This window comes from Chenopodium quinoa, unplaced genomic scaffold (assembly GCF_001683475.1).
Source record: "Chenopodium quinoa cultivar QQ74 unplaced genomic scaffold, ASM168347v1, whole genome shotgun sequence".
In the NCBI taxonomy this organism is placed as follows: Eukaryota; Viridiplantae; Streptophyta; class Magnoliopsida; order Caryophyllales; family Amaranthaceae; genus Chenopodium; species Chenopodium quinoa.
In genome coordinates this window covers 373,419-445,507 of record NW_018742963.1, presented here as the reverse complement: position 1 = coordinate 445,507, position 72,089 = coordinate 373,419, and the positions used below count along the sequence as shown (strand labels likewise).

Genomic DNA, 72,089 nt, shown 5'->3' with positions numbered 1-72,089 from the left:
GAACGACGCCGAGTTCTGCTTTGCCGAGCAAATTGAGATTTGCTATGGAATTATGGAGGAAGATGGGTATTGGTGCCGAATGCCCTCTTCGGATGAAACGATTCATCGCCCTCCGACAGGCTACATCGGGGTTTACACCCGTCAGCCGCAGTACGGGCTTCGGTTCCTACTTCACTCTTTTGTAACTTCGATGCTGAATGGTACAACAACTCGTTGTGCCAGCTGACTCCTGTGAGCATCCGAAGGGTGATGTCCTATCTCTAGGTGTGTTTATTTTTCGGGTTTACGCCGAGCGTCCATTGCTTCCGTTGCACGCATAAGCTGGTCCCGAATGTCCAGGCCAACAAGCACCATGGTCTTGGTTGGTGGAAATTGAAGACGAGAAAGGCTATCTTTCAGTTTGGCCGAATGACACCTCGGACAAAGATTGGAGGGGTTAATGGATCTGGGTAAGGGCATCCCAGGACGAAGACCACCCAAGCTACTTCGGTGCGCCGAGGTATCTGAGGCAACCTGATCCCGATATGGCCAGCATTGGTCCCGATGAGTTCTCCGATGCGGACCTGAAGCAAATGGAACACTTCGGCCAGTCCACAGTGCACGGGGCCGCTTGCCGAATGAAGACTGTCCCTACTACTTGGCTGCCTTGCTGCCACTACATATTCTAAGAGAAGATGTTTGATGTCATCAGCTTCAGCCGAAGGTACCAAGGCGGTAAGGAGCTCGGCTGGGGCTAAGGACTATTTTTTATTTCTTTTGTTTTTCAATGTTTGTTTTCTTCGGGGAGGCTAACTGTTGTTTTATCTTTTCAGTGTTGTACAAAGAGAACTCGGGCATTGAGTACGAGGTGCTCGAGATCACTTAGGAGAGGAATCTGATCACCAATACTCCCAAAATCACTGATTGGAAGGATCAGCCTCTCAGCTTGCACAAGAAGAGGTTTAAGATAGTCAGCGCGGCTGAGTATCAACAGCAAAAGCCTTGGTGGGAAAAGAGCGACCTATTCTTTGTTCTGTCTGCCGAGGAACAAGCCGCTGCAGCTTGTGCTTCTGCTGCTGCTGGGCCCTCTGCTCCTGTTGCTAAGCAAACTGAGACAGTTGCTCCAGGAGCTCAAGAAGGTGAAGACGAAGACGAGCTTCTTCTGAAGACTTCGCTAAACTTTTAAACTTGACTTGTTTGTTAATTCTTTATTTTTTTAATTTTTTTGGTTTGTACTTATATGGTTCTTTGCCCCCCTGTTCCTTTTTCTGCAGTCTAACGAAGAAGAAGAGAATAATAGAGAACCTGTTGAAACCGTCCAGGACTCTTCTTCAGACGAAGAAGTGGCTGGGCCGAGGAAGAGGAGAGCTGTTGTAAGTGAAACTGCTCCCCATTCCTACAAAGTAGCCTCGGCTTGAGGAGGAAAAGGTGGAAGAGCAGGTCCCCCCCTCTCGGGCCACTCGGAGAAAAAGCTGAAGAGAAAACCGAGGAGCAGATTCCTCCTTCTGAACCGTTGGCCGAAACTTAGGAGGTTCAGTCCAAGGGTCTGACTCCCCCTCCATCTCTGCGGCATCTGGCCGAACCATTCGCGAATGAGATTCAACAAGAAGATGATGCTTTGGATAATCTGCTAGTTCAGCCAGAAGAAGAGGTGGAGAATTTGGATGGGAAGCCCGAGGGTTTCGTGGCTGTTACCCCGAAGGGTGCTGAAACAGTGAAGGGAGCCGAGACTGTCCTTTCAACTTCTATGGGCCATTCTTTCAAAACATTCCAGTCTGTGGACATGGGGTTCGAATCGGCTCCATTACTTCATGCTCTTAACAGTACCGGGAACGTTCTGTAGTCGCACCGAGACTCTACTATCGCATTCTACGGCGAACTGTCAGGCAGTCTGAGCTGGAGAAGGCTAAGACCTGGTTAATTAGGGCCATTGCTAGGATAGCTGAGCCCAATGTGAGGGTGCCTGACCCCTTTGCCGAAACACAAAGGCTACTGATGCTGGTAATGCTTTCAGCACTTAAACATTTTTACTTAAGTTTTTTTTTTTTTTTTTTTTTTTGTATAACTCTTTTACTTCGGCTAACTGGTTTTTAACTTCTGCATGCTGTTTAGAACCACACGTTGGCAGTGGAGATGAACGAGGAGCTGAAGTTCAATCTTGAGGAGGCCGAAGTTCGAGCTAACCTTGCTGGACTTAGTGCCAAAGCTGCTGAGGAAGAAGCTGCTTCTGCCAAGGATGCTTCAGAGACCGTCTTCAAAAATTTGGAGAATTACATATTCCCCATTTTAGATCAGGGATCTGCATTGCTTAAGAGATACGGGGTGGAAGACATCCCTGGTCTTGAGTCTCTGATCCAAGAGATTCAACAGCAGCATAAGGAGACTTAGTGGATGATGGTTGAGGAGTTTCGGCAGAGGTCTGTCCTAGCCGAGGAGGAGTCGTAGAGGAGACAAAATGAGCTACAAAATGAAATGCAGCGGCTTTAGAACGAGCTGAATGCCAAATAGGTGGAGTCCTCCAAGTTTCATGACGAACTCAAGGAGGCTCAAGAGTTGCTGAAGGCACAACAAGAATAGTCCTCCAAGACTCAGGCTGAGCTCAAGAAATCTCAGAAGCATCTAAAGGTGCAGATCTACACCGAGGCTAAGTATAATGAAGGCTATGAGAACGGGTTTAATGTGGCTCGACGGCTAGCCTTCCATGCAGATCCTAACATTGATTGGGATCAAGTGGAGGTCTAGGCCTCGGATGACTAGGATGTTCATCTGGCCACTGCCAGCCAAGCTGAGATTGACTTTATGACTTGCTAGGCCGAAGCTGAGGCTTGAGAAATAGAAGAAGTTGCAAGGAAAAAGAAGGAAGCAGCTCGAAAGAAAGAGTCTGAGATAGTTCTTGCTCAACCTACCTCGTTCTCTACTGGTGCTGAAGCTTCAGGTAGCTAAGATGCAGCTGCTCCTCATCTTGGTCCTGCGAATGCTGAAGCATAGGAACTCGGGCAGTCGTCCACAGAGTCTTGCGGATCAACTTGCTCTAAATTTTAGAATATGCCGCATCTGTTTTTGCCTTTTGAACTTTTTTTTGCTTCATCTTGCCTTGATGTACAAACTTTACTTTACTTTTGACTTTTAAGTAGTTGTACTTAGTTCGGCAGCTGCTTTTATCCGTCTTGTGGACGGCTGCCGATTAGTATTTGGTTGTCTTTATTTCTTCAAACTTGATTCGATGTAGCTTGGTGATCTGAGCATAATTTGCTTGCTTTGAATGCGTTAATTTCTCTTCCAATTGCCTTGCCTATTTTCCTTAGTTTTGCAACTTTCTTTTTGTTTGTTTTTGCAAAAAAATTTCTAAGTGTTGAGCTTCGGCTTAGAGCTTCTTGGCCCCAACTTGCTTGAAGAATAAGACTGAGCTGACTGCTTCTTGCCCCCTAGGAATCTGAAGTTTCAGTCTTTGGATTTCTAAGGTGTTTTCTCTGGTCAGTTTGCTCAAACGAAGCCTTGCTTTACCCTGCTTTGTATCACTTAGCAGAATTTTTGAAGTTTCTATTCCTTTCCATTTTTCTTCTTCTTTTTTATCAATGAGTTCACTGCTCAGAAGTCTTGGACTCCGAGAGCAGTATTATTTCGATCCTTGAAAATTTTTCGGGGGAATGACTATCTGAAGCACAATGCTAGAGTTTGGCAATGCCTCAAATATAACTCCTCTGAAGCACAGTGCCAGCATTTGGCAATGCTTTAGATTTGTCCACGACCCTTTTGCCCCAAGGAACTGATTTATCCTAAGCACCGTGCCTCCATAAGGCTATACTTCGGTGGTGAAATCATTGTTCCATATTGGGCGGGTTTGGCGGCGATCCAAAGTACAATGTCCCCGTTGGGCTATACTTTGGACAGTGCCGAAGTGAAACCCTTTTCAAAAAATATAAAAGACAGGAAATAGAAACTTGTCAAATTGATAAGAATGGTGGCTCAAAGGCCTTTCATTAATTTCAGAAGATGCACTTATATAGATTGTTCTTCCTCAAAGGGCTTATACATGGAATTTTTTCAATACATCAGCATTCCAGTGGTTCTTCAGTTCGGTTCCATCCAACTGGCAAAGTCGGTAGGTTCCGGGCTGAAGTTCATCATAAATTTCATAGGGTCCCTCCTAAGTGGCTGAGAGTTTCCCATGAATGCGGCCTTTCTGCATTGCTGCAGCATTTCGAAGAACTAAGTCCCTAATTTTAAGTGGTCTTGCATTGACCCTTCGGTTGTAGAACTTGTTGACTCTTTGCTTGTATGCATCCATTCTATCTCTAGCCGAATCTCTGACCTCGTCTAGAAAATCGAGGGATTCTTTCATGAGTTGCTCATTTTCTTCGGCTGAGAAGTAGTGCACTCGCAGACTCTCAGTGCCTATTTCCACTCAAAAAAAACGGCTTCGGATCCATACACCAGCTCAAATGGTGAATGTCCCGTAGCCTCTTTTTCGGTTGTCCGAAGTGACCAGAGGGTTCTAGGGAGTTCCTCTATCCACTTGGACTTTTGATCTTCAACCCTCTTCTTGAGTGCGTTGAGGATCTGCTTGTTCGCTACTTCGGCTTGACCGTTACTCTGCGGATGGCAAACTGCAGAATAAGCCAATTTGATGCCGAATTTGTTAGTGTACCGCCTCAGCGGTAGATTGTAACACCCCCAAATCTATCTCTGTGGAAATACTAGTATAATACGTATAATTATACCGTAGAGATAAACTTAAGTGTATTACCGCCGCGTGATTACGCAAGGCTACTCAAACTACTAACCAAAACCAATACTTTGCAGCTAAAATTCAAACCATTTCTTTATTAATAACAATTATAAATAGAAACCATTGTCATGAGTACTCATAATTAAACAAAGACCAGTATTCCTAATTCTAGGTGAAGAACATTATTCCTGGGACTCCCATATGCTCAATTATTGACTCCACCTGAGATTAGTCAACACTGCTTACCATTACGGTAAATAGGGCGAACCAAAACAAATAGGAAATAGAGATTAGCAAAATATGCTAAGTACAATAAGTGCAAGATAAGTAAACTCAATTTATTAGCAAACATGCTTTTAAAACCAATTCCAATAATTAATCCAATGAATTTCAAAACTCATGATTTAAAACCAATTCTCAAATATTCTCAAAACAATTCCAATAACTCAATAAATCAATAATAATGATTAATAAAATCAATTATTTTCAAAAACTCAATTTCCTCTCTAAGTGTACACACCCCCCAAGCTAGTCTCCTACTATTTCAAAGCTATTCTTGAGGAAAGACTAGGTCATACAAAGTCCATAGTCTTCAATGAATCCGTATAGTGGGATTAATATAATAATCATGCTTGTAAAGCTTTTAAATAAATAATTCAATAATTCTCTTGAAACTCCTCTTTGAATAAAATCAACCTTTATAATAAAATAGCTCAAAACTCCTTTTGTATTTAATTCAATAAGCTTTTAAAATTAAACCTTTTTTAAAAAACTTTTTAAAACAATCCAACATACTTTTTAAAACCAAATTCCTATAAACATAAAAAATAATTTCAAACCATTCAAAACATGTTATTAAAATCAATCCTTCAAAATACATTTATTAAAGCAAACATTAAAATCAATTCCTCCAACCATACTTTGTTTCATAACTCATAATTCAAATAAATTTAATTGAATTACCAATATAATCATATAAAACATGCTATTTAAACCAATCACTTTCGAAGGTAAGCCACCTAAACATACCTTTGATCCTTTCTAGCAACACAAAAAGAAATCTCAATAACTTTAATTGAACACACCCTACAATAAATATAACTTTAATTAATATAAAGTTAACAAATAATCACAACAATTAAATTAAAAACCCCCAACTATATGTACATGAACCTTTTAAATTATTTTTCATAAATATGAATAAAAATCTGATTTTATTTAATTAAAACTACTCGTAATAGTATTTATAAATCCCCCATGATAATAATTAATTAAATAAGAGAAGAATAGATGAAGAGGTAAAAAACCAAGGAAAAATAGGAAGAAGATGTGGCGGCAAGGGCGGCTGCCGGTGGCTGTGGTCGGCGGTGGCTGGTGTTGGCGGCAGGTGGCAGCCGGCGGTGGGAGGTGGCGTTTGGTAGTGGTTGGCGCAAGAAAGGAAGAAGAAAAGGAGAAGAGAATTAGAGAGAATTAACAGAGAATTAGAGAATTTGGTGTGAGTGTTTAGCCATGAATCAATGGGTATTTATAGGCTAGCTCATGCATGAATTATGGTAGGAGAATGTAGGAAGAATTATGGTAAAAAGAATTAAGGAATTACTTGGGGAAGAGAATTAAAGATTTGTGGAAAGTCTTAATATTGAGGTGATTAAGAATAATTAATTTTAGGAAAGTATGTAGTTATGAAAAATAATATGGCAAAAGGGGTTTACTTGGGGAATAATCAAGGATGAAATAAGGTAGGGAAATAAGATGATCAAATATTTAGGAGGTGGGAAATAAAAATTAAGGAAAATAATAGATTTAAGGGAGATAATTAGAAATATAATTTACCAAAACAAATCACCCAAAATCCAACCATGGTGGCCGAAAATTTTGAGCTTCCATAGCTCAAAATTTCGACATCCTATGTAGTATTTAAGGAAATATTTTGCTAGATTTAAGGGATTAAAAATAATTGTGTAAATATTTATTGTATAAGATAATTAATTAAAAAGGATACATATTATTCACTAAATAAATTAACCAAGAAAATCAGATTTTCCACACTAGGAAAACCCGAAATCCTTAGATAATCATTAGGAATTTTCAGACCTATTAATTAAATAATAAAAATATAATTTTTGCTTTAATTAAAAAATATATAAATAATCCGGTTTTTTTAAATAAATAAATGGATAATAAATCTTATCCAAAATCCAAAAATAATAATTAGGTTTTAAAATAATTTTGGCGCCAAAATTCAATTATCATTTTGGCTCCAAAATTTAAATAGTAAAATAAATTACTAAAATACCCTTTTTAGAAAATAATAATTAATTAATTAATTTAGAAAATACGTATCAAAATACGAGGCATTATAGTGTACCTTCCTTAAAAGAAGTTTCGACCCGAAACTTAACAAAAAGAGATAAGAAAATCATTTTAAATTATTGGTTCATGCACATCCTAACTTGACTCAAGACTCGAACCAACTCATGAAAGACTCAAAATCACTCAAAAATGACTCAAAAAGCAAACGCGCGAAACTCTATCACCCACTACCCCCCTTAAAAGGAGTTACGCCCTTGTAACTCGACCACTAACCTTAGGCAAATAGCTCTGGGTAACGTTTCCTCATATCAGCCTTAGTTTCCCATGTAGCCTCCTCAGTATTCTGATTCGACCACAACACTTTCACAATATTCACATCCTTGTTCCATGTACTTCTCACTTTAGAATTCAGAAGCTTCACTGGTCTTTCCTTATAGGTCAAATTCTCATCCATCTCAATGGTTTCTTGTTGCAACACATGTGTCACATCAGGTATATACTTTCAAATTTGACTCGCGTGGAACACATTATGAACCCTTTCCAGCTCATTTGGCTAATCCAACTTATATGCCACTTTTCCCACTTTCTGGATGATCTCATATGGCCCTATGTACTTTGGGCTCAGCTTTCCCTTCTTTCCAAACCTCATTAAACCTTTCATGGGTGAAATTTTCAACGAAACTTTCTCCTCTACTTCATATTCCTTCTCCCTGCTTTTCAAATCAACATAAATTTTCTGTCAGTCTTGGGCTGCTTTTATCTTCTCTTGGATCAACTTCACTTGTTTCCGTCTGACCATCTGTCGCAGGATGAAATGATGTGCTCATCAACAACTTCGTTCCCACCGCCTTTTGCAAACTTTGCCAAAAATTAGACAAGAATCTTGAATCTTTATCCGAAATAATATCTATGGATACCCCATGGTACTTCACACAAGCTCTTCCCAACTGATCCATAGTCCAAGTACTTCTCATGGGTATAAATGCTGCTGACTTCGTCAACCTGTCCACTATTACCCTAATAGTGTCAATCCCTGCCTTGGCCTTAGGCAATGCTCCAACAAAATCCATTTAAATCGAATCCTACTTCCACTTGGGCACCCCCAAGGATTGGACCATTCCTTGGGGCTTACGATGCTCAATCTTCATTTTCTGACATGTCAAACATTTGGCCACAAATTCAGCTACTTCTCTCTTCATATTGGGCCACCAAAAAGTCTTCTTCATATCCTTATACAACTTATCCCATCTAGGATGCATTGAATAAGGAGAATTATGGGCTTCTTCCATCAATCTCTGCTTTAAATCTCCACGACTCTGCGGTACACACCACCTTCCCTTGAAATGAATACTCCCTTCATCACCAATAGTGAAATCCAATACCTGACCTTCATCGATCTTTTTCTTTATCGCCTTCACCTTCTCATCTTCCAGTTGACTCTCCCTTATCTCATCATAAATGGATGGTTAAATCACGAAAGCATTCAACATCCTAGACACTTCTCCATGTTCCATCACTTCCAAATTCAACTTCTGAAATTCCACACACAACTGGTCTGGCACTACCATCATATTCATCGAATGTTCTGACTTCCGGCTTAACGCATCTTCCACCACATTGGCTTTTCCTTCATGATATTGAATATCCAACGTATAATCACTTAAAAGTTCCAACCATCTTCTCTGCCTCCCATATAAATGCTTTTGGGTGAAAATGTACTTCAAACTCTTGTGATCCGTGAAAACCCTACAAGTCACCCCATACAAATAATGCCTCCAAATCTTCAAAGCAAACACTATTGAAGCTAACTCCAAATCATGGGTTGGATAATTCCCTTCGTGCGGTTTCAATTGCCTTAAAGCATATGCAATCACCCTTCGACTTTGCATCAAAACACATCCCAGTCGAAACCTCGATGAATCACTATACACTTCATATAGGTCACTTCCATCTGGCAAAGCCAGCGCAGGTGCTGTGGTTAACCTTTCTTTTAAGGTCTTGAATGCCTCTTCACACTCTTGAGTCCATGAGAACTTATGCTCCTTTTTATCAAACTTGTCATGGGCTTCACAATCCTTGAAAAATCTTTCACAAACCTTCTGTAATAGCCTGCCAAACCCAAGAAACTTCTTACATCCGACACATTCTTTGGGGTTGGCTAATCACTGACAGCTCGAATCTTGCTTGGTCCACTGAGACTCCTTCCTTGGAAATCACATAGCCCAAAAATGCTACTTTTTCCAACCAAAATTCACACTTTGATAACTTAACATATAACTGGTGCTTTCTCAAACATGAAAACACTTGTCTCAAATGCTCCTTATGCTCCTCTTCATCCTTTGAATAAATCAAGATATCATCAATAAACACAACTACAAACTTGTCCAAGTATGGCCTGGAAATCCTATGCATCAAATCCATGAACACTACTTGTGCATTGGTCAATCCAAACGGCATGAATGTGAACTCATAATGACCATAACGGGTCTTGAAAGCACTCTTTGCAATATCTTGTTTCGCAATTCTCAACTGGTGATAACTTGATCTCGAGTCTATCTTTGAAAACACTCCATCCCCTTTCAATTGGTCAAACAAATCATTAATCGTTGGTAATGGATACTTATTATTCACTGTCACCTAATTCAACTCTCGATAGTCAATACACAACCTCATACTTCCGTCCTTTTTTTTTACAAACAACATTGGAGCTCCCCATGGTGAGGAACTAGGTCGAAGGTAACCCTTTTCCAACAAATCATCCAACTGGGTCTTCAACTCTTTCATCTCAGCTGGAGCCATCCTATATGGAGCTTTAAAAATAGGTCTAGTACCAGGCACTAGGTCGATGGTGAATTCCACATCCCTCACTGGTGGCATACCAGAAATCTCATCTGGAAGTACAATTGGAATACTTCCATCACCCTTCTTTTCCTCACTTTTAATTTCTTGAACACTACATAAAAACAGAGGACAACCCTTCTTAACTAGCTTCTGTAGTTGCATCACAGAAATAATTCTCAACCCTGAACTTTTCCCTTCCTTCTTATACACCACTCTGACCTTACTTGGGCTAGTCAGAGTAACCTTTTCAGCTGCACAATCAATCCTTGCTTCATACCTTCCCAACCAATCCATACCCAGAATTACATCGAAGTCCTTCAAATTGAACTCGATCAAATCCGACAGAAATTCTATCCTAGAAATGGAAATAGGTACACTCTTAAACAACTTGGAACAACTCCTCACTCCCCCAGACAGAATAGACACATCTAGAGAAACTGACTCAGGACTTTCTAACCCGAGACTTCCAATTACTTTCTAAGAAATAAAAGAATGGGACGCCCCCGAATCAAATAAAAATTTCACAGGAAAAGAACTTATAAGGAAAACACCAATTACCACATCATTAGCAGTTTCAGCCTCATGGCTATTCATCACGAACACACGACCCTTTGGGGCACCTCCCGCAACGCTACTCGTTCCAACCTTGGGTGTAGGTCCACTAGACTGAGGTGGTTTATTAGGAACACTAGACTCTTTCACCTTCCCTGACTTAACGTCAGCCTCTTTCTTGTAACACTCATATTCTCGGCTTCCCAACTTCTGGCAGTAACGAGTTACCGATTTCCCCTCACAATCCTTCCTTGGGTGATCTTTCTCACACCGCTTGCAAAAATACTTTCTCTGAGGCTTCTCACTCCTTTGGTTCCCATTCCCCCTAGAATTGGACAACTTGCTTCCATTCCCTTTCCCAAAATTCCCTTTGTTGTCCCTCCTATCACCAAAATTCCCTTAGTAGTTACCATTGGGCTTATGCCTCTTTTCACCCCCGTGAAAAGAGTTCGGGTTCTTCCTTTTCTCTCCAACATGCTCCATTTCCCTCCCCTTGATCCCGTACAGGTGGGCTGCACGGCCATAGACTTCATTTAAGGTTTCAAAGGTAACTCCCCCTAGCTTCCCTTGGAGGGTTAAGGTTAGGCCTTGCTCAAATCTCTGAGCTTTAATGGTTTCAGTAGGGAATACTTCCGGGGCAAACCTCATCAACTCAATGAACTTATTGTAGTATTCATTGATAGAAATGTTCCCCATTCTCAGGTTGGTAAACTCCATGTATTTCTGCTTTCTCAGGTAGGAAGGGTAAAACTTCTCCCTCAAGGCTTCCTTAAACTCATTCCACCTAAAGTTTGGTCTTTTCATCAACACATTTCAGCAGTGGGGCTGAGAAGGATTTTTTTAGTAGCTCTCCTCTGAAGACGATGAATCTTGAGTTGATTCTCTTTAGCTTGGAGGCTAGGTTTCTATCTTCGGGAATTTCTCCCCGAAGTTTGTAAGCTAGGATGGGGTCCATCCAGCTCGGCTCCAGTGTGACGCAACAGATTTCAAGTGCTTCGTCAACAATCCTCTCTTGTTGCACCTCCACATAAACAGAACGGTCCAGCTCAGTCAGAGTCGAACTTGCAAGTTTGGAGAGTGCATCGGCTTGTGCGTTCTGACCCCTTGGGATTAGCTCGACTTCAAAAGTTCTCAGCTTCACAATTATCGTTATGATTTTTGCGAGGTAAGAAATCATTGAGGGCTCTTTTGCCTCATACTCGCCTCAAATCTGATTTGCACAAGCTGAGAGTCTGTTTTTAAACAGACATGCTCGGCTTCCAATGATATGCACAGCTTTAGGCCAGCAATTGCTCCCTCATATTCTGCTTCATTGTTTGAATCGAAGCTCGGAATGCAAATTTGAGCACATACTCAAAATGTTTGCCTTCAGGTGAGGTAGGTACTACCCCCGCCCCCGAACCATTTATGGTGGAGGATCCATCCGTCTAAACGGTCTAGGTCTTCTTTTCTTTGTCTAGCGTTTCCTGGTATGAGCATTCGGCCAGGAAGTCCACCAGAGCTTGTGCCTTGATGGTTGTTCTCGGTTGATAGCTGATGCTGAACTCGGTGAGCTCGAAGGCCCACTTTGCCAGCCTACCAGATTTTTCAACTTTGCCGAGAACTTTTTCCAGTGGCTGATCAGTTAAGACCACTATCATATGCAACTTTTTCGAGTAGGGGGTAGCGAGTCTCGTCATCCATTAGAGTGTGGCTGACGAAGTAGATCAGCTTCTGGATCTTATCTTCTTCCTTCAGCAGAACCGCGCATATAGTGGCAGGTCTAACTGGCACATATAAGTATAAGGTTTCACCTTCGGCCGGGCGTGCCAGCGTTGGTAGTTGAGCCAAGTGCTCGTGGAGCTGCTTGAAGCTCCTTTTGCTCATTTTCCCAAATGAGCTCTTTTGTTTTTGGGAGTTTCAGGGCTTTGAAGAAGGGTAGTTCTTTGTCCGAAGCTCTAGAGATGAATCTGGATAGGGATGTCATTCTCCCGGTGAGACGCTGAAGATCCCTCTTTGTTTTCAGCTCAGGAAGATCGAGCGCTGCTTGAAATTTAGCGGGATTGGCATCAATTCCCCTTTTGCTGACCATGAAGCCTAGGAACTTGCCTGACTTCACGCCTAAGACACACTTCTTCGGATTCAGCTTCATTTGATGTTTCCTTAGGGTAGCGAAGGTCTCGGCCAGGTCCGTAACATGGTCTTTGCCCTCTTTGCTCTTCACAATGGAATCGTCAACATAGACTTCCATGTTACGGCCTTTTTGCTCGGCGAAGACCTGATCAACCAGCCCTTGATATGTTGCCCCGACATTTTTCAATCCGAAGGGCATCATTTGGTAGTTGTACACCCCGGCATTCTTAACGAATGCCATTTTTGCTCGGTAGTCGGGGTGCATGAAGATCTGATGATACCACGAGAATGCATCCATGAAACTAAGTAGAGCATCGCCACTTGTCGAGTTGACTAGCTGATCGATCCTCGACAAGGGATAGAAGTCCTTTAGACAAGCCCTATTTAAGTTCGTAAAGTCAAAGCACATTCTCCAGGTGCCATTTTCCTTTTAAACCATTACAACATTTGCCAGCCATTTCGGATACATGTAGGGTTTGATGAAGCCTGCATCCAAAAGTTTTTTGACCTCGGCTGCAATGTCTCGGTTCTTGTTAGCGGAATAATTCCGCTTCTTTTGCTTAATGGGTCGATAGGTGGGGTCGACGTTCAGCTTGTGAAAGATGAGGTTCGGGTTTATCCCAGGCATGTCTGCGGCTGAGAAAGCGAACACATCTCCGGTTATCCCGAAGGATCTAGATAAGTTCAACTCGGATGTTCGGATCAAGTCCGAGCCCGATGCTGGCACATTTTTCTTAGTCTCCTTTGGTCAAATCAATTGATTTAGTCTTCTTGTCCAGCTCCATTGCTTTGGAACCGGACTCTTCACAATCGGGCCTACTGTCAATGTCAGCAGGCGTACGAAAATTCGGCTGGCTTTCTGAATCTTTTGCTTCGGATGAGGAGCCAACCTTTCCTTTCCCCTTTGATTTTTCTTAGGTAGGTGTCCCATGGGCCGAAGCACTTAAGTCTTTCTGCTTCTTGGTGCTTCGGTCTTGCTTTTTTTCTTTTTCCTCATCATCCTTGTCATCACGACGAACTTTGGATGGCTTGAGGTAGTTACACTTCCGGACAACCTCTTGGCTCCCTTGAATTCTTTCGGAGTGGTTTTCGTCAGACACATATATCATCATTTGATGATACAATGAGACCACTCCTTGGATCTGATGAATCATGGGTCTCCCCATGATCACATTGTAGACAGATGGAACGTCCATGACCAAAAATTCGGCCATCACGTTCTGAGCTGCTCGGTCTCTACCGATGGTGACAGGAAGGGTGATCTTCCCATCTAGATATGTTGCAGACCCATTGAATCTAGACACCAGGTAGGGTGCCGGACCCATGTCTTTGGTTTACAGCTTCAGCTGGTCAAAAGCATCCCGAAAGAGGATGTTTGCCCCGCTACCATCGTCGACGAGGGTTCGTCAAACGTTGTGGTTTGGGATCCCGTAATGATTACTAGCAGGTCATCATGGGGGTATGCCACCCCAGAAGTCTTCGGCTGTGAACGTGATGTTCAGCACCGGAGACTCTAGACCTCGGACGGAGGCGTGGCAGACTTGATAGGTCAGACCCCTCAAGTGGCGCTTTCAAGCATTGCAGGAGCTCGTCCCCCTGGAGATGAGAAGGATGTCAAGGTTCTCCTTATCCTGCGTCTTGTCCCTCTTCCGGCTAAAATCTAGCTGTTGCCGAGAGACTTGCTCGGCTTTCTTCTCTTCGCGGCGATCCGAGAGATATTTTTTCAGATACCCCTTTCGGACCATAACCTCGATCTGATCTCTCAGCTGGATACAGTCCTCGGTGTGATATCCAAGAGACTCATGGAACTCACACCATCAGTCCTTATTTTTGTTTTGATGCCACGATGAAAGTGGCATCGGTTTTTTCCACTTCTCTTCGTTCCTCTTTATGCTATAGATTTTAGCACATAGAAGAGCGAGAGGAGTGTATGATTTGTATTTCCCTATGAATGGGGTTTTTTCTTCCTTCGGCTCAGCTGCCGAGGACGATTCTGAGGCTTTCGCATTCCCTTTCCTCTGGCTCTAGCATTCAGACAGTTGTCCTTTTATCTTGCCAGTCCCAGTTTGAGATTGGGACTCGGTCTTATTCCATTCCTCGGCTCGGATGTATTTAACCGAAGCGTCGAAGGATTCCTCCAGGGTCTGCGGGGTGTACATGACCATGAAGTCCAGGAATTGGTCAGTAGCAGCGCCAAAATGGCTAGCCCTTGGTCCAGACTTGTAATTCTGGACGACTTATTGCTGAAGCGAGTCAGGTAGTCTCGGAGGCTTTCGTTCTCCCCTAGTTGCATGGTCATGAGCTCTGCAGTTGTTTTCTCTCTGTGGTTTGCCATAGAGAACTTGCTCTTGAACTTGTTGTAAAGGTCTTTCCAATTGGTTATCGAGCCTTCCTTCACTCTTTTGTTGATCCACGATTATGCGACACCTTTTAGAGTGGTTGGGAAGTATTTGCACCAAGTCGCTTCGGACCTGGGGTTCAGGTACATATGCCCCTCGTAAGAGGCAATGTAGTCCTTCGGATCTGAAGTACCATCATATGTGATATGTGCCGGGATTTTCACTGTTGGCACTCGCTCTTCCAGAATCCAACTCTGGAATGGGGAACTAGAGGGAACCATCACGACTTTCCCCTTGCTCCTAGCCGATGGACCTCTCTTCCCCCTCTCAAAGAGGTAGAAGTGGTTTTCGTCCTCGGCTGGGACGGCGTAGGGTAAGTTACAGTTCCTTTGGGGTAGGTGAGGCGACTGTGCACGCTCCCCTCCCTCGGGCTGATACGTTCGTGGACGTTTCGGCGAGCAGGCTCTAGCCACGTGGAAGCGGTGTTGCTGCTTTTAAAGATTCGGGGTTCGGACTCCTCGAAGAACTAGGGGTTTCTTTTCCTTTCCCGTTCAGTTCTCCAGGTGTCCTCCTCCCAATCTTCTTCGAGTTCCCTGTGGGATGGAACTCATTCTCCCTCTCCTTAACTGATTCTCCTTCTCAGGATTCTCGGCTGCTCGAAAGTGTCAGAGTGCACCATAGAAGCAGGAGGTGGGAGCTGCTGGGTTATTTGAGCCTTCATGAAGTCCATGAGGTCCGCGAGGGCTCTTGCAATCACTTCCGTTGTGGGACCCGTTTAGGCGTCCCCATTGGACAAGATTGGGAATGACGGCTAGGAGTTGGAATCTTAGCATTTGATTGGCTCGACTGACCAGAGTTGCGAGGTGATCTCTCCGGCGTGGCTTTCTCAGATAAGGTAACCTCCGAAGATGAGGAAGAAGGTGGACCCTTCTTCGAGAGAGAAGATGGAATTATCTTAGAGGATGTTGGGCCTTTCTTCGAGGAAGAAGGGCCGTTCTTTTTGGCGCTCTTTCCGCTCTTAGTCATGTTGCTAAGATGATGGGTTTTTGGCTTGTTTTTTGAATGTCTTCCCCACAGACGGTGCCAAATTGTTTCGAGTGAAAACAATGGGTACTTCGTCTGGACCTCTCTTGTGGGCTGAAGACTGGACTCGGCCCAAGTGATGACTGGGATGAGGGTTTCCTGCACATCAAACACGCGTAAACTGGCCTCAGGGGTTATGCCGAGGAAGGCCCCTCCGATGCCGAAGTTAGTACAGTATTTCTAAAGAGAGAAAGATATGCAAGAGAATTAACTGCTTGAGGCTTGAAGTGAATGAATTGAGAGAGAGTGAAGCAAAGGCTTTTATACCTTGCTCAAATAGATAAATTGGGCCTTGAAGTCAAATAGGCTTGCCACGTCAACTGGGCCTGACTAACTTGGCATGCTTGAAAAAGGGTTGAACCTTCTTTGGGCTGAAAATTGAATCATTTGTGGACTGGCCCAATTAGAGTGAATTGGACCCAAACACCTATGATGTAAGTTAGCCTTAACCTTTAGCCCATTTAACAGTTGCTTCCGTAGGAAAAGGCTCCATTTAGGAGGTGTATTCAACCGCCACAAAATTTTCCAAAAATTCAGATCTGTAATATGAAGTTGTTCCTGTTCTTTCAAACCTTGGAGAAAAGAATACCCAGTCTAAGTCGCATATCTTCCTTATTTATGGTAAGGCCAGTACAATAAATCCTCATTCTAGTCATTCGAAAGCTCCATACTTAAAATTTTCGTAGTGCTTTCCCATTCAAAATGTTTCCTCACAAGGGGAATATCCCATCTTTTGGGGCCATCAAGCAGAAAGTCACTTACTAGGCCTTCCATGCAATTTCTTGGTTCATATTTATTGTGATGAATTATTTATAATTTTCATTTATCAATTTTTGTTTAATCATTAACCTTTGCCAATTGAACAAGGCTATTCCCTTTGAATGTACATTCATAAATATGATGCTCCTAGTTATTTTTATCCTTCCATATGAATAAAATACATACTAAGATCAAACATCTTGTCTAATAATGACTCCATCTTAATGAGCTTAGCTTGAATAATAGGTCAAAATTTAATAAATTTATGGTGCTCATAATTTCTAATCAATTTATCGTTTAAGACTTTTTGCATGTTTGCAAATTTCGTGACAACAATTTAATAATTCATCATTTCTTTTCAACATCATTTCCACGTTAGTGGAGGTGAAAATTTAAGTGCTTAACATGTTACTATACCACCAAATAATCAAGTACTTGAACACATGAAACTTTTTAAAAGATACTCGTACTCGATCTAAAATTTGAAACCATACAAGAAAATAGGTAGTGCTTTTCATTGAAACCAAAAAGTATGTTTAAGCAAGTAGTAAAATTGTGCGAGAAAATGAAGCCAAAGTAATTGCTTTAATTTTGTTCAACTTAACGCTTATGAAACTTTTCTGCACCAAGTATCCATGTATGTTGGATCTCATAGTCCATAACCTCAGCCGAAATCTATTCCAATTTTACTTTGTACGCCTAAACTAAGAAAGGAAATTAAAAATCAGCAAACTAAGTAAACCCTTCCTTGGGAGTTACTTTATCATCTCAAAATCTCTTGCTCTAACTTTTCTTCTTCTAAGAATGTTGGACACCTCATACCTTGGAACCCACCTACAATAAATAAACATTAAAAAAAATTAAATTATTAATTATCATTAATTTTAGTTACTAACATTAATATTATTAAAATAAAAAAAATTCAACAAACTAACTATTTACCTTTCCTTTTGATCGCATTGAGTTCTTCCAACCTAATGGTTGGAACTCCTTTCTTTATTTTTCTTTCTCATCATTCATTAAAAGTGTTACATTAAAAAATGGCCTTGGACAATTCATTTCCATTTTTTTTCACTCTATACGTTGCTTTAGCGACCGAATCGGCTAAGCAATTTCCTTCTCAGGGAAGGTATATAATCTCCCAAGAATCAAATTCTCGCAAACACTTTCACATTTTCCTATATTAAAAAAGTATTATAAGTAAATATTAGGAAATTTTGTATTTTGACACCACAAAAAAGACTGAAAATGGTTTTTAACACCTTAAAAAAAAAAAAGAGATTGGCAATTACTACCTCAAAAAGGGGGACTTTGTGAATTAGTACCCTTAAAAAAAGTTGTTAATTACTGCCCCTAAATTTGATTAATTCTAACAATTACTACTGTTTTCGCTAATCAGCTTACTTAGTCTCTTAATGCATCATTATTCGTCCATATTGTAATTAGTAACTTCTAAACCTTAATTAATTAAATAAACCCTTGAACCACCTCCACACCACCTCCGGCAACCCCTTTACCACCTCTGGCAGCCCGAGATTATTGATTTGAATTTCAGTTTGTTGTATAAAATCGTGTTTTTTTTATACAGGAAAAGGATTGAAAAAGAGGCAGGACAGATAACAGTGCCACCACTTTCAAATAAACAAATTCACAACGAGTAAGTAATGTTTCAAGCTAATACGCTTGTTGTTCCTATTTTATATGCACAAATTCAGAAAAAATAGTGTTCCTAACTAATATGCATATTGTTCCTAACTTATATACGTAATGTTCTAAACTAATATGCATATTGTTCCTAACTTATATACGTAATGTTCCTAACTTAAATGCTCATTGTTCATAACACATACACGTAATGTTCATATTTATATGCCTATTGTTCCTAACTTATATATTAAATGTTCCTAAATTAAATGTTTAGGACTCCTGAGAGAAGTATTGTCCCCTTCCAACCTCCAAAAGAGATGAAAAGAAAGCAGTCTTCTACAATTGTTGTTGTACAGCAAAAAAAAGGCTAAACATTTGGAGGAAGAAGATCAAGAAGAAGAAGAAGGAGATCGTGCATTGATTCAGAAAATCCCCCCCAAACAGTTTATAACAAGAGTTATAAAAGACCTTCCTGATCAACATAAGGGAGCTATCAAAAATTTAGGGTTTGGTGGATTACTTCATTTAAGTTTAGATGCACAGAAGGGCAGTTTTTGTGCTGAATTGGTCAGTAGCTTTGACCAAGATAGATCATCTTTGGTACTCTCAAAAGGAAATGAGATACCAATACTTCCAGAGGATGTTCATTTAGTATACGGCTTGCCCATTGGAGGAGTCCCAATTACAGAACCAAAATCAAATGACTCTGATGAAGAATGTAAAATGTTTCTATAACAATGGAGGAATCAGTTTGGGCTTAACACTGGAAGTCAAACTTTCTCTGTACTTGTAAACAAGATAGAAGATAAAAAAAAAAAAAAAAAAAAAAAAAAAAAAAAAAAAAAAACAAGATGTGTCTCATGAGTTTTTAATGAATTTCATTGTAGCTGCGATTAATTGCTGTGTAAAGTCAACAACAAACAAATATGTTAACTTCAAGTTTTTATATAGCTGTAAGGATACCACCAAAGTGAAAACACTTGATTGGTGTGCGTACACATACAAACAAATGCTTGAATCAGTTAAAGAATGGCAAGATGGATCATCATTTTTCATTGGTCCACTACCTTTCATGATGGTAACTACTTCATCTATTATACTTGTTGTTCATAACTTTAATACTTATTGTTATATATATATGAATATATATGAATATTTATGAATAATTTATAGATGGATCATCAGTTTTACGTAAGTTGTTAACTTATGAATATTTTTTTATATAATTTATCTATTTTAGTTGAACCTACTTATTAAAAATCAACAATCTAAGTAAACCCTTCCTTGGGAGTTACTCCATCATCTCAAAATCTCTCGCTCCAACTTTTCTTCTTCCAACAATGTTGGACACCTCATACCTTAGAACCCACCTAAAATAAATAAACATTAAAAAATAAATTAAATTCACGACTTGGTTTGTATGGCTTAGAGGAGGTAAAAATATTCAATTTCATGGATGTTAACTTATCTATTAAAACATTAACCAAAAGATCAAATCAAAGACTTGTTAACAAAATGTAAAGATACCTTATTAAGTTAATTAATTCTTTAGCAAAAGGTACCTTACTAGATAAGAAAGACATAACTGATCCATTATTTCTTCTAGATGTATTAACATTACTTCCTGCACATAAACTTCAACTGTCAACTTCAAACTCATTACAACAATCATAACTTCCTAGATTATGTATATATGTTCACCCCACATGTGTATATATTCACTCATAAAAGTAAAATGAACCACCTTAGTTGAGGCAAATCACCCCGATTAGTGATTACCAAAAATGTCCTTTGAATTAGACAATTCAACAAATGCGTCCCAATTGACAACTTTTTTAGTGGGTCAACGTATTTTTTGGAGTGAAACGATAAGGGTTCATTATATAATCTCACTTTAGTTTAAAATCTCTCGATGGTAATTTTTGTAATGTTTTAAGGGTTATGTGTTTGTGGCTAATAGAATTGACCAAATAAAACATAACACCTGTCAAGGCCTTACTTTCAAATAAAAGGGAACAATAAACTATTATATTTAATCATATCCGATTGTCAATTAATCCATCGGGGAATTATAATGGGATGTAGGCTTATTTTTATGGAGATGGATAATTGTTACAACCTTATACAACTAAATAATTAATCTTAACCTCATGTTTGGAAATGAGGCCATTACCTTATATTAATTATCTTTAATTATTAAAACAAGCACGCCTTTGATTCATACTCGTGTTACAAAAGGGATTGAAATAAAATGATCACAAAATTATAAAAGATTTTTATTTCTAAAATCGTCTTAAAATAAAATTAAAATTTCTTAAAACGTCTTTTATTTCGAAAGTCATCTTAAATAAAATTAAGTTTTCTTAAAAATTGTTTTATTTCTAAAATCATCTTATAATAAAAATTAAAGTTCCTTAAAATTCTTTTAATTTGAAATTCATCTTTAGATAAAATTAAGATTCCTTAAACCTCTTTTATTTCGAAAGTCGTCTTTAGATAAAATTAAGTTTTCTTAAAAAGAGCACTTAATTAACAATTAAAACTTTATAATTTAAAATCATAGTGTAGTATAGGTTCCATGACACCATTAATTTCTTAAAAAATAAATTAATACAATTTTAATATTTCTTTTAATTAAGAATTAAGGGGGAAAACGTGCCTTTTTTATACTTTAGATAGCTTGAACGAAAAAAATCATTAAAAATCATAGAAAAATCGAAAAAATTATTGTGAGGTACGTCAGGAAAGCTCTTGAAAAATCCAATAACTTGAGCTAAAGAGAGGGAGCTGATTCAGGACATAAGATATATTTAATTGGAAATCTTTAGGACGTAATAAGTTACTCCTCATCCTTGAACATTCTTTACATAAACTCTTACTTCCTTAGATCTTTAAATTCACATTAAGAAGGAAATTATTCTTAATATATATATTTTAGACAAACACATGAATGCATTAACACTTTATATTTTAATACATTAGACAAAAACAAAATGCAAATCAACTAAACTCCCTTTTTCCATATCCTATCACCTCACCAGTAGGCTTGGTTTTCTATATGGAGTAATGAAAGATTTAGGGCTAATTAGCACCTATTATCGTCATCATCCCTATTGGTAACATCACACGGAAACAAACACATTAGTTAGCATAATAATAATAATAATAATAATAATAATAATAATAATAATAATAATAATAATAATAATAAAGGAAATTAAGGAAGGAAGAAGAATAATACCTTGAGCTAGATGTAGCTATTTTTTATATAACACCTTTGGCTTACCAAAATTAATGGATGAGATCCCCTTAATTAAAGCGAGTCAAGAGAAGACTAAGTGATATTTTTGGAACTTTTGAGATATTAAGAGAAACAAGTGAAAATAAAGCTAATGAACTTCTTTTCTTGGATTTTTATTATAGAAAATAAACTTGAATTAATTTTTGAAAAATAAAGCTAGATCTTAAGAAATAAACTTTTTTTTTTGGTTTTTAATATGGACTAGGAATACTTAAGCAATTAAACTATATTTTTTTTGTTTAAACAAAGATAAGAAATAACAATAATACTTGAACTTAAAATTTTTTTGGGGTTTTTTTTTTATAGAAAATAGAGATAATAACAATACTTAAATAAAAATAAAAATAGTAGTTAAACTAGATGATGCTTTTTTATTTGCTAATATCTTAAAATAAGGCTAAATTAGAGAGATTTTAACTAATTAAAGCAAAAGATTAGAGAAGGATTTTTTAGAGAGAATTTTTAGAGAAAGGTTTTGTAGGATTTTTAGTGTGTGGAAATGAGAAAATTAGGGAGGTATTTATAGGAAAATTAAAGGGTTGATTTGTAAATTAAAAAAATAAATAAAAGATAATTAAAGGGATTTAATTGTAAATATCTAGATTTTGGTAATAATGAATTTTTTTTATTAAATTCTTTTGTTTTATATGTAACAAACTAATTATTCTGTTTTAAGAAACTCAAACTGATAAAATAAAGAAAAACATAACTAAATTAGACTCTAATAATCATATAGTAAGAAAGTTCTAAAATGTCATGGTATTTCAAAAAGAAAAATATATAACCTTGTCATGTCAAAACTCAAAAAAATACTCACGTGGTATGCACATGACAGGGTACCTAAATTACTTAAGTGATTATTCATGAACCTTATAATTCATTACACTCTTCAAGGTACTGAAACAATACTTATAAAATAAACAACTCCTAAGATATCAACTCTGAAATTTACTCAAGGGCATAAGGTTATAATACTAGTAGAGCCAGACAGAATATTTTCAGGGCTTATACTTTTGACATGTATTCATGAGAAATTAAATTTTACCCTTATTAGATCGTACATATAAATTTACAAAAGGACATCTAATCATACGACAAAATCTTATAAAGCAAAAGTATTACAAATAATGAAAAATAATGACCCTTTCTAATAAAGGTGAAGTATAAAGTAATGTAAATCACCTTATATATATAATACGTAAAGTCGTGCAACATAAAGTTGACATGGTCAAGGGTAAAATACACTATGTAAAGTCATACTACATAAAGTTGACGTGGTCAAAGGTAAAATAAAAATTCCCTTAATCGGACAAGCTTAAAAGCGTAAACTTTTATCCTGTCTTACTCTATTAAAACACAAATTTATATGTATAAGGGTCATATTATTTCACTATTGACGATTATATATCAAAAATTTGACAAGAGATACAAAACTAGATCAAAATAATAAAAACAAAGAAAACGAAAATATCTTACAAATAGGGGACATGATCCATGAAACAAGGCTCTGCAAGAATATTCATCATGGAAGATGTTCATAATGAGTTCGTTACAAACTCCACAAAAGAGCTATTGTAACATTCTCATGCTCTTTATTCCACTATGCACTCCACTTATACATTTATCACCCCTTTTTACTCCTATCCACATACACGCTTCATAGTGATAGACAATTAGTGACAATCGATCTAAATTGATATTTATCGGATCCAATATTAATCGCCGGAAAAAAAAATATATTATATTAGTCGGCGGCTTGTAGTGGTAAAAAGTGTACATTAAAGGAGGTCCTTTTAGCTCTATGATGTGTAGTACTTTTTTAGGGGTGACAATCTTTATTGTAGCAAAAGGAAATGTTTGCTATTTCCCTACTTTTGTTGGGCATTAGTCTTTGGAGTAGTTGACTTTATAGGTAAGCTAACCAAATTTGAGTATTGTGCACAGGTCGTAAAAATTAAAAAAAAAAAAAACGTACTCTAACACTCTAAATGAAAATACTAATACACTTATCATACTTTGGAGGGTCAAACAATGCTTGTTTATAGCTCCAAAAAAAAGACACATTTCCCTGGTGAGACAAAATGTCGTACTTTTATACTATACGATTGTCATACATATACGTATAAAAATACGGTATAATATACACACTTTTTACTATAAAAAGAAGATTACCCTTATCCAAATTTTCACTCACCACTCATTTCTTATCTCCTTCTACCTTCCTTCTTTCCCGAAAAAACCAAACAAAATCACCATTAATTCGGCCACCATGTTCCAAAATAATCAAGAAGATCAACCTATCTTCACCTTTGAAGAAGACATGAGGATGATACGGGTGTACTTCATGTACATTGTGGGGTTAGTGGTCCTCCTAATGGCCGCATTAATTTACCTACTAATTAACCAGTGAAGCCCGAATTACTTCGGTGGAGCAGGGCAAAAATGCATGTGGTGTTAGCTGTACTTCGATATTTTTTAATTTAGTAGTAAAATTAGGAATTTGTAAATTACCACCCAAAAATGTACCTATTTTTTAACTAACCACCCATTTAAGTTTTTATTTTAAATTAACACCCCTTAAATTAAATAATCATTCAGATTACCACCCATTTCAAAATTTCGGTGAAGTTCCGACAGTGGGCCCCACTTTTTTTTTTTTATTTCCTTCCTTTTTTTTTCTTCTATTCTCTCAATTTCCCTCTCTGTCACCCTGATTTTTTCACTCTCCATTCTTCCTACCTTCTTCAACCTTCAATCCTCCATTTTTCTCTAACCTTCTGACAAATTCTTCTTCTCCCCTCTCCCCCACTTTCTCTCTCCTCCATTTTTCTCCATTTTTCTTCTGCTCCTTTTCACGCACCTCCCATTTTTCTCCCTTTTTCTTCTGCTCCTTTTCACACACCTCCATCTTCCCATGCTCTTTTTCACGCACCTCCCAATTCCCATCTTCTCTTACAACACTGCTACCACCATCAACCTCAATTAATCACAGCAGCGCCACCCTACAACCCATGTAACTCCAACCTCCACTCAACTCGCTGCCCAAAACAGCCCCCTGTTTCACCTCGCAACATATATCTAAAATCAACCCACCTATCTCCTCCACCTCGCACAGCCGCACCAACCACCGCAAGAAGCGCAATTAGTTGCGCTGCTCCGATTTGACCCACATATTAACCGCTCCACAATAACAAACACCACAACAGCGACAACAATTGGCGGCAGCCCAACAAAAATCACAGTCGCACTCGCCACCATTGGCCACCAATAGAAGCTCCTCACAGCAGCACCAATCACAAATCACAACCAGCCCACTTCAATTAAGATAGCATCAGCCCGTCAATTTCAGCATACAAAGCCCCAATTCAATTGATTATCAACCTAATTTCCCCAAATTTAATTGCAAAGTTTTATTTTCTGATTAATTTGTAGGACAATTCTTTAGTAATTTACCTTAAATTCAACCCTTAATACAACAACAATAGCAACAACAAGAAGAGGAGGGTTGAATTCTGCAATTTGATTATTGTTAATTTCTGCTTAATTTCTGCAATGTTCAATGATATGCGGTTGAAGGCGGTGGTCGATGAGGGTTTGTTGAGGGCGGTGAGATGTGTGTGGAGGGTAGTGAAGTTGAAGGCGGTGGTTGGTGGGGTGTGTTGAGGGTGGTGGGGTAGATTGCAGTGGCTAGTGGTGTATGTTAAGGGCGGTGAGGTTGATTATGGTGGTTGTCCAGGAAATTGGTGGGTGGTGCTGCCGGTAGGGAATTATAGATGAAGAAGAAGAGGAAGAATTTGGAAGTAAGCTTGAAATGGAATGATTGAAGGTTGAAGAAGGTAGGAAGAATGGAGAGTGAAAAAATCGGGGTGAAAGAGTGGGAAATCGAGAGAATAGAAGAAAAAAAAGGAAGGAAATTAAAAAAAAAAGTGGGGCCCACTGTCGGAACTTCACTGGAATTTTGAAATAGGTGGTAATCTGAGTGATTATTTAATTTAAGGGGTGGTAATTTAAAATAAAAAATTAAATGGGTGGTTAATTAAAAAACAGGTACATTTTTGGGTGGTAATTTACAAATTATCTTAAAAATTATTATTATTACTCGTGTTTTTCCTTTTTAATAGCTTAAATATTGTCATAAAGTTTATAAAACATTTTAGCATATACTTGTGTTATTACCACATAATTAAAAAAAACGATAGAAAAATAATAATAATAATTGCAAAAATAACAATTATAATAACAAAAATTAAAATAATAATATTAATGATATTAATAATAATAATAATAAATAAATAAATAAATAATCACAATAATAGGATCAAAATTTGGTGTCAACAAACTCCAGTCCCAAAATCGGTCAAAAATGAATTTCGTGCCTCATAATTTTTATCCAAATCTTAGATGGTTGGATAGCCCTTGAAATTATCTTTCGAATGATATATCATAATCCCAATTCCGAGCTATAACGAAAAAGACATGATAAAAATACTAAACTCTATTCAAAACTGACACCGTTCCACTATTTCGATCATATCTCAAATTCTACAAAAGATATCAATCTAATCCCGATTTCGAGCTATAATGAAAAAGATATGATTAAAATACTAAACTCTATCCAAAACTGATACTATTCCACTATTTCGATCATATCTAAAATTCTATTAAAGATATCAATCTAATTCCAATTTGGGTTGGAAAGTAGACTTCCAGAGGTTTCCAACGATATATTATTTATCTTATTCCGATCTCTGTATCAAAAGTTATGATTAAAACAAAAACCGCAAAGCTGTTGTCCCTCGCTACGCGTTTTCGAAAATCTATCTTCTTTCAAAAATCTATCTTCACCCAATTTTAAGCCTATAAATCCCACCATTAGTTCTGATTTTTAGGGAGAATTGGAAAACAATAAAAATATTTTATCAATCCCGAGTCATCCCAAAAGGCTTAGACTTAAAGCTTCGACGTACAATTTCTATTGTTCTTAGCTTTATTTCTAATCTTATTCAACTAATTCAAAGTCCAAAACAAGATCCGAAGGTTCTACCTTTTTTACCAAGGCGTGAAGGTATAATCCCGAGGGTGATATTATTTCCTCGAACTCTTTAATTTAATTCTTGTGAATTATTATTTTTATTGAAGTTACTAACAATTTATTCATGATGTAGTATTCAAAGATGCATATTCGAGTGAGTATTTAATTCTTTATTTTATTTACTCTAATTATTTTTATTGCTTTGGTTACTAGTATCATGTTTAGGATAACATGTTGATTTTGTTATTAGTAACATGCTAGGATTGTTATTAATCTGTTTAGTATCATGCCTAGGATCTTACTACTAACGATATTTTTATGATGATGATTAATATGATATGTTGCTTGATTATCAATGATTTGTTGCTATTGCTTGATCACGCCTTTTTTTGCAGGTTTAAAGGGTATTTGTAATTGAAATCACGCCTAATAAAATAATTAATAATCGGATTTAGGTTTAATATGATTTTAATTCAAGTGATCACCAATATTAGATTTGATTATGCATTAATAATCAACCAACCTAGATTGAACAGGGTTAAGATTAATTTGATGTATGTATGTTGATTGAAAAGCGCGCATGAATGTCAATAAGAATTAAGTAGAGGCCTAATTTAGGGTGGGTTTGATCTTTTTGAGGTTGAATTCGTACCATCATCCCCGAACATCCAGTCATGGTTTCGGACCATTATGGCGTTAGCTATCTCAGTGATTGTGAATGGGGTGTAACCTTCATAATCATGAACGGTTTACAAGTTCCTAAAACTTGTTGACGACTCTTTTTCTCTAGCTTCTTTTCCTTGGAGCGCCACCATGCTTAAAAACATGGCCCACAGTAGGGCGGAGTTAAAATTTCCTACAATAATCATCAGCAATTGAAAACAAAAATTATAGTAATAATTAATTAATTAAATCAATTTATTTCAATGAAACAGTAGCTTATACCACTAATATGTTACAAACCGCCTCCTAACATGTTTAACAACACCTAGTGCCTTTTTAAATCCTCAACCTCGAAAAATTATACCAACATCTATCATCCCCTATTGATTGTACTGTTTACTATTACACCACCTTACCACTATTGTAGCACTCCATACAAATGTAGGCTTTCCAATTCACTAAGGCTTATCAATACTAATATAGCACTCCATTACAATACATACCACTATCCAACATGAAAGACTTCCTCATATTCTACATACTACTATCCATCAGCTAGCATGCATGTTACCAATTTTTTAGATTATTTTTAGCCATCTAGAATAAGAACAAATCATCCAAAACCTCCTTTCCTTAGATAACAAAGCTAAATTAATAATCAAAATTGAAATTTAATACTGTATAATTTTGAAAAACAATTACGGAGTAATAAATAACATAATCAGGTTGATCAACTCCATATGCAAGCATGATTACAACATAATCAAAATTTGAAATTAAGCCATAAATTTGTATAAAATCAATTCTAAAGTTTCAACATTTGAATTTCAAAAAACTTAAAATTAGTAATTATCAAAATTCAGATTTTGAACAGCAACTAACATATACAGATTTAACAGCTATAAGTCAACCTTTTAAATCCCTAATTGTGAATGTAAGAACATCAAAATAATGCAATTTTGAAACAAAAATTGCAATTGATCTTGAAGATAACGACAACAAAAATTTATTTATCAAAGTATCATCACTATACATCAAAAAACTCAAAGAATATCATAAAACAAAGTGTCAAAATTTACAAATGAATAAAAAAAATCTTAGTAAATAAAGGCGTGAACAGTAAGCTAATAATGAGGGTTTATTCACAAAACGGTTTTTTCACGAAATACCCCCGAGCTTTTACTTAATTCACCATATACCTATCAAAATTTTCAAATTCACCATATAACCATGAATTTCACGAAAATGTCACAAAATGCCCAAAATGACTAATGTCGTCAACTCCAACAATCATTAAGTTTAACTATGCCATGTGGAAGCTTTTGATTGGTTCTTTTTAATTAATTAAAAAAAATTAATTTTTCTTTTATAAAAAAAATACAAAAATTTAAAAAATTAAAAGAAATCAGCGATACCACCACACTAGCCACCCTTCCCTCGTTGGCCATCCTCCTCTACTGGCGCTCATCCCTCTCCCTCCCGCCGACCACCGACTCCCACCCTTCCTCCATCGCACCAACCCCTTGAAAAGCCCTCCTTCCCTACGAAATTCCTTGAAAAGCCCCCAAAACCCCCAATCGTCCTCTCCCAACCCCCAAATCCCTAATGGCTAGGGTTTTTGAGGGTGAGGGGCAGGGAAATTGAGGTTTTAAGGGTGGTTTTGTGTAATACCCCGTATTTTTAAGCCGTTTACTAATTATTAACTATTGATTTTTCCGAAATATTTTAAATATTAAAATTTGTCATTATACAAAGATATTTATTTAAGTCAACATATGATTTTACGAGGATAATTTTATAATTATGCTTTAAAAGATTTAATTATACAAGTCAAGTTAAATATTTTATACCCAAAAATTGGATTTTAAACCTTCGGTACTATGCCCGAAAAGCCGAGTAAAATACTTGTTTCCGAGTCAAATTTATCAACTACTACCAGTCTACTTCTCCCTCCATAATCAAAGTCAAAGTCTCCTTATTCAACACTACTACCCAACTACCACCTATCTTCTTCTCCCATAGTCAAAGTTAAGAAAAGCATACTCCCTACATTGATGATGGTGGTTGAAATAGTACCATTTGGTGGCTATAAATAACCATGGAAGTAAGATATCCTTACTCCATCTTCCCTCCTCCAAGCTATCTTCTCTCTCTATTCTCCTTGCTTCCCTATATATCTTTCATTTGGCCGCAAGCCTTGCCACGAGCACCACCTTACTGTCGGCCTGCCGCCCAAACCACCCCGACACTGCCACCCTGCTGCCACCTGCTGCCAGCAGCTACTGACCACCAAAGGTGGTCCCTCCTTGTTGCTGCTGCCGTAAGTCCCCCCCCCCCCAAAAAAAAAAAAACTCTTAAGCTTTATTTTCATTATTATCACTACCATGCACTTCTAATTTAATAAAGTAGTACGTATTACTAATTTACTAATACAACTACTTCCAAATATTATTTTCATAATTGAGATTATTATAACTACCATGCACTACTATGTAGTACACTTTATTTATCTATTTATTATTATTATTATTATTATTATTATTATTATTATTATTATTATTATTATTATTATTATTATTATTATTATTATTATTATTATTATTATTATTATTATTATTATTATTATTATTATTATTATTACGGTTTTTTCACCGTATACCACTGAGTTATTTCGTAATTCACCATATACCACACAAAATTTTCTAATACACCAAATACCACTCAGTTAATGTACATTAACACAGAATGCCTTTTTTGGTAAAACTGCCGTTAACGCCGTTAGTAATTAAGGTTCATTGTGCCACGTGGCTTTCACTTATTGGCTCTTATTAATATTATCTAATTAATTACTTCAATAAAGAATTAAAAAAAAAAACAGCCACCACCAACGTCCTCCAGCCAGCAACCACCCTATCCCGACATCCCCCGCCGGCGGCACGGATTCCGACCAAAACCCCCATGGTCGGCGCGGAATTCCACCAAAACCCCCCGCCGGCGCTCCTCCCCTTCCCCTGAACCGTCATGCCCGCATCTCTCATGAAAACCCTCCCCTAGCAGGACCACTAGACCCCCATCTACAACCCCCATAGCCACCAATCATCACCTGACCCCTAAAACCGGCCACCCAACCACCCTGAAACCCCCAAAAATTGACCACCCCGAAATCCCCAAAAATCGACCACCGCAAAACCCTCCTAAACCCACCGCGAAATCCCCAAAAATCGACCACCGCAAAATCGGGAGCTCTGGAATAGTGGTTGGGTCGATTTTTGGGGGTGGAAGTGGGTCGCAACACCGGCACAGGGGGATTGGGGGAAGAGCGGCGTAGCATTGAGGCAGGTGAAGGGAAGGGTAAGCGCAACCTGCCGGCGGTGGTGGAGGTGGTGGTTGGGGGTTACGGTGGCCAGGTAGGGGATAAGGGTTTTCTTGTTTTTTTTTTTTAATTTTTTGATAATTAATTAATAATTATTTTTAAAGTTAAATAATTTAAAAGGGAACCAATTACAAGCTTCCACGTGGCACAATTAACATTAATGACTAACTGAGTTAACGAAAAGGGCATATTGTGACATTTATGTTAAATTGAGTGGTATTTGGTGTATTAGAAAATTTTGTGTGGTACATGGTGAATTACGAAATAACTTAGTGGTATACGGTGAAAAAACCGTTATTTATTATTATTATTATTATTATTATTATTATTATTATTATTATTATCGTTATTATTGTCGTCATCATCATCATCATCATCATCATTATTATCGTTATTATTGTTGTTATTATTATTGTTGTTGTTATTATTATTATTATTATTATTATTATGTTTAATGGATTATTAAAGATTAGTTTATAAAAGCAAATATTAAATTTATAAAAGGGTTAAAATAATAAGTTGTTCATGCACAACTAGTTAAAGTCAATATTTTACGTCCTTGAGTTTAATGTTGGAGAGTTCTTGAATAAGAGTTATTGATTATTGTAGGAGGAATTGGAGTTCGTAATTAGGAGTTCTGTACTTGTGTGCAAAAAATCAATATACGTACACGTGGTTCTTATATGCAAATGCAATTTACATGCTCAGTGATCTAGAACCATGTTTGAATGATTATGAACTATATTTTGTTGAAGCATGTTTTAATCATTTTTCGAAATGTTCAAATGTTTTATAATGTTGTTTATAATCGATCTTCAAGTTGTTTGGAAAGGAGATTTTATTATATTCCCGTGTATGGGATATTGGAAAGTTTATTTATCGGATTTATTCATTGAATCTTTGAATTTATGACTCCCACTATGCGAAGATAAAATTAAAGATTATGGGTTGTGTATGACCTAGTCTTTCCCCTTGATAGCACTATGTAAGGAGTTACTAGCTTGGAGGGTGTGCACACTTAGGTGGAAAAATGATTTACAAAAATGAGGATTGGACCCCTATTCTATTCTATTCGGAACTATCTTTGGAAGATGTCGATTGCGGAAATTGATAAGTTGTAATATGAGAATTTCTATCCATGAGCGGTTTGAATAAATTATGATTTATTAAAGTCGGAGTTCGAAAGTATGTTTAATTAACTATATTGATTTTGCATGTCTAGCATTTGTATGTACTTAATTAACATTTTGGCTAATACGTATTTCACTTTTGTTTTGGCTTGGCCCTACTTATCATTAATGATGAGTAGATAGGTGATGACGATCAGACGACGTGAACTAAATGCTGCATTGGGGGCGATGGGTGGTGATCACCTAATTCAAATTAATGTTGAAACCTAGTATAAGTGTTTTAGTTACTTCGGAAATGTTTTAAACTATTATTATTAAAATTAATAAATGATAAATACTTTTCTTCCGTTGTAAGTTTCTGTTAAGCCTTACGTAATCACGTGGCGGCAATATCCCCAAGTTACTCCCTAAAGTTGCATTATTATTATTATTATTATTATTATTATTATTATTATTATTATTATTATTATTATTATTATTATTATTATTATTATTATTATTATTATTATTATTATTATTATTATTATTATTATTATTATTATTATTATTATTATTATTATTATTATTATTATTATTATTATTATTATTATTATTATTATTATTATTATTATTATTATTATTATTATTATTATTATTATTATTATTATTATTATTATTATTATTATTATTATTATAGAGTAATCTGGGGGTGTTACATTTTGAGGGGGTCCGTGGTGGTTTCAAGGGAGGTTGTGGCAGTTTGGAGTGGTTTTGACGGGGATTGTGGCGGTCTAGGGTGGTTTTGACGGGGGTTGTAGCGGTCTGGGTGGTTACAGAGTTGGGCAGGGTGTTGGGTGTGGTGAAGTAAAGGAAGAGGGGTTAGAGATGGTGGTTGGCGGTTGGGCGCTGGTAGTGGGCCGGGGCGAGGAAGATGGGCGACAGGGGAGGGGTGGATGGTGTGGAGGATCTCGGGTGCTGTGGTGGTTTATTTTTTATAATTTTTTTTAAAAAAAATATTTTTAATTTTTATTGTTTTTCTCAAAAAAAAATAATTACAATAAATTTTAAAAAATCAATCAGAAGCTGCCATGTGGCATACTTAACCTTAATCACTAACGGAGTTAGTCTTTTTGGGTATTTTGTGGCATTTTCGTGAAACTCACGGTTATATGGTGAATTTGAAAGTTTTGATGGGTATATGGTGAATTAAGTGAAAACTCAAGGGTATTTCGTGAGAAATCCATTCACAAAAACACAAACAGCGAAACAAATAAAATGGATTTAACACACATATCAAACATACGAAATCTTCCATGAAAACATGATCTAAATCACAAGCCCTTGCAAATTCCATGATTAAGTAAGGTAGAGAGCCTTTCATCCTATTCACCATGAATTTCGTAATACACTTATAGATTGTATTGCATAAACTAATTGGCCAGAAATGCGCTACCACCTCCGGACAATCGACTTTTGGTAGCATGACTAAGAGAGAAGTGTTAAACTGCTTTAACAAAAAACTAGTTTTGAAGAAATGCTGCATTGCATCAACACTGAGCTCCCTACTATTTCCCAATGTACATGGAAGAATTCAGCGATGATCCCATCTGGCCCCGCCGATTTTAGATGATGAATGGAAAACATAGCTTTTCAAATTTCTTGACTTGTAAAAGGTTTAATCAAGGTTGCTTCCTCCACCTCAGCAAGTTGTGGAAAATCCATTTCTCGAAACAGAAGACAATATTATTTCGGGGTTTTCTGATGTCCTGCGGGAGAGTTACAATTCCGAGACTGGAACCGGACGCCTGTACCTGCAAAACAAACGGATGCTCCGGATGATTGGAGATCCGCCTCCGACGGTCAAGTTAGTACTTGATTAAGGAGTAATTAATGCGGAAATTAAAGTGATTGGGTCTCTCTAGGTGAGAGTGTTTAATGTGTGTAATCTGCTTTTTAGCGTGTAATCTCCCTTAATGAGGATTAAGGGAGGTATTTATAACCTCGGGAAACGTGTCAATCTAGGTTTAGGTTAACCTTGGGCTGATTGGGCTTCCCTCGGAAGTTGGGCCTAGGTGACCGGTTATCCCAGGTGTCATGGGAAGGACACGTGTCGTGTCGTAATTGGTCCATAGTGGACGGATCATTGCTTGACACGTGGCAGACTCCTATTGGCCCATGTGACGGACACATGGCGGAACCTGATTAGTCCACTTGTCAGATGGTGATTGGTGGGGAAAAATCCCCTAATCATTTGCCCCTCACATGTGGCACGTGACTGGTCACGTGTTACCTGTGATAGGTATCGCCCTGTAACAGGCGACGACCTGCTACAGGTGTCACTCGGCGAGAGGCCGAGAGATTCTCCCGCCAAAATTTTGAATTCTGGAAGTGACCCTTCGCCTTCTCACTTCGCCTATATAAAGGAGTGTTGACTTCGGTCATATTCACACTTGATCACTTTGTGAGAGAACATTCGGACCCCTGAACTTGCTCTGACATTTTGGACCGTTTCTGCCTACCGCCTGCTCTGACAAGCCGACTGCAAATGATTTTCAGAACTTCATCAATCGTCACTCGTTCAGGTAACCGTCGGTTCTCTTACTCTTAATTTTCTCTTTACTTTATTCTTTTTTGAAATGGCACCACGGAAGCACACGACACGACCTAGGTTAGTGATCAGCCGGTCACCGGGGACGGCTGAATCTAGGACTAGGAATGCCGCCTGCTCTTTTCTGGACCCATCTTTGCCCTTTATACAAAGTCCGACTGTATCTGTGTCTATGCAGAGCATGATGGCCAGAACAAAAAAGACTGCCAGGATCTCAAATTCAGACGGCTCCTCCCACAGGGTGCCGATTAGTGAAACATCTGACCAGGCGCCAGATGTGGAAGTGAAACAAAGCGGCTTGAAAGCCGGCAGTGCTGAGGGAGGAGTCAAAGTGACCCCTTCCCATTTTACAGTTGATAATTCTACATTCTCTCCTGCTCCTTTTAAAGGAGAGGAGGCGGGCCCCTCCGGGAGAGGGGAGGAGTCGTCCTCCTCGGACTCGTCAGAGGACGAATCCGAGTCTAGCTCTTATGACCATGCTTCCCTTGACACAGAAGAGAAAAACAGTCGCCTACAAGAGGCGAGGCTTTCTCACGCAGTTGAGAAGGGGGACGATTGGGCGGAGCCATCCGCCTCTCACCGAGAGCAAAATACCCCCTACTACTGCACTGTACCTCCGGGCCGGATCACGGCCATGCAAGAGAAAGTGGAGAGCTTTATCGCAAACCACACAATGGGCCCCGGCTTTTTAGTGTTCGTGCCGGATCCAGAAGACACAGTCGTATGGCCGGCTGGTACCAGTTATGATGGCGCCTGCTTTGGCTGCTACGAGGCGGCCATCAAGGCTGGGCTGCGCTTCCCACTACATCCAGCTGTTCAGCGGATCTTGGATGGGTATGAGTTGGGGTTATGGCAGTTAGCCCCGAACTCCTGGGTCAACGTACTCGGCTATGTGGCCGGGTGCAAACTGCACGGGGTGGAGTCGAGCTTCGAGGCTTTCGCCCACATGAACTACCTCAGCCGGACCCCTAAGGCAGGCGGTACCGGCTGGTATCAATTGACGAGCCACAGGGGCTACCTCATGACGAGAGGTAAAGCAAACAAATGGAAGGACTGGCGGAGCACCTTCCTCATCATTGAGAGCTCAGACACAGAGCTGAACAAGCGCTTCAACAGGTGGAACAGGAATCCGCCCCTTCTTGCAGGCGGCCGCAGCATGCCGCCTGTTCCCCCCAAGGCTAAGAAAGAGATCCTAGATTAAGGACTCTTCAAACTAGAGTCGAAGGTGAACTCTACTTCAGGGGTACGAGAGCAAGTACCCCTGCACTGCGTCCCGAGCTTCAAATGGCTCTACGACGAGTACTTTTTGGCCGCCTGTGGCCTCAGCAGTCAGTGCTCAAGAGGTAGCCGGCCTGTCGAATACTCTGCTTTTCCGTGCATTTCTTGTTATGACTTTTATTAACTTTGCTATTTGTTTTTGCAGCGGACGCCATGAGGAAAATTACCGCCTCCAAGACTGCGGCGACCATGTTGCGGGCCTCCATCATGCAACAGTCTTCAACCGACTCCCCCAACAAGGGGGCACCCTTGGTGGGCTTCGAACCTTTCACCCTCTTTTTGGAGTTGTGTTTATGTATATACTGACTCTTTTCTTCTTTTTTAGACGGGCGCTCCAAGAGCTTCTTCTTCCCAACAGCCGGGCCCCAAGGCCCAGAGGACGACTGTTGCGAGCTCTCCTGGTTCTGCCAGGAAACATGCGGCGGCTGAGAAACATCCGGCCGCTTCTTCTAAAACTCCAGCTGGGCCACCTAGAAGTATGAAATTGTCCTTGTAAATTTTAGACTTGCTCCCTTCTTTACTAGGTCTAATCCGTTTGTTTATGCTTGATGCAGCCGGCCCTCAGGAGCCTGACTTGGTCGAGGTGGCCAAGTCTATGATCAAGGCCGTTTCTCCAGCTGGAAGGGAGGCGGTCAGGGGTGTCGGCACCCTTGACCTAGACGGGATTGCAGGGGTCCTTGCTGAGGTATACTTAGCATATTTTTGAGTATTTGAATTCCAGGACGCCTGTTTTCTTTTTGTTTGGAAACTGACGCCTGTTCCCTTTTTTACTTAGGCCCTGCTCCGAGTGAACGGCCTTCGCAAGCCGCTTGACCGGAAGAACAAAGAGGTAAAGGCTGCAAAAGCTATGGCCGCCTCTGACTGTGATAAGACAATGTTTCAAATTGCCCAAAATGAAGTTCTGACCATTGATATTCTTTATTATCAGGCGCAGGCTACCGCCGTTATCCGGGCTCAGTTAGAGGCGGCCCAGAAGAGGAATAGCGAGCTGGAGGCGACCATCAACAACCTCAAGGCCGAGCTGAGACCTCTTCGCCAAAATATGTCCTCATACGAAACCTTGGAGAAATCCTAGGCGAGCGTAAAGGTACGCCTGGTGGAAGCCTTGGCGACCATCAACAACCCAGGAGAAGAGTCTTACTCAGGAGCTCTCGGAAAAGGCCGAGCAAGAAAAGAAAGAGCTGGTCCGGGAGATGATGGAAGACTCTGCTCAAATCCAGCGGTTGACTTGGGGCCGCCTCTTCCCCAATGCCGACTTTGCCTCATGGGAAAAAACGTACCGCCAGTGTTCTGATAGATATAATCAGGAGATCCTGGCGGCTACTGAGGAAGAGGCGTTGGCGGCTGCTGAGGAAGAGGCGTTGGAGGAGGAGGAGCAGCCGGTAGTGGCGCTTGTGCCGCTTGGGGGTAATGCATCAAAGAAGGATGCAGCTGAAGCCGAGTCCAGCAAGAAGAGTGCTGACCAGGCGGCAGCTGCTAATATTGAAGATCTGCCCCCTTCTTAAGCTTTATGTCTTCTTTCTACGGCCTGCGTGCCGTTTGTTTGTATTTACCCGGCCAGGGGGCCGGGGCTCTGAATATTTTGCCGGTCTTTGATGACCGACTTCTTTTTAATGAATTTTTTGTTTTGCTTCAAATTTGTTTAAGTATTGAATATTCTAATATCCAATTGTACACTATACCGACTGTTTTACATGGCCGATAGTTGCAAACAGGTACGGATAGTTAGTCACGCCGCCTATGCCCCTGGACGACTGGTTGTCTATTTCCAGGCTAGACGATCAGTCGGCCATTTATCCAATCGGTATTCGAACCAAGTAAACATGATTGTTACCTAGTCGCCAAGTAACTGAGTAGTAGAGGTATCAAGCGGTGGATACCGGTTGCTCCCCTTTATTCGCCAATGTTTGTTGGCTTTTAACTCATAAGTTGTTAACCTAGCAGGAGTAGTGATTGAGAGCCCCTGTTTGCTAAAAACAGGCGGACGACTCATACCTTTTAGGCTCCATACTAAGTTTGAGAGAGTGACTATGAGTTAACTTTGGAGTTACTCAGTCGCCGTCACTCCTGCTTGAGTAGTAAAGGTACCAGGCGGCGGAGGCCGGCTGAACCTTTTGATTTGCCAATGTTTGTTGGCTATGAACTCAAGAGGTACCCCCTGCATTTATCCCAAGTAATACAGGCGGTCATCTGACTCAGATGTCAACTGCTACCACTGGTTTGGTTAGTGATAGAGTTATCCTTGTCTGAAAAACGGCTACGTGGTTGCCCTTGGGGACAGTCGTATAGGTGTCGTGTAATTAGTTTATAGAGCAATGTTCCACCCAAAAGGGAGCTGCTCTCTGCGACGAATTTCATCCAGAGGGATGCCGCCGGACGCCTGCTATGATGTTGGGACAGGTCGTATTAGTTTTGAAGATTGGATCAATTGGCTTGGCGCCTGGTCTGATCATTCGGCCTGTGGCCTTGGTTAGTTCTTGGTGAACGTAGGTGCTAAGTAAAAGGAGGGTAGCCGCCTGTTTAGGCACAGGGTCGGCCAGGCCCTGATCATTTTTAGTTAAGTATAAGGGGGGTGGCTGTGTGTTTGGAACCAGTCGGCCCTCTTCTATGGAGAGTAGCCGACTATATGTCCAGACGGCGTGCCCCTATGGTGATAGAGTAAAATATTCAATGGAAATTAGCCGACTGTAAAGGTACAGGCGGCATGCCCCTCTGAAGATAGAGTAAAATACTCAATGGAGAGTAGCCGACTGTAAAGGTACAGGCGGCATGCCCCTCTGAAGATAGAGTAAAATACTCAATGGAGAGTAGCCGACTGTAAAGGTACAGCCGGCATGCCCCTCTGAAGATAGAGTAAAATACTCAATGGAGAGTAGCCGATTGTAAAGGTACAGGCGGCATGCCCCTCTGAAGATAGAGTAAAATACTCAAAGGAGAGTAGCCGACTGTAAAGGTACAGACTGCATGCCCCTCTGAAGATAGAGTAAAATACTTAATGGAGAGTAGCCGACTGTAAATGTATAGGCGGCCTGCCCCTCTTAAGTAAGAATAAAAATTAAACATGGAGAGTAGCCAACTGTTTGTCAGCAGGCATGCCCCTCTTAGTACAAAATTGAATATTAAGTATGCAAACTTTTATTAAGTAGCCCTTGACTATTTACATCATTCAAAAGAAATATTTCTTAAGATTATCTACATTCCAAGTTCGAGGCAACGGTTGTCCGTCTGGTGTTCCCAGACGGTAGGTACCGTCCCTGACCTCTTCACAGATTCGGTAGGGTCCTTCCCAGTTGGGAGTTAGTTTGCCAGACTCATTAGCCCTACCAACTGCTTCCATTTTTCTAAGTACAAAGTCCCCCACTTTGAGTGGACGCCTGTGTACTTTTTTGTTGTATGATCTAGTCATTCTCAGGCGGTAAATTTCATGGCGCAAGACAGCATTGCCCCTCCTTTCAGGAAGTGAGTCTAATGCCAGGCGCATGGCTTCCCAGTTTGCCTCTTCGTCATATAGCATTACTCGAAGAGTCGGCTCATAGTGTTCTATTGGAAGAACAGCTTCCGCACCATAAGTTAGGAGGAATGGAGTTTCTCCAGTCGCCCCTTTTTCAGTCGTCCTAATGGCCCAGAGAACATGTGGTAATTCATCCGCCCATAGGCCGCCTGCACGTTCAATCATTTTCTTGAGACCGTCTGAGATGATTTTATTAAAGGCTTCTACCTGGTCGTTTGCTTGTGGACGACCGACAGATGCAAAGTAGTGTGCAATTCCTTGGTCACCCAACCAGCTTTTGAGAACAGGCGTCTCAAATTGGGGACCATTATCAAAAACCATAGACATGGGAACCCCGAACCGAGTGATGACATTTTTCCAAATGAATGAAATTACATCCTTCGTCTTGATTCCCTTTACAGCCTCCGCCTCTACCCATTTAGTGAAGTAGTCGACGACAACAAGTATGTACCTCCTTCCGCCTGTAGCAGGCGTATATGGACCCAGAATATCCATGCCCCACTTAGCAAACGGTAGTGGGCTATGAATGGTAGTGAGGTCAGTAGCCGGACGGTGAATTAGTTTGCCAAACCTTTGGCACTTGTCACATTTTTTCACCATCACCATCGCATCTGCTTCTAAAGTAGGCCAAAAGTAGCCCTGCCGCCTTGCCCGTTGAGCAAGCGTCCTACCGCCTATATGGGAAGCACAGTAACCAGAGTGAAGATCGTCCAGTATCTCTCGCCCCTTTTCTGGAGTAACACACTTTAAGAAGGGTTGAAGGTACCCCCTTTTGTGAAGTTCTCCCTTTATTATTTCAAAACTGGTTGCTCGTTTTTTCAGTGCTGCCGCCTGTTGATGATCATCCGGCAGGGTACCATTTGTCAGATATGCCCTGATTGGATCCATCCAGGTTGAGCTTCTGTCTAGGATTCCAATAGGGTCTTCCTCGATGCTTCTCTTCTCCATTACTTCCCAAAAAACAGTTCGAGGGGTATCACAGGAGGCGGATGATGCTAATTTTGACAGTGCATCCGCCTGGTTGTTTTCTGATCTCGGCACTTGGGTCAGATGGAAATCCTCAAGGGAGCCGACTGCTTGTCGGACCGCCTGTAAATACTTGATCATGGCCGGATGGGTTGCTTCGTATTCGCCATTGTACTCACTCACTATCAATTGTGAATCGGAACAGGCGTCTATTTTTCTTGCTCCTGCCGCCTTGCACATGCGGATTCCGGCTAGTAAATCTTCATATTCTGCCTCATTGTTTGAGGCCTGAAAACTGAAGCGTAGAGCCTACTCGTACCTGTCGCCCTCTGGCGACTGACATATGACGCCTGCTCCACAACCATTTGAAGTAGAGATTCCATCCACATATACCTTCCAGACTTGGTCTGGAACTTGAGAGTCAGGAGGACGAGTCATCTCAACAATAAAGTCAGCAAAAGCTTACCCCTTCACTGCTTTTCTAGGCTCGAAGGTAACTTCGAGGCTCTGTATTTCTATGGCCCATTTGATCATTCGGCCTGACGACTCCATGATGGTCAGTGGCCGCTTGATAGGTTGGTCTGTATACACGACGACTGCATGTGCCAAAAAGTAGGGCTTCAATTTTTTAACAGCCATGAAGAGTGCAAGACCAAATTTCTCCACTAAGGGATACCTCAACTCGGCATTTTTCAGTACGTGACTGACAAAGTAGACCGGGAGCTGACAGCCGTCTCTTTCAGCAAGGAGAACAACGCTTAACACATGATCAGAGACGGCCAGGTACATGTAGAGTACTTCTTTGGGCAAAGGGCTGACCAGCCTCGGCAAGGAATGCAAGTGAACTTTCAATTTCTGGAAGGCCGCCTCAGCATCCGGCCCCCATTCAAACCTTGCCTTTTTCTTAATTGCCTGGAAAAAGTATAGGCATTTGTCGCCTGATCGGCTTAGAAATCTTCCCAAGGCCGCCAGACAACCTGTTAACTTCTGAACCTCTCGGATGGTACGAGGCGACTGCATGTCAATGACCGCCTGCACCTTCTCAGGGTTCGCCTCTATTCCTCTCTGATTGATAAGGAATCCGAGAAATTTCCCAGACTCAACTCCAAAGACACATTTCTTGGGATTGAGCATGACATGGTGCCGCCTGAGTGTGGCGAAAGTTTCTCGGAGGTCCGACAGATGATCTTTCTGAAGTTTTGACTTGACAATCATATCATCAATATATGCCTCGACATTTCTCCCAATTTGATCAAAGAACACAGTGTTTATCATTCGCTGGAAAGTGGCCGGGGCATTCTTAAGACCAAACGGCATGACCGTGTAACAGTATAACCCCTGATCAGTGACGAAGGCCGTCTTCTCCTGATCTTTCTTCCATAAAGGAATTTGATGGAAACCAGAGTAGGCGTCCATAAAGCTCATCAAAGCATGGCCGGCTGTTGAGTCGACCAGGTTATCAATTTTAGGCAGAGGGTAACTGTCTTTGGGGCACGCCTTGTTTAAGTCTGTGTAGTCTACACACATTCGCCAGGTGCCATTCGACTTTTTAACAAGCACCACATTTGCAACCCAGTCTGGGAAGTAACATTGCCGAATGAACCCTGCGTCAAGTAATTTTTTAACTTCGGCGGCTGCCGCCTGACTTCTTTCTTCGCCATGGTTCTGCTTCTTCTGCCGTACCGGCTTCTTTTTCGGATCCACGGCCAGTTTATGTACCGCCAGATCAGGACTAATGCCTGGCATTTCGTGGACTTCGAATGCAAAGATGTCCTTGTATTCTTTCAATACTGTGTGAAAGTCGTCACCCAGGACTCTCAGAGCAGCCGTCCCAACTTTGACTATTGGGTCAGGACGCGAGTCGTCTAAGATCAGGTCCGTATGCTCACCAGCCGGTTGAGGGCGGAATTCATCCGACCGCTCCTCTGCCAATGATTGCTATTTTCTGTCTTTTCTTGCGGCCCCTGTATGGGATGCCTTTCTCTTCTTGCCGCCTGCTTCTTGAACAGGCGCACTCTCCTTGACATTGTCAAGGTCTATTTTTCCACCACTCGACCCAGTGGCCATAACAGTGGGCTTGACATCCGAGAGATAGCACTCTCGGGCCATCCTCTGATCTCCCCTTAGGGAACCGACTGTTCCATTATCCCTCTCAAACTTGAGCAACATAAGAGATGGGATTATAACAGCCTTGGAATTATTCAGGGTTGGTCGTCCCAGAATCATGTTGTAGGCCGAGAGTTCTTCTACTACCAGGAACCGGACTACCATGTGTCGTCCTTCCCCTTTTTCGCCCAGGCGGATGGGTAAATCCACTCGTCCCACTGGGTGGACGACTCCTCCTCCAAACCCTACTAAAGGGTGGGATGCCGGATGTATGCAATCAGTCTGATATTTTAGTTTCGACAGACATTTGCTACTGATGAGATCTGAGGAGCTTCCGGTATCTATGAGGATTCGGCCAACTCTCTGGTTGGCCACTTTACATTCAATAACGATAGGGTCGTCATGCGGCCCTCTTACCCCTCCTAGATCTTCTTCAGTGATGACAATCTCAGGAAATGAATATTTAGAGGGCCGTTCTTGGTGAACGGAATTTACATCTAACCGTCTGATATTGTCTTTGTTGCCCCTAATAGTGGGGCCGCCTCCTGAGAAGCCGCCTGCAATGGTGTAGACGACTGCATCATCTGTATCGGAGCTGTCGGCCTGTTGATTCTTTTTGGTCGACTGCTTTTTTGAGGAAGTGTTCCCCGTAGATTTCTTGACATAAGTGTCAAGATCACCTTGCTCAGCCAGGCGGTCCAGATACCGCATGAGACTGATGCATTCATTGGTGTGATGACCAACATCTTCATGATAATCACAGAAATTTTCTTGGTTCCGATTGTTTGCAGAACCCTTCATGGGGACCGGCTTCTCAATTGAGATCCGTCCCTTGATTTCCTTTAGGATAAATTGGCTATCCTTGTTAAACGCATACTTTGGGGAGTATGGTTTGAATTCTTTTTTCTTTTTCTGGGCCGGCTGTTTGGAGGAATCAGCCGCCCAGACCTCTTTTCTCTTCTTGTCTTTGTTTGACGACTGTTTCTGTCGTCCTTCTCTTTTGTCGGACCTTCTCCCTTCTGACTGTTTTACCGTACTACAAAGATCAGTCGCCTGTATATAAGCTTCCGCTTCAATCAAGGCCTCTTGAAGAGTCGCCACCCTCTTTCGGACCAAATCAAATTTGAAGGTCGACCCGTCTTTGAGACCTCTGAAAAAGTCAGTATAGGCTACTTCATCCAGTAACCCTTGAATTTGTATTCTCATCAGGTTAAACCGCCTGATGTAAGAACGAAGCCCCTCCTTCTCGCCCTGCTGAATTGTTCCTAAATCAAGGGTCGTCTTCTTCGCAGGGATGTTCATGGCGAAGTTGGAGGTGAATAAGTAAGCAAGCGTCTTGAAGTTATTTACACAACCAGTCGGCAGGTTGCCGAACCATTGTTGTGCGATTCCTTTGAGAGTCGCTGGGAAACACTTGCACCAAGTGGGATCATCCAACCCTTGAAGATACATCAGGTTGGTGAATGCCATCAGATGGTCTTCTGGGTTAGTAGTGCCGTCATAGGCGCCTACTAATACATTTTTCACTTTGGCCGGCTGAGCGGCTTCAGTAATTTCCTTGGAGAAGGCCGACGTCTGTTAACCAAGTCTAAGCAACCGTAGCTGTCAGTCCATAGGTTGGACATTTTTTGCTGCATGTCCACCAAACGGAGGTGGCTGTAAAAAATATTGTTGTTACGGTACAAACGGTAAGTTTGGTACCGCCTGGTCGCTATGAAAGCCGGACTGACGGGAGGTGCCGCCTAACTGACTCTCATGATACGACTGAGTATGCCTCATCGAGGTATTCGCAGACTGTCTTGGAAGTTTGAAGTAGAGGCCGACTCTGACAATCGGCTACTCTTCTTCTGCTCTAGCAGTAGCCGAGCGTCTGTGTATGTTTTCCTCGACCCGTCCGCCTGAATATGACGAACAGGTTTCCTATTTCCTGGAGTAGGAAAACGGTATTTAGTGAAGTCAAGGGCAGGTGGCTCCCACTTCCTAGATTTAGGATGAGGGGTCGCCTCTCGCCCTTGAACTGGTTTCCTCTTCAGTGAAGTGGAGGGTTTCTTAGCCGACTGCTCCTTGTCCAGAGCAGGCGGCTTCTTGTTGGTCAACTCTTGAATTTCTCCCTTGAAGTCCCTCATGAAGGTCATGAGTTCGTTCCTTGTGATGGGAGCAGACCTATCAGTCGGCTGCTGCCGAACAGGCGGTGCGCCTGCTGGCTCACTTCCAGTTTGAAGATGTTCCCGTTCACTCTTTTCGATATGACGGGTACGTCGGGCCCTTAGGGTCCCGTCTGAAGCTGTGTGAGCTTCAACTTCAAATTCATTCTCAGTATCGTGGTCCGACTGAACTTGAGGGTCGTCTAGGGGACGCCTCTCTTCAGGAGTCGGTACAGACGTGGATGCCATCTCAGAAGTACTCTCCCCACAGACGGCGCCAAATGTTTCGGAGTTTTCTGATGTCCTGCGGGAGAGTTACAATTCCGAGACTGGAACCGGACGCCTGTACCTGCAAAACAAACGGATGCTCCGGATGATTGGAGATCCGCCTCCGACGGTCAAGTTAGTACTTGATTAAGGAGTAATTAATGCGGAAATTAAAGTGATTGGGTCTCTCTAGGTGAGAGTGTTTAATGTGTGTAATCTGCTTTTTAGCGTGTAATCTCCCTTAATGAGGATTAAGGGAGGTATTTATAACCTCGGGAAACGTGTCAATCTAGGTTTAGGTTAACCTTGGGCTAATTGGGCTTCCCTCGGAAGTTGGGCCTAGGTGACCGGTTATCCCATGTGTCATGGGAAGGACACGTGTCGTGTCGTAATTGGTCCATAGTGGACGGATCATTGCTTGACACGTGGCAGGCTCCTATTGGCCCATGTGACGGACACATGGCGGAACCTGATTGGTCCACTTGTCAGATGGTGATTGGTGGGGAAAAATCCCCTAATCAAATATCATCCTCAACCGGACTAGTACCAACGAAGCTCGGAATATAGACTTTTTTAAGTGAAATATTGGATTATTAAGGAGGTGACGTTATCATGGCCGCTAACCCACTCGCCATCATCATTTTTTAGAGTGACGATCTCCTTCCGCTTTTGCCGCTGCTTGACTCTGTTAAACAAAGTCGAAGAAAGCATATCTCCCTCCCTAATCCATTTGTCCTTCAAACGTTGTTGTCAAACTGATAATCCAAGGTACACTTAGGAATAATATGATTGACTCCAAACACGTACTCTTCACCCTCCTCAATTCTTGAAGTTGTATCCCCTTGGCATCTCAAACCATTCGAAACACTCCTCCAATTAACACCCTAGAAAGTTTTGTTATCTCAGCACCATTTTTGTGCTCTAGTTCTGAAGCAATCGAGATTTTTAGCTAAGACAAACATACTAGAACAGTTCATGGTACTAGCCTAGATTTCGGAAGCTATCCCTTTAGTATCGTTTTACCGCAAGCACCACCTCTCAATTTGATACGGATGGTTATAGTGTGGCATAGACGGGTCTGGATCATAAAGAATCGCAGCATGATCCAATACTACTATAGGCTCGTGAAAAATGCGACCTTTCCGAAAATCCGCGAACCACCGATCCGTACATAAGGCTTTGTCTAGTCTTTCCATTATAAGATCATTCTCCAAATGTTTGTTTGTCCAAGTAAAATGAGGACCCATGCAAAAAGGGAACCTATGAAGAAATAAGGCGTCTTAAAGGTGGGAAATTAAGGAGTGAAATTAAGGAGAAACAATTATGATTTTGGAGAAGATAGATAAGAGAGACTATATAGTTTATAGTACTGTGGATCAAATTATGCTTCACAAATATATATCGAATATTGTAAACAAAATTCAAATAAAGCGAAATTTAATAACAATTGGACTCTTGTATTAGGATTTAGAATTAGGCGTATCCAGTATTTAGATAAAAAAAATAAAAATATAATAAACAAAATTCAATCCAATCCAAATTGAAATAGAATTGGCCCGATTGGATGAATTGAAATTACAACTTTTACAAATTTAGATTTTTGATTGGAAAAAAATGAAGGGGTTAGATTCAAATTAATCGAAAGTTTTTAAATATATAATAATTTTTAACGTTGTTTTTAAGCTACTTGGATTTAATAACATAGAAAACCCATTTATCAAACAAATTAAAACATTTTTAATCCTCCCTAAGGCATATTTCGAGATGGTAGACTAATGTAGTGTTATTTGTAATATTTTTTTGCATTATTTAAAAAAGGGTCATTTAGCTCAAAAAATATAGTTGTATATTTTAATACAAATTGCGGATTGAATCCACTCCTCCAAAATAAAATTCAAATTCAACCGAATTGAATTTTGTAAAAGTTGGATCAAATAGGACTTAATTTTTTCTAATCGCATTTTTATTTGAATCAATGTGAATGTGGTTCAAATCCAAAGTGAACAGAGTTAACATACACAAATGGAAGGTATTAAAGTTTCATAAAAGTTGCACATGAGGTACCGATGTTTGAGAAGCTGCAAACAAGGTATTAAACAAGTTACCTCCCAAATTAACCTTGCACAACTGGTAATACTTAGTCAAAAAAAAAAAGGAAATTGCAATTGTTTGTTATAATTAATGAGTTTGGCTAATTATATTCCCAAATATGTCTGTAATGCAGTAGCTACATTGCTTAGGGGTGAGCATGGATCGGATATCCGATCTGAAACTAGTTTTCGATTCGGATATTTATATCCGAAAATTCCTATATTTGATATCCGTATCCGATTCGAAAATTTTTGGATATCCAATATCCGGATATCCGAAAATTTAGGATTGGATAGCTCGGATATCCAATATCCGACCCTATTTAATGGCAATTTTTTTAAAAAAGGCAAATTAATATATACGTTGAATTGAATTTGAGCAAGCTAATTAATTCTGCAACAATTGTCTAAAAAAAATTGATTCATAGCAACTACTTGAAGATTAAATAGACTAAAAATATAAAAAAATCCAACAAATAATTTTCACAAATTACAAAACAAAGAAATTTTACACAAACCAATTACAAAACAAAGAAATTTTACACAAATCTGCAAACTAATTGTCTCAAAATACAAAAGAAAGAAATTTTAATTGTCATTGAGAAGAAGTTGAGAAGAAAAGACATTGTTGGTGTTGCGGGTTGGAAGCTCGAGGGAGAGATACCCTTACAGGTGCGTTTATTGATGCGGTTGTTGTTCCGGTTTTAAGTCGTTGCGGTTGCTGATAATGGTGTAGTGGCTAAAGGAGTGTGTTGCGTGGTCGCCGGTGAAGCATTCAAAGGAGGGAAGCTGATCAGTGGTGGTGCGGTGGGGTTGTAGAGATCGAAGGAGGAGAATAGAAGATGAAAGAGAAGATAGATAGAAGAGATAGAGAGAGACAGTGAGGATGCAAGAGAATATAGAGGGTGGTGGTGGTGAGGATGAATTTGAGAGGAGAGAGAGAAGTTAAAGAAGAAAGAAAAGTTAGAGGAGAGAAAAGATAGAGGGAAAGAGGCGGTGAGAATGATTTAGGATTTTAGCGTTTGCTTGGTTTGGGTATGTATTTAGGCGCTTTTGGGGGTATTTGGGCCTTTTAGGGTATTTATGGTTTGTTGGTTTGAGTATTTTTTTCGGATATTGGATTGGATAGCCGAAATTATTTTGATATCTGATATCCGATCTGATCTTCGTTTTTTTTGGATCGGATATCCGATCCGAAACTGATTTTGGATCGGTTATCTATACTTTTCGGATCGAATACGGATCGGATTTTTGGATTTTCAGATAGTTTTGCTCAGATTTAACATTGCTTTGTATGTTGCTGCCTAATTCATGTTCTGTGTACACATGAATTACCATGAACTCCAACATTAATAACAGATTTCCTAGTAGCAAATCCTAGATAATCCCATCTTGTAAGGTCTTTTTAGGATCCAAATTATGTAGTTTAATAATATTAGTATAGCCTAATGATTCTATTAGTTGCTTGACATAAGAGGAATCAACAAACTCTAGAATATATTCAAACACAATCACTCTACCACCATTATAGAATGTCTCACTCCCCATTAAGAACCCATTCCTCTCCATGGTGTACTATTATGCAAGGGTTCAAGTCAAACATGTTATCCGTGAAAGTTTGAAATTTATTAAATGTCAAAAGCAAACTTCAGCTTCTTAATCCATTCATATACAATTTGCATAAAGGTAAGTAATGAGCATGTAAAGATAGCTAACAATGGATAACAATGCATAAAAAAAGAATTTATAATAAACAACTTCATTCATTAAAATATAATAGATAATTTGTTCATTACAAAATCGAGGCATTCATTGCCTCACCAAATACTGACTAAGAATGTCATGGTAGTGACAAATTACAAAAGATGTACCTAATTTGTCACAAACACAAAAACTAACCTCCCATGACATACTTTACAACCTATAAAAACTTAAAAATCATCTAAACAAAGCTTAAATCAAGCAGCTTCATCTCCAAAAAGCAACAAACTGCATCTAAGAATCCCCACCCCCTAGACACACTGCTATTGCTTTCCAAACAGCAGAGGGAATCCATCGACAAAATAGATAGTCATGTCGTTGTTCATCCAGCCACTAAAGTCTCTCCCATCATTGTGGATGAGATAATTCAGAATCCACTCATTGACAGAGGCGCTAGGACCACAGAATGGGAAGCGGTAAACCAAGTGACGGGTACACCACCAAAGCTTGAACTTCCAGCAAGTATGCTCTATGGCTAGGCGTGAAGTCCAATTCAGCTTAGGGAAAAGGTGGGTAATAGCAATAGGCAGATCATGCTTGCTCCACAAGTGGTGTGCGTTTGACAAAGCATCCATACCTAGACAATACACATACATTAGTTAAGGCCCATTTTCATCACCATATAACCCCTTGTTTTACCCTAAACCCTAGCCAAAATTAACAATTACTTGCTAAAAGTACTATATATAACATGATCAAGAAGCTAATTCATGTTCCATGCACATTATTCACATGATTTCAACTAAAATTCGATAAAAATTAAGTTGCATTTGACAAACATATTTCAAACCCACAAAGCATACCATAATTGCGAAAAAAAAACCATCACTTTCGAATTTAAGAACGAAATACACAAAAGAGAAGAATATACCTTCGACAGTGTTAATATGAGCAACTTTCAATGATTATGGTGGGACAGGTTTAGGCCACAACATTAATGGAGCTTTTTCAAGAATAGAGACTTAGATTTTTTTTAAGCTATGTTTTTTTTACTGAAATGGGAAATAATGAGGAAGCTTCTTGGAGAAGGGAGCTTATAAAGGCAATTGGCTTTTCATTTTCTCCCGCCAAAGCATTGTGTCAGAATGTAATGACGGTTTGTCTTTTTCGAGGTAGTTTTATCAGTAGGAAAATTAATTGTTTTTTTTTAAACTTAACCTAACTGTTTCTAAAAGTTTACCTCCAGAAAAATTACATCCACCTGAGTAGTACCCGTTTTACAACTTCTTAAGCATCGGTACATGATTTACAACTTTTATGAAACTTCAATATCTTCTATTTATGTTTACTCGAAGTGAACACCAAATAAACGCCCTTATATCTTAAATAGAAATCATGAGACAAGCTAGTAAAGGGCACCCACTAAACTCTTCTAACATTCAACTTTCTTTAAAAAAATAAAATTTCCTTACACTGAAAATTGCAATTTGCAAAAGTAAGTTAACATTCTTATACTCCACGCCATAGTTGACGAGATCCAATTTCAGTGAGCTCTGCACTTTCTCCCATTATTCTTCGGATCCCTAATTTCTCCATCATTTTCCCCCATTTTATCATCCTCTCGCTCCAATTTCTTCATCAATCGCCGATCACCTTCTTCCTTCTTAACAGTGCCGGAAATTCGCAAATCATTGATTGAAACGCTGAAAAGTGGTCGAAATTTTGAAGGTGAAGATTTCAATAGTAGCTTTTGATTTGATTTTGAATTACGAATTTTTTTACGAAATTTGTTGCACAATGTAGGTTTATCGATTGTAATTTTGTGATAATTTTTGGGTTTTTTTTCAATTTTTTGTGCAGATTCTAGGGTTAGGAGTGGGTTTAGGTGCAATTGCACTGCATAAAATTTCCGATATTTATCTATGTTTGGGGGACTTGTGAATGCTAATAGTCCCCATCTCCGGAAATCTGGCAGTAGACCTGTTTTTGGTGAATTGGGTAATTTTTTCAATCTTTTGTTGGAAATGGAATGGTGTGATCATTCGTCCCTCGGTTTCGGATTTAGTTGTTACATTACGAGTTCAAATTACATTACTGACATGATAATTACTGCCAAATTAGTTTTTTTTTTTGTTAATTTATGGCTAATGCTACCTGTGCATGATTAGGTGAAAGCAGTGAAGAATCTCTTTTACATTCATCTGGGGTTAATGAAATGAAGGGTATAAATTTAACATCTCCGTTGAGTGGCGGGGTGATCATGCCATCACCCACTTTCTTGTGGAGATTTAAGGTGAAGATGTTTGTATTGCTCGAGATGTCGTGTAGGATTGGTCAAAGGATGCTTTTGCTAGATATGCATTTGGTTAGTTTATACATTATCTTTAATGCTTTCTGATTAAATTGATGTACAGGTATTGCTGTTTTTCATCTGGGGGTTCTGCTGTTGCAAGGTCAGTTTTTTCTGTTTTATGTCGTTTTTTGACTTTTTGGTTTGATTTGGGGTTGGGGGAGTAAGGAAAGAGGGGTTTGGGGGGGGGGGGGGGGTGGGAGGGGGAGGCTTGGGGGGTGTGGGGGAGGCTTGAGCAAGTTATAATTAGGAAGTATTACGCTTTTGATAGACAATGAACTTATGTTGGATGCAATTTTATGACTGCCAGATTGGATGGCATTCTGTTATGCGAATGAGCGCTGATCTGAGAGATCTCTTTTTGTATGAGGCATTTCTATACTACAATCCTCTTCTGCTCGTGGTTAGTATCAATAAATTATGTACCCTGTGCTCCTTATGAATTGAGTTGTTTACTGAAATTAATAATTTTTGTGAATCGTCTTTGCAGACTTTGATGGTTTGGTTTTGGGGGATAAATTTATGGGTCTTTTCTCAGGCTAATGTCAATTATGCAAAAATATTTGACCTTGATCAAAATCATCTTACTCACAGAGAAATATGGAAGGTAATGAAGTTTTAATCCATTTTCAACTGAATATTCTGCACCTGTATGATTACTTTTATTATACTCGTATTTTCCTGTTAGCTTCTGGTCCAGGTTGCATGTGTTTCTACAAATTCTGTAGTTTGCTGTGATATTTTTAGATGAATGATAAACATTATTTATAGAAAGTTATATTGGAGGGTCCATTCTTCCACAAAAGAGCAGATAAGAAAAATAACCCATCATTTTTTCCTGGCAACTCTCGTATACTTCATATATGAATCAAGATAAGAAAAGTGCTGGTAATAATGGAAAAACTTTCACTTGGCTTCGACTGCAATTAATTTCAAACAATTGGAAATCTTGATATTTAAGAATTACTCCCTATCTCTCTCTCTCTCCCGGTACCCTAAAGTTTTCTGTTAAAGATTTATCTCTCTCCCTCTTTCTCTTTTTAGGTTCACCCTCAGACTGCTAAAGGAATCAAGTTCTATTATAGTTATTAGGCCTTTTCTCTCTTTTTTTATGAGCCACTTAAAATATATTCCCCCTTCCACAACTGAGTTCAGGAACCCCTAGCAAAGACAAAGTGATGTAAATTTGATGGAACCACGTAAAAGAACGAAAAGGTTACATCCTTTATCCATCTCTCTTTTTCACAACTTTTGCATGCACATGCAAGAGTGAAATTACTTTTACCCTTTCTAAAAGGTTCCCCCCCTCCCCCCCAAAAGGAAATAAAGGTAGTGGGCTTGAAAGGGATCCTTTGACTCTTATATAGTCTTGGGAAGAAGACTAGGTCAATAGTTTTCATTCAAATAACTAGGGAATGTTGACAATAACTCCATAAAAGACTTTACTTGTGCCCGTGTATGTGTTCTACTAACATTGATTAAAGTATAAAGCAAAAGTCCATGGTGGGTGAAATGCATATAATTTCTGAAGGGTGCTCGCATAGGGGGTGAAATGCATACAATTTTTAAAGAATGCTTGCATAGAGGATGAAATGCATACAAATATACAATTCTTAATCCTACCAAAGTGGTGAAATTAAGGTCCTATCCTAGAATAGGTCAAATGGATGAGAGATTTCTTCAAACAAGAACTATTTTGGGAGGAGTGATTATGTAAGAGTATAGGGGAAGTTATGGGTATTCAAAGAAAAGAAAGTACCTTGGAAAGGAAAGAGAAGCGGCTTAACAATTATTGTCCAATGAGGGTTTGCAGGATTTATGTGAAGAAGACTTAGGTAAGGAAGAAATTGGAAAGATTGACGTGAAGGAGCAAGGCATATGCCCTATGCGATATATGAAAGGAGTAGAAATCTCAAGCTGTATAATGTTACCATTTGACGAATTTTGTGAGCTTCTGAGAACTATAAAATAACCCCTTTCCCCTTGCTTCCATGTTGATTGGGTTTCGTTGGTCATTCTTAATGTTTGAAATTCATGAAAATCGTCAAATACTAATGTTCATTTTGCACAATGTGTCTTACAAGGTAGTTGTTTAAGGAAAAACTATTAGGCACTCTTGCCATCCTTATATGTTTTCTCCATCTGACTTTTTACGTTCTTCAAGACATGTCTAAAAACATAATATATATATATATATATATATTATATATATATATATACTTTTGTATTATTTCTTATAGATTAGTGAGAATTTGTGGTAAAATTTTTAAAAGTTTGACCCCCAAAATATAGCATTGGCAATCTTCTAGGGATGGAGGGAGTAATTGTTTGCAAAATGTGGTATACAAAATGTAGTCCTCTGTGATTTATTGCTAAAATATCTGAAAAATCTATACTTGAGCATATGTAATTTGTTAATTAAAAAGAAATATATATTTACTCGATCATTGAGACATAGAATATCTTTGTAGGAATCACAAGAACTAGGATTTGAAGGGCCGTTTGATTGGACCTTTTGGAATGAGTTGGAATGAAGTTAGAACCCATTCTATTCATTTTATTGTTTGATTAGACTTTTTAACTATGGAACCTCATGCCAAGGTGGGTTCTTACTCTACCCCTTCCCCTAGAATCCCATACCCAACTAGCCTCCTAAAATTCACTATCCATTTTATTAATGAGATGTAAAAACCATTCCACCAAATCACTAATAAACCAAAAAACTTCAAACTAGTTTGTGATTTTGAATCCATACCTCCCTAGTATGAGATTCCATTTCAATCCCTTCTAGTTTAACAAACCAAAGTCCCCTGAGTCTATCTTGGATGATGAGGGCCATTCCAAGGAGGCAAGGAATCCTCGAGATTGTGTGATGTTTAGAGCTAACGGCTAGCTTTTTCTTCTAAAGACTTCTTTCACAACTAGATGGAGACTACTAACTGAGTCTCTCAGCCTTTTCTCTTACCATCAATTTAGTTTTAGTTGCTTGTTTTTACTGTTATTATAATGAGAGATTGAGAGTATTTATAGTTTATACCCTTTTTATTATATCTGTGATTTCTAGAACAATTATAGAATACAAGTTGTAATAACCAAAATTAGGTGCCTCCTTTTGATTTGCTAAGAAGCTTGACTTCTCCCCAAAGATAAATATTAAAAGTGAAAGCAAGAGTTTTATTGCAAAGGTCTTGATTCCAGCATGCAGTAACTTTGAATTGTTTGTTGTTGCTTGTATAAATTCTTCTAATAAAATTGTAGAAGCATTAACTAAACTAATGCCTTAAACAGCTGTTAAGCTTATTTATCCAACTAATTTCCTTCTAATGTTCAAAGATACTATATCAAATGTGCAAATTGGATCAGAATTCGAATATTTTACTTAGCTGTTTCTAGGATCCATCATTTGAGCTGCTGCTCTGACTTGATCAATACTTTCTGTTTGTGTTTGTGTTAGTTTCATATCAATCTCAGTCTTTTTTTTTTTTTTTTTTGAGGGGGAAGAAGGGGGAGGTGGGGGGGGGGGGAGGGTGGTGAAATGGAAACTTGTTTCATGACAACATGCATGGGCTAGATGGCTAGGCTACCTGATTTTGCTTTCCCAGTGATACTCCTCAAGACTAATTTGTCTTGATCATTCTTCATCCTGATGCCCTTGGTAGTTGGTACTAGCAATTCTGTTGGGATAAATAAATTTTTATAGATAAGAACAAGTCTTACTTATTGCATGCAGAATTCTCCGCATAAGCCCTTTGTAGTCAGTACATCCTTTAATGATTGTTCACGAGTTTAGATGATTGCATTATAAATATTTTGATTTATTTAATAGAGATTTAATTCTTACACAAACATTTATAAAAATCGGATGTACAATAAAATATTGTACATCCGCTACAAAGTCACTTTAAAATGATCAAAAAGTTACCCTCTAATGAATGAAAGTGATCCAGTATATATAAGTTACCTTGATATAAATAACAGTTATTAATGCTTTATTGATAAAAGTTACCCAAAAAGGTGTAAAAGTTACCCTAAAATCAACAAAAGTTACCTCAATGTACAATAATATTACTGTACATCGGATGTATACAAAAGTTTTTGTAATTCTTATTAGACAACATGTGGTCTCATCTTAATCATACTCAGGCTACTTATTTAGTGTTGTGACTGTCAATTCGTTCCTTTTAGATTCTTCTCCTGTTTTAGTAAAACATCAATATTGGTTTAGTTTCTCACTGTTATGTTTTGGTTGCAGTGTGCCACTTGGATGACCATCATAGTTCCAACCAGCATGACAGCATACCTTTATCTGTACTCAGATGGAGAAGTGTCATTAGCAGCATCTCAACCAGTGTAATAGATACCTCCTTTTCTTGTCATTTACACCAATAATCTTAATTTTCGTTTAAAAAATTGAATCTATTCGATACTCATACCTGTATGTAAAACTTGAGGCCTGACTGTTTTCTTCTATTATGTTTATTTTAACATTCGTTGTTGTTTACTTCAATGTTATGCATGTGTTTCTACTTTCTATCATTTATTGCTAGGGCCTGATGATGGAGCTTTGAGTAGAGTGTTCGAAGCAATGTTATCTTTCTGAATGCCTATAGCTACAAAGAAAAAGTACCCTCTTAAATTGGCTAGGGCATTTATGCAATATCTTGTTAATGGTGTGTTAAAGAAGTCATTAGGAATATTCTTTTCAAGTAATCCCCATTCTTAATAATAGCTTATTAAATGGGTTGAATGTTTAAATGGCTTTATACCTTTGCTTTAGGTGATTGTAAATCATTTCGAAAATCTGCTCTCTTGGTCAAGTGGCACAGATTTTCAGAATAAACTAGACCGTATTGCAGTATATTCCCATCAACAGCCGATTATATCCACAATCTGCAAAACGGTATAGTTTATAACAGATTTTTGTCAAAAACAGTTGGCTGGCTTTCCCCCATCAGTTTCTATGCTAATCTGAATGTTTGTCAAATTTGTTTATATTGGATGTTTAGAAATGGTTTGATAAGTTATTCACATTTATATACCTCGCTATTGCAGGTTCTTTTGTACGTTGCTGCTCTTATGCTTTTGATATCCCCTTTTGACATTTTTTACTTATCGTCACGGTACTACCTGTTGAGAACTCTTTGGAGGATAGTTCTTCCATTGCAGGCAAGTAAGCTCTTGCTTAGCGTTCATGCTGTTGAATTGATCATTTGTCATCAATGCTGTTCTTTTTTGCTTCTTATGTTGTAGAGTTGGCAATCCTCCCTGACTTTTTGTGGAATTAATTATTTTCTTAATAAATGAATTCTGAGCTTTTCATATCATCACTATTAAAATTCGTGAAAGAACTTTTTAAGACATCACTTACATTTCTTTATGTTGAAAGACAGTGGTTTGACATTAGTGATTAACTATAACATGAATAATGCCAAACTATCTCCTGCAACAATAAAGCTTTTTCTTAGAACATGTTCTAATAGATCGATTCGGAGCGAATTTAATGTTTGACTCCAAAGTCAATTCCATCCCTGAAGAAAATGCTTGATTATCAATATTTTGAAGTTTACCCATCCAAACACATCTGATTTAGGCAAGCTAAACTCATTCATTTAATGTATTCTTCCCTTTGGCATGCAAACCTAAATTTTTAAAATTTAAAATCATCAGGTCTGCAAGGAATTTTTCAATTTTCATCTGTATCTCAAGGATAATATTTCTTTAGAGTTGCAGAAGTTGTGCTTATCTGGGTCCAAGACCCAGAAAGAGCACACTGCACACAAATTGAGGTTGGGACTCTGGGGAGATTTGCAAGGGTTTGGCCATTGGCACCGCATAATATTGTGTTGCCAATTATGCTTATAACTAGCACATAACTACACGCCTGCGCATGTGCGCACCCACATACACACTGTATTGAAGCTCTTCGATGTTGGTTCATGTATAAGGTTGCTGATAGTCCCCTGCCCCCAATTCCCTCGTAAATTAGGAAGCCCCCTCTAAGAAAAGAAATATTGCTAGGTCTTGGACCTTTGCTCTCTCCTCACTATAAGATGGTCACAAATTTTTGTAGAGATCACCATCTCATCAATTAGAGGAGGGAACAGTGATCCAGGACTATGCGATACCTTCTGCCTCTTAAGAAAGCATGTAAAATGACAATGGACATGGTAACTTTAATGCTCTTTTGGCTGTGCAATGAAACCTTACCTCGCATTTTCCCCACCCCCTTTTGCAGTTCTAACTTTTGTTTTTGGTAGCAACTTTACTTTATTGCTTGTTAATGCAGGCGATAACCTTTTCGGACTTCTTCTTGGCTGATATCTTGACGTCCATGTCTAAGGTATTAATGTTGTATATTTGTATGAGCTATTCATGTCATTTGAAAATTTACTTTTAGTATGTGGATTAACAAAATAGTGCACATTTGGCTGCGTGTTTTTTTTTTTTTTTTTTTTTTTCATTGCACTCTCATTTTGTTTTAATTTTCTTCCCTTGGAACATTCTCTGACTGGAAGTTGCTGGTCTCTGATTCCATTGAAAGTTCTTAGCGAATTGAATTTTTTTTAAAAAAACTATCAAATTAACAATATTGGCTACATTCTTTGCTTTGGCCTTTTACTTTTTCTTGATCGGCTTGCAATCTTTAAGATATGATTATACTGATGAAATAATAGTAGTGAGAATGATTTATGAATTTTTAAGCGGAAATCAGGGTCATAGGAGGGTGATTACCAACATCACCTATTTCCACGGCAGAGTGTATTCTCGGTTGTTCATAATTTGTTAATTAAAAGTGCACCAGGTCATCTATGCACACAATCTAGAATTCTAAAGTGGAAAATCTAGTTGTCAAAATTCTTGGGGCTTCTGTTGGTTAGTGAAGGGTGAGTTAATTACGAGGAGATAAGCCATGATCAAGAACTATATTAAGATGTGAATTGTTGTTTTACTTTTGGAGGATTGGACAATTTAGCTGGTTGCTGCTCAGGCTACCTCCTGCAGTATTGTTCCCTGAATGTTGACTTGATCCTTTATTCTCTCTCTTTGATTTTAGGTGGTTGGGACTTGGGGTAGGGGTTGGGGAAGAGGAGAGGCCTTAAACTCTGTTCTTTTTTTTTTCTTTTTCTTTTTTTGGCAACATCTCTTAGCCATTTTGGCCCCTCTCTGTAATATATTATATTTCCTATGTTAGTTCAGTCTATTATTTAGCTGTACTTTTTTTATTGTTCTAGTCTGTCAAATACACTAAAAAAAATTGAGCGTAATGATGACTAAAGCCTTATGTAACTCTACATTTTGAATGTCAAAGCGTATAGTGAACTTTGTACCCATACTAATGTTTGTAAACTGATCATATAATTTGGTAATTATGCATAGGGGTCATTGTTTGTATGTTCTGTAATTACCGCTGAGCTAAATACTTTTAAATATGTATTTATAATTATAATTCCTTGGCATACCACAATAATTGAACACTGTTAGTTTCGCCAATTCATGAACAGAGTCGTAAATATGACCTCTTATTTTCTACTAATCTATTTAAAGCAAATGTTATCAAGGTCTGTCTTGAATTACATCATGGTATATATTAACGCTATCATTTTTTTTCTTTTTGTACTTTTTTACTAATAGATAAATCAAAGATATTTATTGTCAAAGTTGTGCATTGAAAAGTGTGTTAGTCAAATATATAATTGAAATCAGAAGAATTATAAGTTTTGTTTTTGGTGTTTATTGTTCGGTGCAGGTATTGTCAGACTTGGAGCGTTCAGTCTGTCGCATGGTCCATCGTCAGGTTTTTCCTTATTCCTCTTTTCTCATCCCCTCATTACTGTGTAAATTAATATTGAATAGATAGAAGTATATGCAATGGGTACACTATTTACTATGAAAAAGTTGTGACGAGTGGAAATCTATTTGCTTTTAGAGTTTCCTTGTTAGCTAGAATCTTGTATGAACATTGCCTTTATTCCACATCTTAATCACTTCTCCATTTTTGTTTCTAACTTTTATTATGACATTAGATATTATGTAGTACATTGGTGAATATGTCTTACATTAACAAGCGATTCATGTTAAAATTAGCAAAAAATTTTATTTGGATAACATTAATTTGAATATTGTCAAAATCTTTGATGTGGAGAACAATTATTCAAGAGCTTGGTGGACTGGTACGTAGTATACCGAAGAGAAACAAACCAATATTGCATGTTGGTGTATAGCAATAATTATAATATGGATTAGAAACTGCTTCCTCAACCGTAGACCACAAACTTTCAATTTCTGTCTTTTATTAATTTCTTGGAAAAATTTCTGTCTTTCAATTCACCACAAACTTTCACTTTCTGTCTTTTATTAGTTTCTTGGATCACGGGGACTGGTGAATTGTTGCATGTGGTTGTTTGTTTAAGAAAAATTCACCAGTCCCCATGTTTCCTGTATTGTTCCCTAGCTATTATTTCTTCTGACAACTTGGTGATTGGGGGTTCAGTACTTACACTGCACATATCATGGTTCTTTGACCTTGGGTCTGTCAGCTGAAGTTGCTATAAATCTCTTACTGTAAATGGTGCTTGATTATTATTGGTGTAGGTTGCTACTATTGCATGGTTTGAAGCTGATTCTGTATGTGGAAGTCACTCTGTTGCAATTCCAGTGGTTCTTGTTCTACCATATATTTTTCGGCTATTGCAATGCCTTCGTCAATACAAGGACACTGGAGAGAAATCAAGCCTTTTGAATGGTAAGAGGATAGTCATTAGATGCAGTGCTTCTTTTAAGCATTTGCCAAGACTATAATAATTTTTACATCATTGAAAAAGGTGGAAATTGCTTTAAAATAAGACCATTTATCATATTGGATCCAACTAATTATGAAGATATTGTAGTAGCAATATGGCTATATTGTTATAGGACAAGTATGAATCATGGTAGGAATATGATTATATTACTTACATTAGGATTTAAATGAATCCTTTGAAATAACTGCCAAACATAAAATACATATATAAAATTGCAGAGTATGACTGTATGAGTACATAACAAATTAACAAGAATACTACTAAACAACCCGGGCATTGCACAGGTTTAACAACTAGTTTTCAATATTTTCTTTTGGATAAATCATATCTGGCCAGTCTATAGTTCTCTCTGCACTTGATAATTGTTCTGTTGAATCTCTTAATATCCACAATATTGTGAACCCATTCTAATTGTTTTTGTATCAGCTCTAAAATATTCCACAGCAGTACCTGTTATCTTCCTTTCAGCACTCAAATATCATGTGTTCCCAGATAAGTGGACAAGCATATATCGGCCACTCTGGTTGATGTCAAGTCTTTTGAATTCTATGTATTCCTTTTACTGGGATATTACGCGAGATTGGGATATGAGGTATGTTTACGTGGCAAAATCACCTTTTTTTTTTAATTGGTATCCATGTTGTTTACTTCATTGAATACTTTATATTACTGTACCCTTTATTTAATCCTCTATGTTTCTTGCTATCCGGACACTTATTTTCACACATGTAAAGGTATTTTCAACTTGCAAAATTTCTAATGCTTTTCATAAGTACAGGGGCTTTCTTCCAAAAGTAATTTGGAAACCATCCTCAGTTAATTATTTTTTATGATAAGTAGTGTTAAATATTACGTAGTAGTAGGTTTAAAACTAATATTTAAGTATGTCACTATACCTCCCACTCTCCACCCCCCCCCCATCCTTTGTTCTCTTCCATTCTCTTCCTCGTATGCGTGGGACTATGGCATATCACTATTTCACAACATCTACTCTCTCTGACTATTTCTTTCCTCACTGATCCATCATTTCCTTGTTTGTTCACCGTTTCTTTTATCCTTTTAAATTGAGATAGCAATTTCCCAAAAAAGGGGGCTATTCTGTGAACAAAGCAAAGTAAACACTATTCAACACACAAATAAAAAAAAAAGGAAATAATATACGGAGGACTAATTTGATTCATGGAGTAATTTTATTTGTTTATAATTCTTATTTGTTCATATTGTTGTACAATGATCTATGCATATATTGAATGTTCTCTCTTCCGTTTGCCCTCAAAGATCACTATTTTGGGAAGAGAATAGGAGAGAATCATGTTGCTAATACTGTAATAATTCACTCTTGATTAAAGTTCTCATTAGGAGCCTAGTGCTTATTGATTGATAATTAGTGCAGAAAATGGCTAAAAAGCCTACAATTGTTTATGGAAGAAATAGAAACATGCAAGGTAGTGGGTTAGATTGTTGCAAGGAAACATTTCAATGCTACCAACAAGTTTAAACTTTTAACAATGGATGGGAAAATCCATCACTTTTTTTGATGAACTTGATATTCATCGCTAAGTCTTGTATCACATTGCGGCATTGTGTAGGTAAGGAGGGCTGACTTTGGGGAGGAGCATTCAGAACTTGATATTCAATCCGTAGCTGGACTAATTAAATGAAAGGAGGGATAAGGAGAGAATGAAGGCTATTGAAAACAGACCTCTAGGGGAAAATATGTTGGGGAAGGACCCTATGGCTAGAAACGGGAAGAGAGTAGGTTGAAATCAAAATTTATCTTTTACATTTGAAAAGAGTTTTTTAACATAAAAATTAATGAATGTTTTTGTAAGAAGCTTTTTAATCTTGGGAATATCTTGAAATGTTAAAACTTGAACTATTTTTTTTTTTTTGGCAAAGTGGCCAACTTTAGATCCTTAGTCTAGTTCCGGTCTTATCATGCTTTTGGCTGAGGGTACTGTCTCTCAAACTGGAAAAAAAAAAAAAGAAAGACTAGGACCAAATATTTAAAATTAGTGTGTAATCATTTTGGGACTAATGCTTTGTTGTTGTTGGTCGTAAAATCATGGGCTTTGATGACCACTGTGAAGAGTTACATTCTTATTTTCCATTAGTTGAAATATATAACATCTCAAATAATAAGCCATTCTTCTGGTAGTTATTTCCTATTTCAAAGATTGTCTTATTATATATTGAAAACTGCTTATCGCTACACCTGGAATTTTGATTATTCATGTGATATTTCTTTTGACATTCAGCTGTTTCACTCGGATTTTCAAGTTTGGGAGGCCTCATATTTGCTCATACCTTCTGCATGGACGGACTTGGGTAAATAATACCTTTCTCAAACTATTTTTACCTGTCTGAATGATACATTTAAATTTTAGTAGGATTTTTTTTTTTTGAAATAATTTAAGTAGGATATTTGTTTTGTTCATCATTGTTCCATGGAATTTTCAGGTTTATTGCTGGGTGATTGGAAGCAATTTGATTATGCGATGTACTTGGACGTACAAGCTTTCTGCCCATCTCCGACATAATTACCTTACTGTTTTTGCTATTACTGCTCTGGAGATTTTCCGTCGTTTTCAATGGGTTTTCTTTCGTGTGGAAAATGAGTGGAATAAAATGAGTGCAAAATCACACATTCAGTTATCGGAAAGTGACGATCCAAGTGAGGATTCTAAATTACTGGACTCTGGGAACTATAGTGTATGAAATACTGGACAGAAATTTCACTTTTCTATAGTTTTATGTTTATTTAATTTTTCAGGAAACAAATCTCTAGAGGTGTATATTCATCTGAATTTTGACCCATTCTTTATAAAAAAAAAAATGAGATTATTTTCGTGCATATGAGATAAGGAAGAGCAATGCTTCATTTTAAAATGTCAAATTGTTGAGTTACTAATTTTGTATCTCTAGTGAAAAATTGGAGTTAATCCACTTACTGATCATGGAACATTTTTACAATTACATGCTGATTAGCTTCCCCTCCTAGCTCTAAGCCAGCTTCAAGTATGCATCTCAGTGTCTCTAACTCAAACTTAATGTCGAACCCAATTTCAAGTCCAACGTCCAACCCAATGTTAAACTCGGTGTCAACAACAATCTATGATTGTTGTTCTTTCAAGTTTACATCTTTTCAATCTTTCAAGGAAAGTCTATGCTCTTCCAACTCAGGACAGATCGAGGTAGTAAATATGACTATACATTTCAAGAGCACCTCGATCGAATCAAGAGAGCTTGCGACTCGTATGATTAGACTCGAGGCTTGATACCAACCCACCAATGATGCATCCGATTTGCTAGGGAGAGGAGATGGATGAGGAACGTCAGTATGCACAATGATGTTTACTCGAGAAAGAATTCACGGCCTTTACCGCATTATGATGAATTTATGTTGAAAGTAGTACGATTATAGAGAGACTATTAGTATAATGCAATATAAATTGTTAGCTTAAGCACAACTAAAAACAAAAGTAATCATAAAAACAGTCTGAGATGGTCATTCTTTGAGTTGAGCAAACGTTTTATCTTGTGTTCGTATTTCAAAACATTATCTACACATCAAATTTCTGTACACGTCTTAATATACTTAAAGTATAAAGACCAAACAAAAAAAATGGATACTTAATTAGACAAAGTGTCTACTTTCAAAGATCAATTTTTTTTTATTACACATACCTCCATCTATAATAAATAAAGAAAGAATGAAAGAAAGAAAAATAAATAAAGTAAATTCCTATTGAGGGCATATAAATCAATAACTGCTCTTGTCTTCTAAAACAATAACCATAATTTATTGGTACTTCAAAACCTCATGTTAGAACAATATTACATGAACGTGAGGTCTAAAAATACCAACAAATACTTGCTATTGTCATAAAGGATAAGAATAGATTGTATAGTTGTTCGCATATACTTTTTCGATCTGTATAAGCTAGTAAAGATATTTATTGGTTATTTGGTTGAGTGCGAGTGAACAATTTGTTGATGTTGAAGGTAGTAAGGACCATTAAAGCAAGAGTGACCAAAATAGAAAGACTTGAGAGCACAAGAGCAAGCGTATGAGCAACACCATTCTTCACTTGTTGCGCATACTCAAGTGACGCCAACGCTAGTAACGTCATAGGAAACGAGTAAGCCCACCACGCTATGTTGAACTTTCTCATCGATTTATGGAATAATGTTGGTCTACTTACCTGAAATTTCACAACCATTGTCATAAGTTATAGATAGAGTCATATATGAAGAAGTTATTTTTTTGATGAGTGAGGAGTGGAAGGATGGTTAGTCCCTCCATCTCCCTTAGGTGTGCCCTGGATTCGACTCCTCAGCTTCCCCTTCGTGATAAGAGGGGGATCTCCTCATATCTTACCGTTTTTAAAAAAAAAAAATTTGAAAAAGTTATTTTGTAATATTGTAGTTAAAATTGACTAAATGGTTAAAAGACTTAAACTACTTGCTTGCGAAGTAGTGAGTCTAGTGAAAATGAACTTTTTGAGGGACCATAATATATCATTTTTGGGAAAAAGGTACGTACAAAATGTTCCACTTTCATGAATTATGCTTTACATATTTGACGCTATCAATTACTTTAATTACACACAAATATGAAATATTTGCTGCTATTTTATTAATCAAATGTATTAATTTTTGGGAGTACAACAATTTATTATTTACACCAACTTTCTCATCATTTAATCAGATTATTCTCTTTGACAATGACAATTAAAAATTTAAAATGTATGCACCCGCCATCAAATTTGAATAAAAATTACGTTCAAAATAAACATGCAATGCATGTATGACTACCATTAACCCCAAACCTAATTCATTTATCTTTCATGAAAATTAATTCCATCTTTATTGTTTTTATTTGTTAAGTTTAATTCTTATTTTTTAAAAATTAGGCATTAAGTCGATGGTTTGATCGAAAAAGACTTTATAATAAGTAACACATTTTGCTAATCAATCTGATAAATTACAAAAAAAAAAGGTAGCTTTTTACATATTTTGCTCAATCAATTTTAAAGATCCTTAGGTAAAATTTGATAAGATTACCTTTTTTTTTTTTTAGTATAGGATTGTATATTTATATAAATTATAAATGGTAGAATTGAAAGAACTATAAGTAAATGCAAATGTACATGATCACTCAATAAACAATTATACATAAGATAGATTGAAAAGTAAAACAAGTTCTTACCAAGGACATGAAGAGAAACAAGGAGAGAAAGAACAACATCTTGGAACCTTCATCAAATTTTCCATTTATAGAGCCCCAAGCTAAGCTCGCCATGCTTGGAGTCGCGATAAACAAGAAGAAAACCGGCCTTAGCATCATCGACACACCATTACTCCCTGGAAGTCTCTGATAAAGTGTGATGAACAACACCAGATAATGAGCCATAGCCAATGAGAACAAACACAAAGCAATCTCTAACCATCCCATGTCTACGGCAGCCTTAGCAGCCACCAAATTCGCGATAATTGATAGTTGACAAGTAGGGTTTGCCACCCTTGACAATAACCTCTTTCCCTTTGTGAACCATTGTCCATAAATTTTTATGTCTAGGATGATGATTGGAAGCACAAACACCCACCAAAGTAGTCGCATATAGATGTTATCGCGCATTGGTAGGTTAAAAGGTGAGGTTTGTAGCAATAAGAGGCATGACATCGAAGGTGCAAACAAATAGTTTACCCCTACATGGTGTAAGAACTCGCCCTTAACTTTTCCAAAGTGATATATACACCTTAACGCGTAAAGAATAGATAGTGAGATTAACATGCCTAGAGAAATTGACCATGTAAGTGTACAAGCTATTGATGGTAGCACGTGGAATATAGCCAAATTGCGTAAATGATGGTGGTGGTGGTTATTTTTGATGAATTCGATTAAGTTTTTCCATAGTAATGCTTGAGCACACAAGGAAAAACTTACTCTAAAATAACCTGCATGAAATTTAACTAATATGGTATTTACAAAATACTCATAAATGTTAACTTTGGTGTGTTTATTGGCATCATTATTATTTGCTAATAACTTTGGTTGATCTATAACAATTTCTATGACAGTTTGAGAACTTGATTTGGGTTCCATTGCATAATTGTATTGGGTATGGTACTAAAGCTTGTATTTTTTTGGTGGGTATGAAGAAAAAGAAAAAAAAAATGAGATAAAATTAAAGTATAAATATAAGAAATCTTATGGAAGTTTCACTACATTTTGTAAGGTGGTTCATGAAGTATATATAGTGCATCAAAAGCTCAATTAATTTTGTTGTGCGTGCAACTTGGGCAGAAAAAGACACATGCTTTAATTATATTGTTAAAAAAAACAAATACAAAATAGAATACTTCCCCAATTTCACACTAGCTAGCTACATGAACTACTTTAATACACTTGCCAACTGAACCTTTTTGACCATTATCAACTTAATTAATTATAGAGTACATATTAGAAAACTATAGTTAACGTTAATATGTAAATTGTTAATTAAGTTATATATGTCGATTACTCTGGAACAACAGAGTTAGAGAGTAGTAATAAACTATTATCATAGCTAATATATGATGAATAGTGTAAAAAGTAAAAAACGACACAGTTTTGTAAAACAGATGAAATAAAATATAAGATAGCATAGCAACAAAAATAGTACAAATGAAATAGAATGTCTCAATGCTACTAATCCAATGTACATAGTGGCGGCTGAGAAAGGTGGGTGCTAGCCGTATTGGACTGTATTTAAGATTTTATGGTGATGAATAGTTTTTTCCATGTAGCTTTACAGTTGGGATTTATCCTTTTAGACCCTACCATATATCCACAACTTTCGTTACAATAATAGGTCATTTCCTTCATCCTTCCGACATAATATTAGGACATTAGGTCACTTCCAATGTCTTTCCTCCGTCTCTATATGTATGCTTAATACGCTTTTGTTTTTGATATGTTTTACTCCAAGTGTCTACACAAAAATTAAAGGCAACTGGAGATCAGAGTCACATAGTGTAATTTTTAAAATTTTTTTTTTAATTTTTTTAATTTTTTATATGTTCCTTTTGTTGCCTGCTATCAGACGTTAGTTGGCTGATATTTTTATTTTGTTGGCTGATATGTATATTTTAATTGTTTACTTATATGTTTCATTGTGTTGGCTGATGTGTTTATTTTGTTGGCTTACGTGTTGCTCTTGTTTGCTGATTTCATCATTTTGTTGGCTGATATGCTTCATTTGTTGGCTAATATGTTTCGTCTCTTGGCTGATAAGTACTTTTTGTTGGGTGATATATTCCTCTTGTTGGCTGATATGTATCTTTTGTTGGCTGATAGATTCCTTTTGTTGGCTAATACGTTTTTATTAATGTCTAATATGTCCCTAATATTAACTGATATCACACATTTATTATCATTAGTTTTATTTTCTCCTCTCCACTCACACAACTCCCCTGCTCCCCAAAGAACTCCACTCACGCAACTCCCCTGTTGCCCCAAACCACCACCAAAATCGCAATAGCAGCCTTCGATTCAATCGGCAATCGAAATCCTGGTATCAATCGCACCACCATATGCTGCCTTTCCCCCTCTTCTCCGTCAACAATTCGATCGGAGTTATCGCCGGTAGAGTATCTGTCAAGAACTGGAAGCAGCCAAGGAAGCAAGAGATCATCTTGTTTGTAGTTGCCGCACGAAACTATGGGTGCGAACTGTCACACCCAATAGTTTGTGAATTTATAATGACGTATTATAATATGGTCAGCATAAATTGCTATATAAATCAACAATTGAGATAATTAAACGTGTGATAATTGTTAGTATATAGGTTGTTTGAGTTGTTTTTACCGTATGATTTAAACTAAATAGCATATCTTGGACCTCGGTCGTAGTCTTTGTAGCAAGTTGCCTCGACCTTAATTTTGGTCCCAAACCCAATTGTTAAGTTGTGGAAATTTTATACTTATTAATTGGTACTTCATACTTTGTAGTAGCCTCCAAACTCAAGTCTAGAATCATTCTTGAGTTTCAAGGATAAGATAAAAGTAAGTAATAAATCAATCTCGATTATATAAGGCGAGGAGGAGCCGAGGAGGACTTTACAAAATTGATTTCTTTTACTTATCAATACTACCCCTTTTCAAAACGGTGCTTTTTTTGGTGTGGCTAGCTATACCGTGCGACAAGATGACACACGCCAAAACACTGATCGGATAACCCTTTATCGACCAACTCTTGACCGACCGAGTAACCCCGGCCACACCGTGTAATCAGTCAAATATGAAAATTTGTGTTTTTCCTACGGAATATAAGTAATATCATCAACTAAAAATTAAAATATAAGACATGGTAATTTAAAAAAGCATATTATTTACTGGAAAAAATGTTGTAGTTTAATAAAATAAGGATAAAAATCTCATTGAACTTGTATTTCCATACCATTTTAATTGTCTGGAAAAAAAATCAAGCAAATTGATAAATAAGAAATTTATTGACATACTTTAATTTATGCTAGGCAAGTCAATTTAATATGTGATTCATCTCAAAATTAGACAAAACTTCACATTCATTCACTGAGGTTTATCACAAACCTCAGAGTAAGTCCACTACTCAAAGGAACCTTACTAGTTCTAATGTTAGACCCTGTTCACTTCACCTTATTTTTGCTGGAGTGAAATAATTTTTCAATAATTTTTACTGAACTGAAATTATTTTTACTAAACTAAAATTAATTTTACTGAACAAAAATTATTTTTGTTGAAGTGAAATTATTTTTACTCATTTTTTTAATTATATTTCTTCTTTAAAGTTACTGATTTTTATTGAATTGAAATTAATTTTACCAAGCTAAACTTATTTTTACTGAACTAAACTTATTTTTACTAAATATTATTTTTTAAGGTGAAGTGAACAGGGTCTTACAGAGATTAAAAATAAAACTACATCCGAGAATTTGTTTTTGAATATGCTTCAGGAGATACCAAAAAATACAATTCATTTGGAAACAAATATAATTCTCTCCCATGATTAGATTTAAATTTTTTTAACAAGCATTATTGATTTTCAAAGACAATTTTGAATTTTTTTTTTTTTTTTTTTTTTTTTTTGAAACATTTTTAAATTCTCTTCAATGGTAATACTCATGATTTTTTTTTTTTTTTGGAAATTTTCATCTATTATAGGACAATAATAAAGGAGAGGGCAAAGGTAGAAACATATTTTTCATTGAAATATAAATGGTGATTAAAGATATTAGTCATTAAAATATATGTTGGCAAACGTGAAATAACAAATGTTACAAGTAAAAAATAAAAAATGTATATAGTAGTAATAGTACAAAGTGTGATAAAAGACGAGATAATGGTAGCAGAACTAACATACTTCGTATGTGACAGTGTAAAAACACATTTTCGGCTTACATCACCTAATTGTTTGTGTTATTAATCCTTTTCTTTGGCATAATTTTGCTCACATTAAGTATTTGTGTGTAAACAAATGCATATACTTCATTAATTCGTATATGAATAATATGATATAAAAAAAATACTATACTTAGTAGGAAATATGATATCAAAAAAACCTTCTTGCACTGATTATATAAACATGATAGCAAATATCTTACTGATATTTTTGAACTGTTCTATCTTAATATCCCTTTTATGTTCTATAGCATTTGTGATAGCACCAATGTTGATGGTAAGTGGTTTTTGTCTTAGTTAATATCTTTTTTGTTAGTTCAATGACAACATATAGGATAGCGTTTTTTTTTATGTTAATCATGATTATGTTTTGTTAAATTATGAAAATGTCGTTTCTTGCGTGCATTGATCAATCATCTAAAGAGGAATAATTCCGATCTACAATAGGTGGGTAGCAATCTCAAAAGTGATTGTTTCTCCCTACCATGATGGAATCATCTAAAGAGGAATATGGTATAAAATATCTTACCCGATATTTTATGGGATACACTAATTATCGTATTTTTGTTAATATAAAGATTAATTAATTAATAACAAATCATATGATGGTCTACAAAGAGATACTACCTCCATTCCAAAGTTCGACTCACTTACTATTCATGTGGTCAAAATAAAATAACTTTGACCACAATTTATGATTTATACAATCAAAATAATTTAACAAATTTGATCTTATTAGATTCCCCTAATGATAAAATTTTCAAATATCAACTTTTTAAAATTTTTACTTATACATAGCCGAAGTTATTAATGGTCAAAGATGTATAAGTAACTTCGGCAATTGCAAAGTGAGTCAAAGTTTCAGGAACGGAGGGAGTACAACAAATACATGACAACTTAACCAAATAAAAACATCCTTAAAACAAAGCTATGATTGTTGTTGTATATTAAAAAAAATTCGTACCTTCTTTCATATCTTTACGATTACCGTCTTCTTCAGCGAGAGAAACAACCCGTCTCTTAGAAATTATTTTTTCACACACAAATATATTCAATAACTCATTTATAGACCTCGTTGTCAAAGGATGAGTACGTCGTACACGCAAAGACTTATAAAATAATGAAATGAATTAATAATTCAAATTTTAATTCGCTAAAAACAATAGTACTCTACATATTACTCCGTTTTTTTTATTATATATATTTTTTTAATTATTTTATTTTAATCTTAACTAGTTTAGTTCCTGCACGATTTTAAACAAAACACATTGTAAGATTTTTTTTTATAATATGGATAAAGAAAGTTTTCTACTTTGTAATTTTTTTATATACATGGTAAGTAATTTCTTGTGTAAGCATATTACTTATAAAACATACAAAAAAAAAAAAGAAAAAAAAAAGGGTCATAATGAACACTTTTGAACATTAAAATATTAATAAACCTGTAAAAAAAAAAAGACTCGATAGGGACAAAGGATAAAATATATTGAAAGATTTTATTAGATAAAATAACAAAGGTAAAAGTACAAAAAAAAAAAAAAAAAACTAATGACATCATCATAGCAAATTGCCGGGAAAAAAAATTTATATTAGAGTGACATGTGTACAATTTAAATAAAGGATGATGTCGGTAACGTTTTGTTTTACTATTAGTTAAATAGATTTCATACTCTCATATCTAAATTTCTGGCAGATTGATTGTAACATAATCGAATAATATTATAAGAGCCCTTATTTCTATTAGTGATGCAACATTACACAAATACAGCTACAACCTCTTTCATCTTTCAATATTTATATTTTAATTGGTCAATTTTTTCTTTTTGGCTAGCTACTCGTGCTCGGCATCGTCAATTTCTTCATTTTATTTTTTGATTTTTGTTTCTTGATGTTGTTAACTTTGTTTAATTTAATAGTCCTTTTAATTGGTCAATTGTTGAGTACTTTTCATGCACTTTAATTTCGTCACATAAATTGATTCTAATTAGGTTTAAACATCCAAATCAGTCCACAAAAGATGCGGTCCCTTTGAAGAACTTTTTACCAAAATAATTAAAGCTATCTACTACAACTCACTAATCACCAGTCACCCCATTATAATTTGTCAGATACTATAATTTAGGATTCGTATGATGATAGAATGATACTTTGTTCATATTTGATGTCTTGGTTTGTTTTGTTATGCATCCCTCTTGTAATCAATATCTTATTATCTTGTACGGAGTATCACTAAAGGTATGCATCCGTGTTACGTCTTGTTGAATATATATATAAAAAAAAAAAAAGGAAATTTTATCAGAAATTACCCCATAAGTGACTTGTAAATAACTACTCGAAACCCTAAGATGTAAAAATTATGTCTAGCACTACCTTTTAACAGTTTTTGTCCAATTTTTCGTTTGTGAGGCCCACAATTACGTTTATATATCCACCCAATGAACTCATTTCCCACCTATCTAACACTCGTTATGTTGTTCTTTTCCTCCAATCAGAACAAAAAATTCGAAGAACCATAAATTTGAGTAATTAAAGACAATTACTCACCAAATAACTAATAATATGTATCTAAATAAAAACTTGTGTCACTTAAAAACGGGTGAATTTTAAAGCGTTTTGTTTATAAAACGGAGGAAATATAATATAGTATAGGCTTATACAAGTTTGACAAATTTGTAAAAGTTTAGACTGCGTTAAATATAAAATAGTCACTTACAATATCTTTTTATTATAGTAGTTTGTTGAAACTTAAAAACATTTTTCTATGTATGTCTTATATGGCCATATACTTGTTTGTAGTTATTGTAAGTATACATTTCTTTTCTTTGTATACATTATAGTATGTGTAATTTACTTCATTTTTATATATAGCTTATATTTTATTTATAATATATTTAGATTGTTGGTGAAGTGTGCTGAAACTTAAGTTTCATTTAGGTCTTACATTTATGTGTTGAGATGGATAGTGATAGAAGTTGGATGCACATTAAAGGTATACGTGGTAGGCAGAGAGAA

The 72,089-nt window shown here is 37.5% G+C and overlaps 3 protein-coding genes across 4 annotated transcripts; 1 reads left to right on the top strand and 2 right to left on the bottom strand.

The window, feature by feature from the left end:
• Positions 1-13,440: 13,440 nt before the first annotated feature.
• Positions 13,441-13,851, bottom strand: LOC110728862. Its single transcript, XM_021908533.1, has one exon. It carries the CDS (start codon positions 13,849-13,851, stop codon positions 13,441-13,443), a length of 411 nt encoding a protein of 136 aa, XP_021764225.1.
• A 36,003-nt stretch (positions 13,852-49,854) lies between these two features.
• LOC110728803 (SPX and EXS domain-containing protein 1-like) lies at positions 49,855-62,508 on the top strand. Of its 2 annotated transcripts, XM_021908454.1 has the most exons (14): positions 49,856-50,231; positions 50,364-50,501; positions 50,672-50,796; positions 50,918-50,956; positions 51,164-51,256; positions 51,344-51,460; positions 55,106-55,201; positions 55,906-56,019; positions 57,140-57,193; positions 58,601-58,648; positions 59,446-59,596; positions 60,081-60,246; positions 61,913-61,982; positions 62,115-62,508. In XM_021908454.1, exons 2-14 carry the CDS (start codon positions 50,426-50,428, stop codon positions 62,370-62,372), a joined length of 1,407 nt encoding a protein of 468 aa, XP_021764146.1. In that variant the 5' UTR covers positions 49,856-50,231; positions 50,364-50,425; the 3' UTR covers positions 62,373-62,508. The 2 variants fall into 2 exon arrangements, with proteins under 2 accessions (XP_021764147.1, XP_021764146.1); XM_021908455.1 differs by lacking the exon at positions 50,672-50,796 and having other exon boundaries at positions 49,855-50,231.
• A 577-nt stretch (positions 62,509-63,085) lies between these two features.
• On the bottom strand, positions 63,086-66,057 carry LOC110728802 (S-type anion channel SLAH1-like). The gene is made up of 2 exons (XM_021908453.1): positions 64,867-66,057; positions 63,086-63,859 (listed from the first exon to the last, which is right to left on the bottom strand). Exons 1-2 carry the CDS (start codon positions 65,761-65,763, stop codon positions 63,611-63,613), a joined length of 1,146 nt encoding a protein of 381 aa, XP_021764145.1. The 5' UTR covers positions 65,764-66,057; the 3' UTR covers positions 63,086-63,610.
• Between the last annotated feature and the right edge of the window lie 6,032 nt (positions 66,058-72,089).

Bases quoted from the DNA above. Each gene is read 5' to 3' on its own strand.
- LOC110728802 (XM_021908453.1), bottom strand. From the start codon at position 65,763: ATGGAACCCAAATCAAGTTCTCAAACTGTCATAGAAATTGTTATAGAT. The intron at 63,860-64,866 runs GTAAGAACTTGT...GTGAAATTTCAG, and splicing joins TGTTTCTCTTCATGTCCTTG to GTAAGTAGACCAACATTATT.
- LOC110728803 (XM_021908454.1), top strand. From the start codon at position 50,426: ATGTTTGGGGGACTTGTGAATGCTAATAGTCCCCATCTCCGGAAATCT. The intron at 57,194-58,600 runs GTATTAATGTTG...TGTTCGGTGCAG, and splicing joins TCTTGACGTCCATGTCTAAG to GTATTGTCAGACTTGGAGCG. The intron at 60,247-61,912 runs GTATGTTTACGT...TTTGACATTCAG, and splicing joins ACGCGAGATTGGGATATGAG to CTGTTTCACTCGGATTTTCA.
- LOC110728862 (XM_021908533.1), bottom strand. From the start codon at position 13,851: ATGGGTCCGGCACCCTACCTGGTGTCTAGATTCAATGGGTCTGCAACA.